Raw genomic sequence first — 72,089 nt, forward strand, 5'->3', positions numbered from 1 at the left:
CATAGGGTGCTGGCAGATTACGGGCCTCCTATAGCTGCTGCCAGGCCCCTAATCTGCCATAGGCCCCTATATACCGCCTCCTCATGCTGCTGCCAAGTCCAGAGTCTCTCATGCGTCCCTGTACGGCCTCCCATTGCTGCTGTCTCCATCGCCACACTCTGCCATGTGCCACTTTCAGGTTTCCTCACACTGCTGGTGTGTTGAATTTTTTGACATAGGGTGCTGGCAGATTCTGGGCCTCCTATAGCTGCTGCCAGGCCCCTAATCTGCCATAGGCCCCTATATACCGCCTCCTCATGCTGCTGCCAAGTCCAGAGTCTCTCATGGGTCCCTGTACGGCCTCCCATTGCTGCTGTCTCCATCGCCACACTCTGCCATGTGCCACTTTCAGGTCTCCTCACACACTGCTGGTGTGTTGAATTTTTTTACATAGGGTGCTGGCAGATTACGGGCCTCCCATTGCTGCTGCCAGGCCCGTAATCTGCCATGGGCCCCCGTACTGACTCCTCATGCTGTGACGTTGCAACAAGGTGGAATTCAACCCTACATATGTTAGACCGCCTTTACGAACAGCAAAAGGCCATCACAGATTTCCTGATGTTAAAAGCGGATAAAGGTACTCCCTGTGTAACTTAGATGTCAACCATTGGCAGCTCATGCGTGACACCTGCGCTTGCTCAGGCCCTTTGAGGAGGCCACGCTATTCGTGAGTCGGCAGGACTATGGGATGAACGACGTCATTCCTCTGTTGCACGTCCTGGAACAAATGCTGTTAATAATGGCTGGTCAGGGTGCGGTTGACGTGGCGCACAGATCTCAACGCCACATGACCCATGTGGGGGCAGGACAGGAAGAAGAGGAGGAGGTAGAGGAGGACATTGGTGCTCAGGAATTATTGAGTGAAATGGGTGGTTTTTCCACTCAGCGGACAGGAGTGGAGGAGCAGGAGCATCTGGTAGAGGAGGAGGAAGAGGAGACAGAGGACCCAGACGCACCGTGGCAGTATGCTGTGGAGATGGAGGCAGGGAGTCCCTCGCATTCCTTGGCACAAATGGCCCATAGCATGCTCGCTTGCTTGCGTAGCGACAGCCGAATAATAACCATCAGACAGAGGGATGACTTTTGGCTGTCCACCTTGTTGGACCCTCGCTACCGTTCCAAAATGGTGGCCTTTTTCACACCTGCTGAGAGGGAGGCCAAAATAACGTACTCTAAAAACCACCTATGTAGTCAGCTGGTCTCTGCCTGTCTGCGCCAACGTCCATCCTCAGACACTGTGGGCCCTGTGCGCTCACGTTACGCTGCCATGGCAGCAGGGGAGGGGTGGGGTGGTAGGAGCAGTGGCAGCTCCACCAGCAGCAGCTGTCTCAGTCTGCAGTCGATGATGAGTAGCTTTCTTCACCAGCGCAGTGAGGAAACTAATAACCAGCCGCAGCAGCAGCAGCAGCAGCAGCAGCATCAGGTGGACCTGGAGCAGGACCTCAAACAACAGGCTTAGGCCTACTTGGACAGCACCCTGCCAACCGAGGTAGACAATCCACTTGACTACTGGGCAACGAAACTTGACCTTTGGCCCCAACTAGCTGAATTTGCCCTTGAAAGGCTGTCATGCCCGGCCAGTAGCGTGGCATCGGAGCGCGTGTTTAGTGCGGCAGGAGGTATTGCAACTCCGCGGAGGACACGACTGTCCACCCAAAGTGTGGAGAGACTCACGTTTGTGAAAATGAATCAGGCGTGGATTAGTCTGGATTTCAAACCACCAGTTCCTGACACAACTGACTAAATCCGCCATGAATCATGCTCCAAACATGTGCCACTTTCAGGTCTCCTCACACTGCTGGTGTGTTCCATTTTTTGTCATAGGGTGCTGGCAGATTACGGGCCTCCCATAGCTGCTGCCAGGCCCCTAATCTGCCATGGGCCCCTATACCGCCTCCTCATGCTGCTGCCAAGTCCAGAGTCTCTCATGGGTCCCTGTATGGCCTCCCATTGCTGCTGTCTCCATCGCCACACTCTGCCATGTGCCACTTTCAGGTCTCCTCACACTGCTGGTGTGTTGAATTTTTTGACATAGGGTGCTGGCAGATTACGGGCCTCCCATAGCTGCTGCCAGGCCTCTAATCTGCCATAGGCCCCTATATACCGCCTCCTCATGCTGCTGCCAGGTCCAGAGTCTCTCATGGGTCCCTGTACGGCCTCCCATTGCTGCTGTCTCCATCGCCACACTCTGCCATGTGCCACTTTCAGGTCTCCTCACACTGCTGGTGTGTTGAATTTTTTGACATAGGGTGCTGGCAGATTACGGGCCTCCCATAGCTGCTGCCAGGCCCCTAATCTGCCATAGGCCCCTATATACCGCCTCCTCATGCTGCTGCCAGGTCTAGAGTCTCTCATGGGTCCCTGTACGGCCTCCCATTGCTGCTGTCTCCATCGCCACACTCTGCCATGTGCCACTTTCAGGTCTCCTCACACACTGCTGGTGTGTTTAATTTTTTGACATAGGGTGCTGGCAGATTACGGGCCTCCCATAGCTGCTGCCAGGCCCCTAATCTGCCATGGGCCCCTATATACCGCCTCCTCATGCTGCTGCCAAGTCCAGAGTCTGTCATGGGTCCCTGTACGGCCTCCCATTGCTGCTGTCTCCATCGCCACACTCTGCCATGTGCCACTTTCAGGTCTCCTCACACTGCTGGTGGGTTCCATTTTGTCATAGGGTGCTGACAGATTACGGGCCTCCCATTGCTGCTGCCAGGCCTGTAATCTGCCATGGGCCTCCGTACCGTCTGGTCACGCTGCTGCTGGGTCCACAGTGTGACATGGGTCCCTGTACCGCCTCCCATTGCTCCCACTCTGCCATGTGCCACTTTGAGGTCTCCTCACACTCCTGCTGGTTTCCATTTTGTCATAGGTTGCTGTATGGCCTCCCATTGCTGCTGCCTCCACCGCCACACTGTGGCTCCAAACACTGGTTTTGGCCCCGTGACTGCCCAAATGTGTGAAGTGTGCGGTGATTCTAAGATCGACGGCACTCATCTGCATGTCATACTGACTGACAGTATTATTTCTCTTCCCCAGCAGACTCCAAGGGCATTTAAATTAAAGGTAGTGTTCTGCACTAATATTAAGTCTCTCTGAAGCCTAGAAACACCCTTTTTTAAGTTAAATTCACAGCGAATATATTCGACTCGAATCGAATATTTTCCACGAATTCGCCGAATCAGTCGAATCGAATTTTTGAATACTTCGCTCATCTCTAAATGCAACTTCTACCATGTAAAGTCGTATTACTTGCACAGAATTTACGGAAAGCTGTAGAAGTTATCTCACCTGCCTCCGAGTTGCTAGTCAAAGTGATGTCCAAAAAATCAATAGTATTTTTATTATGATCATAGGTGAACTGAAGATTTAAAGTATTGTCATTTAAAAAACTAACAAAATGGTTAAGGGATAAGTTATCTCCTTGCCAGATGATCAATAGGTCATCAATATAGTGGCTAAAACAAAATAGCTGTGTTCTATATGGGTTAATCTGGGAGAAGACAAAATGCTCCTCCCACCAGTCTATATAAATGTTTGCCAAAGATGGTGAAATTTTGGCCCCCATTGATGCTCCACAAGATTGTAAATAATAAACACTATCAAACATAAAAAAAAATTATGTCAATAAGTATTCTATGCATTGAAGCAAATACTCTTGGAGTTCTTTTGTATAACATCTGTATTTGACTAAGTGAAATTTGACCGCTTGTAATGCTAGATCATGGGAAATGCTACAATATAATGCCATGACATCTAGGGGTTTATTTACTAAAGCTGGAGAGTCCAAAATCAGACTCCCTTCTGCATAGAAACCAATCAGCTTCCAGGTTTCATTGCCAAAGCTTCATTGAACAAGCTGAGGTTAGAAGCTGATTGGTTTCTATGCAGAAGGGAGTCTGATTTTGGACTCTCCAGCTTTAGTAAATAAACCCCCTAATGTCACCCAAGAGAGATCAGAGGTCCAATAAACCTTCAGAATCTGTGAGAGTACTGTACCTGTATCCTTAATATATCCTGGTAGTCGTAGAACTAATGGTTGAAGATGTTTATCAACCCATTCTCCCATCGGTTCCAAAAGAGATCCAATGCCTGCAACTATGGGATGACCTTGCATCGGTTCATCTTTTTTTATGTATTTTGGCAAAAAATTAAATATAGGCATAACTGAATTTTGCTTTAGGAAATATTCAGCTGTCCTCGCACTTATAAGTCCCATATTCATTAAATCATACAGGATGGACTTAAAGGGTTAAGTTGAATCTGACAAAAGGGGGCGGTAAGTAGATCGATCACCAAGTTGTCTGAGTTCTTCAGTAGAATACTGTTCCCTAGTCAAAATTACAACCACTCCCCCCTTGTCAACTCCATGGATACCTACATTTTTGGACTCCTTCAAATGCTCCAAAGCTAACTTTTCTTATGGTGTAATATTGGGATGACTCAATGACTTATTTTTATTCCACAACTCTGTCAATTCTTTTCCATATCTGATTGGAATGATTGGCCCTTAAGGGAGCGATAGACCACTGTACAATGGAGTGCTGCACTACAAGTAACTAACTATGAGTAAGGTCTTGTTTGACTGAAACGCGTTAGTGTTGCTTGTCTTCTGGAACGTTTTTATACTCTGCATTCAAATAACGTTTCTACAGTTTGTTCCCACCTTATTGCCGTTCCTACATGATTGACTTATTGGTTTAGCAGATGGAGACCGCAGGAGTCGCACGGTGAGATTTATACTCCTCCTGGAATATGTTATGAGGGTTGTAGCACTTGTCCTTTACATGTGTGACTTGGTACTAGTGGTATAAGCATTCTAATCTGCACTCCCATTAATTCATATAGCTTTTGGAGTTAAAGCTTATACATTGAAATCTATAGAAATTAATAAGAATGAAAGGTGCATGTGAAGGCACATTACAGGATCATTTTGTCACCTGACTTTAAAATCTAGTGTAGAATTGGAGCAAATTAGCAAAAGATGAACGTGAGGTCTGGAAGCAATAAGGGAGGGGCTACCACATAACTGTTACTGCACCTAAGGTGCAGTTATTGTTTTGAGTATTTTCTACATATAAAACTTAAAGTGGGCCTTTATTTAAAGTGAAAGTACAGTTCATCTGCCCCTCCTTACATATTTTTTTTTCTGGGAGTAGATACCTTTTTCAAACAGGAACCTGCTTCCACTTCCCCAATTCTTGCATGAGTGAGAATTACATCAGTCCATCTATGGCCAGCTTTAGAGCCTCTTTCAGTTTTTTTTGCCATTTATTCTCACTTTTTTGTCATTTTGTCATTTGTCCTTCCTTCAGGATAGGAAGTGATGGGAAATATGTTTAGCAGGGACACAAACAAAAATAAGGACATGTCTCTAATAAAGTGTGTCACAAGTCAGCTAATCAAAGAATGTCTGTACTGAAAGATTTCTTCTGAAAAGTGAATTTAGTGATATTTGTTTTTGTGGAAGTTGTTCTAACAGAGGCCACCAGACCAAGGCAGAGGATATATAGAGTACATTCTGAGCTACCAATGCAATATACAATAGAGGTACCAGCCTGAGAGGCAAAGCCCCCCCCCCCTTCTCCTGTCCCATATGACCTTGAATGCCACCCCCTTCCTCAGTGCTTCAAAAAGGCATGTCCTCAGACAAGGTTCTCGCTTTGGCACATAGTAGATACAGTATAACTGCCTTGCGACAGTTCAATTAATCTTTCCCTATAGCTAAGGACCCTCATGCCTTTTATTAATTTAGGTGTTCTTCTCTGAACTCTTTGCAGGTCAACAACATCCTATTGTACTGATGCCCAAAACTTAATTCCATATCAAGATAAGGTCTTTCTAATGATTTGTATAGCAACATGATTGTATCTCTTTTTCACTTTCATGCCTATGTCTCTTTTATTTTAAAAAAAGTGTTTTGCTTGGTGTAGAAGCTAAAGATTGGTATTGTATATAGCTATTGAGTACATGAACCTCCAGGATGCCCAAATCCTTCTCCCTCATTGATCTGCTTGGTTTTAGAATATATAGCAGATAGGGACCAGGAAAAGATCCTTCAGGATAAGGACTCTCAGTGCCAGATAAAAGAGCCCAGAGGCCCAAACGCCTTTGAAAATGTGTTATTACACGAAACGCGTTAGATAGATACCCTTTCTCATGGAATGCTAACCATATACTACCTCACATGTAAGTGCTGGCTTTGTTTTTACTTACCTGTACCTTGATGTTACTCCTATTTTACCATTAAACATACTACACTATTGGAGTTCTTTTCTCTCTGGGCTCTTTTATCTGGCACTGAGAGTCCTTATCCTGAAGGATCTTTTCCTGGTCCCTATCTGCTTCATACGATCCCCCTGATGGCTGAAAATTGTACTGCTGGACACAGTTAACCTGAGACGTGGAAACCTGCTTTGGATAGATGACAGCTGGTGAAGCACCTCCACCTGATGATCACATCCGCATGCTGAGTTCCCACCCCCAGAGTACCTAGGAGTAGGTCTTATTTACTCCAACGCACATTTATCTGTGCTATCTGGTTAGTACATAGTACGCTCATTGTTTCCAGCCACAGCAGTCGCGAAAGTTATCCGCTGTTCTTTGTGTCACTACAGTCACATTACTCCGCATGAACTATATCCTACAAGTTTACGTTACTACGAGATACTATCTAATCGGTGCATATTATGCTCATTGCTTCCAGCGTTAACAGTTACGAATATTAACCTTTGCTTACTGTATATCCACAGTCACTTCACTCCGCATGATTTTTACCTAATAAGCTTTGTTGCTGGTAATATCATTTAGTACCACGGTCACGGCAGTCACGAAAGTTTATTATTGCTCACTGTGTCACAACAGTCACATTAATCCGTATATATCATATCAATGAAGTTTTAATACTGTGAGATACCATCTACATACTGTAACTATCATTGAGCGCCGAATTTGTATTTTTATTTCTGGTGCTTCTACAAACATTTGTGAAAGAATGGGCCGCTCTCGTGAGCTCAGTGAATTCAAGCGTGGTACCATGATAGGTTGCCACCTGTGCAATAAGTCCATCTGTGAAATTTCCTAACTACTAAATATTCCATGGTCAACTGTTAGTGGTTTTAGAACAAATGGAAGCAACTGGGAAAAACAGCAACTCAGCCACGAAGTGGTAGGCCACGTAAATAGACAAAGCAGGGTCAGCGCATGCTGAAGCGCACAGTGTGCAGAAGTCACCAACTATCTGCAGAGTCAATAGCTAAAGACCTGCAAATTTCATGTGGCCTTCAGATTAGCACAACAACAGTGCACAGAGAGCTTCATGGAATGGGTTTCCATGGCTGAGCAGCTGCATCCAAGCCTTACATCACCAAGTGCAATGCAAAGCGTTGAATGCCGTGGAGTAAAGCACGGCACCACTGGACTCTAGAGCAGTGGAGACCTGTTCTCTGTAGTGACGAATCCCGCTTCTCTGTCTGGCAATCCAATGGGTGTATCTGGGTTTTGGCGGTTGCCAGGAGAATGGTACTTGCCTGACTGCATTGTGCCAAGTGTTAAGTTTGGTGGAGGGGGGATTATGGTGTGGGGTTGTCTTTCAGGGGTTGGGCTTGGCCCCTTAGTTCCAGTGAAGGGAACTCTTAAAGTGTCAGCATACCAAGACATTTTGGGCAATTTCATGCTCCAAACTTTGTTGGAACAGTTTGGGAACGGACCCCGTCCTGTTCCAACATGACTGCGCACCAGTGCAAAAAGCAAGGTCCATAAAGACATGGATGAGTGAGTTTGGGGTGGAGGAACTTGACTAGCCTGCACAGAGTCCTGACCTCAACCCAATAGAACACCTTTGGGATGAATTAGAGTGGAGACTGTGAGCCAGGCCTTCTCATCTGACATCAGTGCCTGACCTCACAAATGGTCAAATATTCCCATAGACCCACTCCTAAACCATGTGGACAGTCTTCCCAAAAGAGTTGAAGCTGTTATAGCTGCAAAGGGTGGGCCAACTCAATATGTTAAAAATTGAATGTGAATGTGAATGTGATGAATTCAAAAGAATCAAAAAGCTTGTCATCGTCATTGAACCTAGTAGGTTAAATGATGACCACAAGCTTTTTGATTCTTTTGAATGCATCACATTCCACTGTTTATTCCTAGGAACCTCTCCATATATGCTTTGAAGCTTATTTTTAGAGGAAAAACGAATTGATTAGGTTAAGAAGTATGGAAATCTCATCTGATGAACACAGAAGAATCTTTACAGCCTCATATTGATCATTTATTGCCCGCACAGCTAAATGGAAGACGCCAAACGGTTTTCTAATTTTAATTCTTTGTATAACATGATTGTATTATGTTCACCAAGTCCATGTCTACCTTTTCTACGATCTATGAGATCTAATAAATATAATATTGCATTCACTTACGTAGTGACAAATTACTCCGCATGGGATTTATTACAAACCATCTTTAGGCAGTTTTTGCACTAGTCTACTGCCATTTTGTTTTTCTGAAGTATTGTTGGGTTTATAATCCACACTTAATTAGAAGTGATACAGAGATATTATAGGGATATAATTATATTCGATCAGGATGACAACTTTTTCTATTTTATATATACATAAAAATTTACCCTACGCACCTAAATAGGTAGACACAGATAATTAGGGTTGCTTAGTTACAGTTAATTTAAATGATGCTTCCTGTGACATTGAAATTACAAATGTCTACCTAAGTCCCAGATTCACCAAATAAGCAATTCTTCAGTTCTGTAGCCAATTGGCTGATGTGTTCTCCCTCTAGTTGAGGGTGACTTTAACATGGCTATGCAAAATGATGAAGATATGTCCACTCACAATAGGAGGCATCATGCCATCTCTCAAGAAATCTCAATGTTGCTTTCCCAAACGGTTGCTCTCAACCTGGTCAATATATTGCAGCTATTACACCACACTGATAAGGAATTTACCTACTATTCCCCTCCTAATAACTCCTTTGCAAGGCTAGACTGTTTTTTCTGCAACACCTTACTAACTTAACAAATACAGCACACAATCATGACCTGTTCATTTCCGACAACAGCCTGATAGCTGTGACTTTGGACAACTTTATCCCCCAGGGCACTGCACGTATGTGGAATTCCCTTCTCATCTAGCTAATAAGGAGGACTTTAGATTCACTGTGAGTCTTGCTTGGTCTGAATAAAAATTGTTCAAAACACCCCATAAAAATTATGCCCATCTCTTCTTGTGAACTGGTACAGCCTTTCTCTGGGGAGAAATTATATTTTATACTGCCTCTCATAGACGTATTATAATGGTTCAGTATGAGGAGGGTAACTGTCCTGCACCGCCTAGCAGGATCTCTAGTGACCCATAGAACGAGATTCCCCAGGACGCGGAGTCTAAGTCCCAGTCTACCTTTTCACCAGAGACCCTGATGGTGGGGATGGACTTGGTGCCAGACTGAAACCAGGTCGCAGTCCCCGAGTGCACCTAACTGTGGTAGAGGGGTCCCGCTGAGGGTATGTGCCAGGGGTGAGCCTGATGTGAAGAGGCTGACAGGTCCAGGACCCGTGCGGCATGGATGGATGACAGTCAGGAGTAAGCATGGTCAGACTAGACGGGTCGGTAACGGTGGAGGCAGATCAGTACAGAGCAGTAGGCGAAGAGTAACCGGGTCACGAGCCAAGGTTCAGCAACAGGAGGTCCCATAACAAAGGGGCAGGCAGAGGAATAGTCAGGGATGAGCCAGTGATCAGAGCAGGAGAAGGTCAACAGGAATCAGGACAGGCAGGGTCGGCAACTAGGAATGCACTTCAGAAAACAGGTAACAGGAACTAGACCTTGCGGCAATCTGATCACCGCCTGGCTAGTTTAAATAGTGCGCCCTGCACCGTCATTGGTGCCAGGCGTGCGCCTACATGTGCGAGTGTGCATGTGCGGCCGCAATTGCCTCCGCAGGTGCCCAGGTCCTAATGCCCGCACCTTGGTGCGCCTGGGCAATCTGCGCACATGCAGACCCGTGCGCCGCGGCGAGACCCAAGGTCCCTGACAGTAACACGTCTTAGGAATGCTCAGAGGTCCCTTATGGTAAATAATACTACAGAGCATTGAAAATTGTGGCATGCAGCCAAAGGGCAATGCGACCTATGGGCAGCAAAATGCGAACTTGCTAGACATTCATACGCTGACCTGATGTTCCACAAACATGGCAACACAATGGGAAAATGAATAGCTAGATTAAGTAAAGGCCCTTATACTCCAACTCACAATATGACATTACAAAAACAATATGGGAACCCTTAGGCCCTCTCCCACCAACATCAATAAAATTATGGAGACCTTTTTCTATGTTTTATATGCCCACGCCCTCATAGACCAGACATTAACTTCAGCCTTTTTGGATGACTTGACTCTCCCCAAAGTTAACCCCTTCACAGCTCACGACTCTAAACATGCCTATAACACCGGATGAAATCTCACATGTGATGAAGAGATTAGCTAAAAATAAATCTCCAGGCCCAGACAGCTATTCATCTGAATTCTTTAAAGTGTTCTGACACCCACACTGTCGGAGGTACACAATGGGATATGGTCAGCGCAATCCATCCAGCGCAATTTGGTTTTGTTAAATGAAGGACTCCCTCTGCCAACATACGCAAGATCATCATAATGGTATTGGAACATGCCAAATGAAATACATCGGGGGGATTTTGCTTTCATTAGCTGGATGCCAAGAAAACTTTTGATAACGTCAGCTTTCAATGGCTTTCCTTGGTCTTATGCTACTTAAGCTTTTCAGGTTTCTCTTTTTATTAGCAGCATGTATTCTTCCTCATTAGTGACAGCAGGTTTCCTGTCAGATATCAAGCTCCTGGCAGGGTTGCTGTCAGGGATCGCCGCGACGCTTGTCCCGGCGCAGGCGCAGTGCGGCGTCTCATGCAGGGATGCGGGCACTAGGTCCCGGCCAGCCGCGGCGACGGAGTCCGCACATGGGATTTTCCAGTGCAGAAGAATTAGGTGCAAGATGTACCGATTTGTCCAGCACCAACTAAAGAGATTTAGGGGCCATCAAAGTTTTTTTTTCACTTATGCTATGGACTATGTGGTTTACTGCCTTTCGTGCCCCTGTGGTCCCCTATATGTGGGCTGCATGGTTTGCACTGTTAAAGTCCACTTTGGAGAGCAAAGGAGGTTCATTGGGGATGGTAGGGAAGACCACAGTGCCCCTAGATACTTTGTGACACACCATGAGGGTTCTTAGAGTGTGGGTTGTGGAGTCCATCCTCCCATGTGATTACTTACATAATTGTTAATACATAATAGTTAGTCTGGCTGAAAAAAAGATAAAAGTCCATCCAGTTCCACCATTAAAAAACAAAAGTTATAATCCTATACCCACAGTTGATCCAGAGGAAGGCAAAAATACCCAGCAAAGCATGATCCAATTTGCTCCTACAGGGAAAAAAATCCTTCCTGATCCCCCAAGAGGCAATCGGATATTCCCTGGATCAACTTTACCTATAAAAATTAGTATCCAGTTATATTCTGTGTATCGAAGAAAGAATCCAACCTTTTTTAAAGCAATCCACTGAGCTGGCCAGAACCAACTCTTAAGGGAGTCTATTCCACATTTTCACAGCTCTCACTGTGAAGAAACCTTTCCATGTTTGGAGATTACATTTCTTTTCCTCCAGACGTAAAGCGTGCCCCCTTGTCCTCTGTGATTACCTCAGGGTGAATAGCTCTACACCGAGTTCACTATTTGAGCCACTTATATATTTATACATGTTGATCATATTCCCCCTTAGTCTCCTCTTCTCAAGAGAGAATAAATTCAGTTCCTCTAATCTTTCCTCATAGCTGAGCTCCTCCATGCCTCTTATCAGTTTAATTGCCCTTCTCTGTACTTTCTCCAGTTCCCCAATGTTCTTTTTGTGAATTCTTGCCCAAAACTGAACTGCATATTCCAGATGAGGTGTTACTAATGATTTGTACAGGGGTAAAATGACATCTCTCTCTCTCTGGAGTCTATACCTCTTTTAATACAAGAAAGGATTTTGCTTGCTTTAGAAATCGCAGCTTGGCATTGCATGCCATTATTAAGCTTGTGATCTACCAGAACTCCCAGATCCTTCTCCACCATTGATTCCCCCAGTTGTACCCCCCTAGTATGTATGTTGCATGCATATTCTTAGCCCCCAAGTGCATAACCTTACATTTATCAACATTAAATCTCATTTGCCACATAGTTGCCCAATTAAACAGTGCATTGAGGTCGGCTTGTAAATTGAAGACATCCTGTAAGGACGTTATTCCACTGCAAAGCTTGGTGTCATCTGCAAAGACTGAAATGGGATTTTTAATCCCGGACCCTATATAATTTATAAATATATTAAAAAGTAAGGCTCCCAACACTGAACCTTGGGGTACATCATTGACAACCCTAGACCATTCAGAGTATGAATCATTAATCACTACTCCTTGAATACGATCTTTTAGCCAGTTTTCTATCCAGGAGATAACGTTATCTATGTTTTTTATTGAATCAATTTATCTATTATAATTGCACACACAAGCACACACACGTGCATGCTCCCTGTAGGTATTCTGTTTTTTTACATTTATGTATTTATAATTTTTTTAATTTATTCATTTCATTTATTTTATTTTCTTCCCTTCTATGAATCAGTATGTGTGTATGTGCGTGTGTTCATGTTTAATTCATTCAATTTCTAAGCGTGATCCAGTGCAGGACTATATTAGACAAAATTAATATCCATTGTTTTTTATTTACGAGTAGCAGCTCACCATCCTGTGTGACATCCTTTCGTTCTATCAACAGTGCAAGCCTTTGGCCATAGATGCCGCCAACCCTCCATCTTGTCCTGTGTTCAACAGCTGCTGATCAATGTACATACTCACCAGCACAACGAGGATCTCCAAATGTGGTCAAAAAAGGCTTTTACTGCAGATTGATCACATCACAAAGGAACAAGTGCAACGTTTCAGATCCATGCAGGACCCTTTTGTCAGCCATGTGATGATTAAGTGAATGAAATAAGAGAGTTGCGCTGCTACAATTATACAACAAATAAATACATTATTATTTTGTGGATTCTCTCTGTTCTGTTGGGTCTATGACACTCCTCACTACTTTGTCAATGTAGCACCCTTCTAGTCAGGTGCTAGGATGTGTATAGTTAGGTTAAGCATAGCTGTGGTTCTCTATTTACCAGAGAGGCTGTCAGGTAAATTCAGTGTGGTATTCAGCTTAACAGAGAACTGTGATTGATTAGTTAGGTCTGCTCAGGTGCTGTTGGACTTGGTGTGAGTTCTGCCCGCCTTCATGATGCTATGAGAGCCTTCCAGAACATGGGTAGGGACTAGGCAAAGGAACAGCATGAATATGGATGCAGCCCTGGCCAATTGCAGGAGAAGGGACTCCCATTGCATGCTGGTAGTGCTATTTATATTTGGAGAGCACATGGGTTCAGTGTCTTTCCTAGGAGTGGATTTCACCAGCTAGGCTGGAGGCAGGCTGCCTTGCCTGGCAACTGCTGCCATGTGGCCCCAGGTGGGTCGACCTGAGGGCCTGAAGCTAGAGAGAGAGACCCTGATCTTGCAAGAAGCTGACTGAGGGGAGTTGTCTGTCGAGGCATCCACTCTATCCTTGGGCCTTGTGAGTACTGACTTTGAGGAACTTGAGGACGCAGTGTTCTTGCTACCTCCCCTGGTGTTTGATAGTCAGTGTGGGTCTGTAAAAAAGGAAACACTGGCTAGTCGTAACTAGCTTGTGCCTAAGGAGCTCAGCCCTGTAACTACTACTACTGCTAAAGAGACTTTGCTCACTCCTAAAACTACTTGCTGATATATGTTACAGGGAAGTCTGCTATCTACTGTCAGCCAAGACTTCTACAGTATTCTACTAAGGGATCAGCGAGATGTCCTCAGTGTGAATAATTCTGATTTGGAGTATTCAACTACAATCCCCATCCCTGTCCCCTGTTCTACAATAAACTTCAAAAACAAAGCATCCCCTAGACCAGTGGTGGGCAACCTTTTTTTTCAACTGAGCCAAATCTCGCCAAAACCACGATTGAAATTTATTTTGAGAGCCACATTTTTAAAACTGAAAATACATCCCCCATATAGTAATTCATCCTCCATAGTAATTCATCCCCCATAGTAATTCATCCCCCATATAGTAATTCATCCCCCATATAGTAATTCATCCCCCATAGTAATTCATCCCCCATATAGTAATTCATCCCCCATAGTAATTCATCCCCCATATAGTAATTCATCCCCCATAGTAATTCATCCCCCATATAGTAATTAATTCCCCATAGTAATTCATCCCCCATATAGTAATTCATCCCCCATAGTAATTCATCCCCCATATAGTAATTCATCCCCCATAGTAATTAATCCCCCATATAGTAATTCATCCCCCATATAGTAATTAATCCCCCATAGTAATTAATCCCCCATATAGTAATTCATCCCCCATAGTAATTCATCCCCCATATAGTAATTCATCCCCCCTATAGTAATTCATCCCCCATAGTAATTCATCCCCCATATAGTAATTCATCCCCCATATAGTAATTCATCCCCTATAGTAATTCATCCCCCATATAGTAATTCCTCCCCCATAGTAATTCATCCCCCATATAGTAATTCATCCCCCATATAGTAATTCATCCCCCATAGTAATTCATCCCCCATAGTAATTCATCCCCCATATAGTAATTCATCCCCCCTATAGTAATTAATCCCCCATATAGTAATTCATCCCCCATAGTAATTCATCCCCCATAGTAATTCATCCCCCATATAGTAATTCATCCCCCATAGTAATTAATCCCCCATATAGTAATTCATCCCCCATAGTAATTCATCCCCCATATAGTAATTCATCCCCCATAGTAATTCATCCCCCATATAGTAATTCATCCCCCCTATAGTAATTCATCCCCCATATAGTAATTCATCCCCCCTATAGTAATTCATCCCCCCTATAGTAATTCATTCCCCATATTGTGTCAATTCACTTACCTTTGCTCCGCGCGGTCCTCTCGCCGTGTTTCCGTGCCGTTCCGGTCTTCAGGGCGGACTGTGAGAGGAGTTCGTCACGCTGCCCCGCCTACATCCTGACAGCCAATGTTTGCCACGCTCCGCGGGCCGGATTAAAAGGTCCGCCGGGCCGTAGTTTGCCCATTGCTGGGCAAATGGGCAATTGCTGGGCAAAGAGCCGCATTAAAGTGTGTAAAGAGCCGCATGTGGCTCGCGAGCCGCGGCTTGCCGACCACTGCCCTAGACTGATCATTGAAGACAACGAGAAGAAGTGTGTGTGTGTATTTGTCTGAAGACATACACTGTGCCTGGCTGAGAGGCGAGTAAAGGGAAAACTGGGACATCAGGCAAGTGGCTCCTGTGGGGGGTAGCACTACATCTCTAATGGTCAGTGCTTTTATATACAGAAATTGAGGCTTATGTGGTAGCACTTCTTTAAGATGTTTGTCCGACCAGTGTCTTTTAAATATACTTTCTACTTGTAGTCAAGTATAATGTGTGCCTTCATGTCTCTTTTATCTTGCTTCATTTTGTCTTCAATTAACAATTCTCTCTTGACCTGGCACACTTCCTTCATTTTATATTCAATAAAGGAAGTGGGCCTTCCTTTATTAATAAATCTCTCCTATTTGTTTGCTTGTTCTTCATAGCATTTTAATGTTGTGCAATTTCTTCTACGTTCAACAAACTGACTCCCACACATAGCTGCCCTTTTGACGCCTGGTTGATTAATATACCCAAGGATCAGTTTGTTACACTTAGACTATTATAATTTTTAGGTCAAGGAAATGAGGCGAGAGTCCACCAATTCAACACATGTGGTGGTTCACATTGAATTGGTAACAGCATCTCAAAGTGAAGGTGATTCATATTTGCACAAGAATATTAATTAATTAATTTGTTGTATAATTATAGCAGCATAACACTCTTATTTTGTTCAATTTTTTTGGTTGATGTGAGGAACACACATTTGGTGTTTGCAGCAGGGTGATACACATTTGGCACTTTTATTTTTGGCAGCACAGAATTATTTATATATATTTTTCTTATATCATGATTAAGGACTGTCCTTCAGCTGGTGGTTAAATCATCTGGACTTCTGCTTCTATGACCATCTTACTCATTGCCTCTGGAGTAAAGCCTTTGCAAGATGTAAGCGTGCTTTTATTATAAAGTGTTGCTTTTATTATAAACTCTCATACACTTATCCTGTCAACCTGTTTCTGTTACTTTATGCTGTATATAGGAGTATGACCCATATAAGAATAAATATTGGAGCAAGCAAATAGTGTAAATGCACAGTGGATGCACAAACCAGCTGTGACTATTTGAGAGCCAAGGTTTTGCAGTGCTGAGAAAGAATGCAAAGCAAATATTGTGGGGCTGATGGATATACTAGGGATGATGGGGATGAAGGGGTAATCTATTAGGTGAAGCTTTCCTTTAACTATGCATGCCCAACACTTTTTTTTGTAAGTATATCTGGTGAAAACAAAAACAAAAAAACGCATACTCAAGCAGCAATCTTGTTTAACCCCTTCCTACCCACCCTGGCACCCCCTTTAAAAGTTCTTAACACCCAGGGGGGCAGGAAGGATCGACGAACATGTGACCACTGTGATTGGCTGTCACAGTGGTCACATGATCAGAAGCCAGTCCTGCTGGCTACCAATATTTTCTCAGGAACGAGAGACGTTTTTGGGCAGCTTGGTCTTTGTGCTAGAAGCGTGCAGGGAGTTTACTCCTAGCACATAAATACTGCCCACCCAGTGACACATATACCAGGTGTGTAGGTGTTAAAGCCCAGCTTTTTGCCTCTGCATATGCGGGTTACTGGGGTGTAAAGGGGTTAATGTTCTCATTCTTCTCTCTAGTCCTAACACTGACACCTACTCACTGCTGGTGTACCCCAATACCAATGTTATCTATTTTGTGACAGATAGGAGTAAGCATCAGCACAGTCAGTCTAAGAATGCGATGGCCAAAGAGGTTTTTTTTTAATTAAAGGGGTAGTGAACGCTATGAGTGCACTTGTACCTACAGGTAAGCTTATAATCAAGATTTCCTGTAAGTACAATGAATAGCTCCAAAATGTATACTCTGCATTCATGGCCATACAGTATGCATGGAATGCAGAATGCTGTGCCGGAACTATGGCCTGGCCATTCAAATGGCCATTCAAATGCCCAGAGACTGTAAATCGGAAGGAAGACTGGGTGAAGATGGTAACCTCTACAACAGTGACAGTGTGCTGCTGGAGGACTTCGTTTCTAAGGTAAGTTTTTCATAATGTGCTACTATGCTTTAATGCTATCAGTAACAGCACTTTGAATGTAATACTAATAATAGCACAGTGTGACGGTGAAAGAAAGTGAAAAGCACTGATGCAAACAGAAAATGGTGGAATACTTTAACATGCTTTTTATCTGATAGAGCACTACCAAAATTACATGCCAAAAGAAAAAAAAATCTGCGCTACTAAGAATAAATCTAAATACTGCATCAGGGAAATAGTCAAATCTGGTTAACTTTATTGAAAAAAATGACAACATTTGTCTCAAAGAGCACATACAGTCATGGCCGAAATTGTTGGCACCCTTGATATTTTTCCTGAAAATCAAGTATTTCACACAAAAAAGGTATTGCATTAACACATGTTTTGCTATACACATGTTTATTCCCTTTGTATGTATTGGAACAAATATAAAACAGAGGCAGAAAAGCAAATATGACATAATGTCACACAAAACCCCAAAAATGGGCTGGACAAAAGTATTGGCACCCTTAACTTAATATTTGGTTGCACACCCTTTGGAAAACATAACTGAAATCAGTCGCTTCCTATAACCATCAATAAGCTTCTGACACCTCTCACCCGGAATTTTGGACCACTCTTCCTTTGCAAACAGCTCCAGGTCTCTCTTATTGGAAGGACACCTTTTCCCAACAGCAATTTTAAGATCTCTCCACAGGTGTTCAATGGGATTTAGATCTGGGCTCATTGCTGGCCACTTCAGAACTCTCCAGCGCTTCTTTGCCATCCATTTCTGAGTGCTTTTTGACGTATGTTTGGGGTCATTGTCCTGCTGGAAGACCCAGGATCTTGGACGCAAACCCAGCTTTCTGACACTGGGCCCTACAGTGCGACCCAAAATCCTTTGGTAATCCTCAGATTTCATGATGCCTTGCACACAGTCAAGGCACCCAGTGCCAGAGGCAGCAAAACAACCCCAAAACATCATTGAACCTCCACCATATTTTACCGTAGGTACTGTGTTTTGTTCTTTGTAGGCCTCATTCCGTTTTCGGTAAACAGTAGAATGATGTGCTTTACCGAAAAGCTCTATCTTGGTCTCATCTGTCCACAAGACGTTTTCCCAGAAGGCTTTTGGCTTACTCAAGTACATTTTGGCAAACTGTAGTCTTGCTTTTTTATGTCTCTGTGTCAGCAGTGGGGTCCTCCTGGGTCTCCTGCCATAGCGTTTCATTTCATTTAAATGTCGACGGATAGTTCGCGCTGACACTGATGCTCCCTGAGCCTGCAGGACAGCTTGAATGTCTTTGGAACATGTTTGGGGCTGCTTATCCACCATCCGGACTATTCTGCGTTGCAATCTTTCATCAATTTTCCTCATCCGTCCACGACCAGGGAGATTAGCTACAGTGCCATGGGTTGCAAACTTCTTGATAATGTTGCGCACTGTGGACAAAGGCAAATCTAGTTCTCTGGAGATGGACTTGTAACCTTGAGATTGTTGATATTTTGCCACAATTTTGGTTCTCAGGTCCTCAGACAGTTCTCGTCTCCTCTTTCTGTTGTCCATGCTTAGTGTGGCACAGACAGACACACAATGCAAAGGTTAAGTGAACGTCTCTCCTTTTTATCTGCTTTCAGGTGTGATTTCTATATTGCCCACACCTGTTACTTGCCCCAGGTGAGTTTACAGGAGCATCACATGCTTGTAACATTCTTATTTATCCGCAGTTGTGAAAGGGTGCCAATACTTTTGTCCAGCCCATTTTTGGAGGTTTGTGTGACATTATGTCGAATTTGCTTTCTTTCCTCCCTTTTTTTGTTTTGTCCCAATACACACAAAGGGAATAAACATGTGTATAGCAAAACATGTGTTAATGCAATACGTTTCGTGAGAAATACATGATTTCCTGGAGAAATATCAAGGGTGCCAACAATTTCGGCCATGACTGTATATACAATGAACTCATTAACATGATCAAAAACTACAACTATGTCCATTGGTGCCAATATAATCTGAAAGACCCAGCTAAAAAGTAACTCAAACTGAGTCCTGCACTGGAGTGACCCAAGTCATAGTTGCATACAATAAATAGAGATCACAAAAGTGCACATATTGCAAAGGTGTACTCTATAACAATAGCATGCAATAAACATACTGAAGGTCACCACATGTATGGCACTAAAGTGTTAACATATATTGCAAAAAATTGCTTGAAGTATGTATTAAAGGATATGTTCACCTTTGGAAGCATGCTACATATTACACTCATATTTAGGGTGTAACATGCTCTAGAATGTTTTTCACAGTCCATCCCTTTCCTAACGCCCTACAGTCATAGCAGGCTGCATGTGTTTTTTCACAGGGCATATTTCCTAATTTATGCTGGCTGCAATTCATTTTGTCACAGTCCATGCTTTTGCTAATGCACTACAGTCACAGCAGGGTGCATGTGTTTTTTCACAGAACATATTTTCTAATTTATGCTGGCTGCAATTAATTTTTTCACAGTCCATCCCTTCCCTAATACACTACAGTCACAGCAGGCTGCATGTGTTTTTTCACAGAACATATTTTCTAATTTATGCCGGCTGCAATTAATTTTTTCACAGTCCATCCCTTTCCTAATGCACTACAGTCTTAGCAGGCTGCATGTGTTTTTTCACAGGTGATATTTTCTGATTGTTGCTGGCTGCAATTGATTTTTTCAGTCTGTCCCTGCCCACATACACTACACCAAAAACTGTCTGTATGTGTTTTTAAAGAGCATATTTCTATTGTTGCTGGCCACATGTTTTGGGAAATGAAATTCTAGCTAAAGCAAGTTGAAAGCACTTTGGCTTTAATGAGAAAACTGCTTTCTAATTTGTCCATAGCATTAGCGGTAATATGGCTAGGTGGTAGTGTCGATATTACCGGTGTCAGTATGCACACCTCACTTTCTGTTACAGGGTAATGACACTGTAACTCTTTCAATCACCCACTGTGTTATCAGTATTTTTCCAGAACTGCTGCCATTGAGCTACAATGCTGTGTCAATTGTGATATGAAGTCTCTTCCTCCAGCATCATAGCTTTATCACCTTGAAGGAATAAGCTGGTCCCTCCCTCATGTACCATCATGTACCCTCTGCCCTGGTAATTGCCATAATTGTACTCCCAGCACCAGTGCTTGATGATCAGTGGAAAGGAAGAAGCTCCCCTTCTACACCCAGGGCCTGTGGACATATAAAAACATAACTGTATACACAATCAATGCAGAACGTTTTTATTTTAAAATACTAACAAATTATTTATGTATTATTGGCCTTGAGTTTACATGTGCTTTAAAAAAGGGTAAACATACATTTCTCTTCAATCTTAGTAGAAATTAGGCCCAAATAAACTCCTGAAACCAAGGTTTACCTGTTTTCTATGGAGTGAGCTTGTTTTAAAATGCTCCACCAAACTATAAAACTTGCTCAGGTTTTGTGTTTAGCTGATCATGTTGAAATGTCTAATGTACTGTTCTTTATGGTTCCTTTATGCTAGCATACATCCCATTTATATTCTAAAAGAATAGGTTTATTCAGAATTGAAACAATTGTGCTGTAACTGTATTCTGTAGCTAAGGCTTTGGTATGAACGTGTGTAAGCATAGACTGACAATTGTAACATTCAAATAATCACACAGTCAAACAAAACAGATAAACAGATCTATACATTCTCCTTACTGGACAAAAAAAAGTCCTACTCCTAAATTATGCAGCACTATATATATATATATGTTGATGCTGTTCTCACAGCAGTAATCAATTACATCTCCACCTTTAAACTTTATCAATTACATCTTCACTTTTACACTTGACAATGGGAAAGGTAAGGATGCTTTTACATTAATTTCTGTAGGACAATATTATACATTCTTTAAAAAGTCACAAAAGGAAATCACTATAATATCTACCAAACCAACAGGTGACAGATTTGTATTGTAAGGTATATTTATTTATTAAATGAGTTAGGGCTCATGACCTGTTGTGTTGTTTACCTGCATTATATGTGAGTATGAAATACACATCAAATGCAAGTCAGTAAAATGCCATTGACTTTAATAGAACACTACACAACAGTTCAGATGCTGTGTTTGACCTACTATGAATTGTGCTGTGTTTCTTGTTTCCTGTTATACAGCTTGTTTGACTGGAAGTGGCTGTGTTTGACAAGAAGGCATATCAACAGTCCTTACTGAGTTTTACCTAAAAGACCACAATGACTATTATTTATATTAACATTTAACATGTTATCAATAACTTATCCATTTGATCACCATCAAAAGCAAAGCTTTAAAAATTGGCAAAACATAATGCTGTATTATATCTTTGCAGATCTTTTTCTATGAGGACAGAAATTTTCAGGGACGCTGCTATGAATGCAGCACAGACTGTTCCGATATGACCACATATTTTAACCGCTGCAACTCCATCCGTGTAGACAGTGGAAACTGGATCCTCTATGAACACCCCAATTATAGAGGTTACCAATACTACCTTTGGAAGGGAGAATACCCTGATTTCCAGAAATGGCTTGGATTCAATGATTCCATTAAATCTTGCCGGTTGGCTCCCCTTGTAAGTATGAGTAGATAAATAGATAGATAGATAGATAGATAGATAGATAGATAGATAGATAGGCAGATATTGTTACTAATAAAAAGTGAAGATGCTGCATGTTTAATATGTAATAGTTTATATTTGAAACTTCCATAGTTTAGAATATGCTGGTTTTGGGTCCATAATTGTTTGCACTATCTATCTTTGAAGGTTCATTAGTATCCATATAAAACTAAAAGATAAGTAACAAACAAAAGGTTAATTACTAAACAACTATTTCTTTACTATAAGTCCTTGTTTCAGTCCTCAGTGGTGACTGGTACTCATACTAATACATTTTTATGTCTTTTTGTAGCATCGTGGTCCATTTAAAGTGAAAATCTATGAAAGAGGAGACTTCCAAGGTCATATGATGGAATTCAGTGAAGATTGTCCTCATGTCTATGAGAGATTCCGTTATCATGATATCAACTCATGCCAAGTCCTTGATGGTCATTGGATGTTCTATGAGGAGCCCAACTATAGGGGACGTCAATACTACTTGAGACCTGGAGAATACAGGAGATACTCTGACTGGGGAGCTGCCAACTCCAGAATTGGTTCCTTCAGACGAGTTCATTATCTGATGTGAAATAAAATTGGAAAAATTGGATTATACTAACTGGCATATTTTATTTAGCTTTTTTTGATGGATACTATTATGCTTTTTAAAGCAAATGTAAATTTAGTGGAATAAAATTATTAGTGTTAAACAATGAGGCAGTGAGTAAATGTGACATATGTGCCTTACTTAACCTAGGCATGTCTTCTCTATAATAGTCATATTAAACACCATACAGAGCATGGACTTTATATTCAAATAACTTTATATTCAAATACTTGAGGATTAATACAAACTTGACAGAGATTATAACTATTCATCAGTCTAGTCTTTATATTGCTGTATGCAGGGGCGGACTGACCATTCGAGCACTCGGGCACTGCCCGAGGGCCCGGGGTCATTAGGGGGCCCCATGAAATGCCCCTGGTACCTTTTATAGGCATTTTTGGGTGTGCTTTGAGTGTGGGCAAGGACACAGGGGCCCCATGATCCCCTATTCACGGGGCCCCCATGAGTTGTGAGTCCGCTCCTGGCTGTATGTGGACACTTTGCACAAATCTTCCCTCAATTCCTGTCCTAGTTAATACCCATTGTGGGAATTAATTCAAATGTAGTGTTTTTAATCAAGTCTAGTCCAGTCAGGAAAGTAAATTTTCAGGATCTTTGGCACACTTTTTTTTTTAAAGTTCAAAACAACTCACAAGGTTACCCACACAGGGGGTTTCAGCACCACCACAACAGAACATAAATTTTCCACCCTCTTGGCAATCTGAACTTTCTAATGACACACAGTCTACTTAATACCTCTCAGACAAGAGGCCTGTTCACACCCATTCGGTGGCAGCTGCACAGTAGCTGTGGTATCTACTCTAATAGCAATAATATGATCAAATGGAAGCCTAAGGGGGCTATCATCAAATGCCTCCCTAGGGAAATAATAGCAGATAAGACTTAACCAAATTAAAAACACCAAATAAAACTCTATCAATAACACAGAATATTGTCTTAAAAGTGGATAAATAATAATAATAATAATAGATGATCATGTGAACCCATAATATGCATTACCACATAATTTATAAAGAAAAAAGTGTGATATACATATCATGTTTAGTGGGTGGATATGTATGAAACACTGTATATAACAGCTCATGAAAACATCAACAAAATGGTGGGCATCTGCACACAGGCACTGACTCCCTGTTGCATAAATATGAATGAGATGGATAAAAGATGGCTTCAGCTCCTGTTCTCCACCTGTAGAGAACTCCTCAGACATGTTTTGCCCTTTTTGGGGCTTAATAGTAGAGATCTTCTTGCACCAGTCTACTCACATGCTGATCTGACTGACATAGGTTTGGGAGGCATTTGAGCGTTACCATTTTGAGACTATGAAAACAATCACGATAATACCAGACAGTTATATGAGGTACACCCAATTTTTTTTTCATTCAATCCAGCAGGTCAAACAAAAAAAAAATGAATAGGTTAACATACAAACTAAGCGATTTTAGTGCTGCAATCTCCCCACTGAGCTGTTGTATTCTGACAGGGGGATTGCCCTTCCCAGAACACACTGATCAGCGCTTACAGCCAATGGTTGCAAGCAGTGATCGGATGCTGGTTTTCCAGCATGCCTATTTGACAAATGCCGGTCTTTAAACCGGCTTCTATTGGACAAGCTGCTGTACCGAATATCAGTTGGTTTCTGTTGAACCAGCCAATACCAGACGATACTTGACCCGTGTGCACCAGCCTTTAGGAAAGTAATGCATAAAAGGTAAGTAGATAAACAAATTATATAACTATATGTAACAAAGACCCCAGACATACATGTGATGACTAATCACAAAAATGAACATGATTGTATGAATAAAACATTAATCAATGGTGGAATTAACTCATACACAATATATCATATGTAGAAATAAACAACTGAATAAGTAAAAATATGGAGACAAATATATATATATATATATATATATATGTGTAAAATTATATTATTCTGAATGAAATGTCTTCAAGCAGGAGCTTCTTGATCTGATATCAAATCTGTGGGAGCCATTGGGAGACATGCTGGCACTTGTAAACACAGAAGCCAAACTTCTGTCTTTACAAGTTATAGTAATGAGTAATGGTGGGCTGCATGTTTGAGTCGAACGTGAACACGTGAACACACAAACAGTACGGGTGTTTGGTGGGCTATTCGACCAATGCGCCCCACAATGCACTGCGTCCTGACAGTGCATTGTGATTGGCCAAAGCATTGCACCTGACCACAATGTTCCTTAACTCCTGTATACCAGTACTCTGCTTTCATTAATGGCATCTCCTCTGCTTTTAACCCATTGAAGGCTTCCCCTACAGTTCCATTACCCATGACAATCTCTCAGACCCCTTCCTCTTCTACCTTTTCCTCTATGCTCCATAGTACTGTTACTTTTCAACCAGCAGTACAATCTGGTCAGCACCCTGCAACCACTTGCAAGTACTCCAGCTTTTAAGCCAAAAAAGAAACAAGACTCTTTTCCTATTACAATCTTGCCACTATCCACTGCTGCCTTAACCTTAATGGTGAGTTTTTGTAATAAAAAAGTAGTAATTTTTTTTTCATAATTTTCTTTTACATGCTGTCATCAGTGCAGTACCGTGTCATCATATACAATAATTGGTGTGGCAGTGATCAGGGATACTGTCTGATGACAGTCTGTTTTTTTTCTTTTTTATTACATACTATGATTGCTTATAACAATGATAATCACTGTTCACTGTTCATTTTTTCTGAATGAATTGTTGCACACAGCTAATCACATGGTACAGATGGGTTGTGATTGGCCCCCTCTGTACCATGTAATCACTGTGACCAATCACAGATATCAACAGAGTAGTACACAATGAATGGCATGAATAGAAGCCATCCATTGTGTACAATTGTCACGTGATCTGATGTGATTGGTCACAACAATCACATGGTACCAGCAGTAGGCCAGTACACTGATTTGTCATCCACTGACAGATTGTGCTGCAGCATGGCCCATGGGGCACACACAAGGCGTGTTCTGGGGAAGATGTATATTATGTCCATCGAGAACCGTAAAGCTCCCATGCAGCTGTCATTAATAATATTGTGATGTCACAGACTGGTGTGGATAAAGGTGAAATATGCAATGTGCTTGTAGCTCTACCCTCATGAGGGCCGATGGGTTGTGGTTACACCTAAGCTCTCTCTGCACAGCCAGGCACAAAGTATTTCTCACACAGACTTGCAACCAAGAGACAGTAACCAGTCTGTGGGCTTGTTTTTGTTATTCTAATAGGGGAAATAACTTGAACAGAGCAATAGGGATTATGGGATGCCCAGTTGGCTTGAATCAGTGAAAGGGAGACAACTTCCTTCCTATGTACAAAGGCAGATCCTGGACTGTTCTTTTCTTGAAAGTCATCAGTTGTTACGGATCAGTAGTAACAGCCCTTTATATGGATGATGAACTAATAGCCCCTCAAAAGTCAGCTTAGCTTCTCGTAACTGCAGAGATATTTTCAATCCCCCTGTAGAGCTGCTCCCAGCTCCACAGCCTGCAAACACCATCAGCCCTCCTGGCTGCTTGGAAGATCTCCTGGGACAAGGAGGAAGGATTGAGCCCAGTGCTGTCCTTAGAAAGCTTGCCACGTGTGGCAGCCTTTCCCCCTTGTAGAACCCAGAGAGTGCTGCTGTACTCACTCTATCCTCTTTGCTCCCTGCTGCTCCAGGTTTCAATCGCATTCATGCCTCACTGCTGAATGTATCCTCCTGAGCCAGCTCAAGTTCAGCCTGGAGGCTGCCCCCCCAAACCTAGGGGACCCTTCCCAGGCACAGACAGTCTCCTCAGCACTCTATCTTCCACCCAACTCCAGACTCCTCTGTCAGCCTGACTCTCCCATATTTATCGACCAGTCCACCACTCTACCAGGGCCTCCAAATCTTGGCTGGACACCTATAAACACGCAGATTAGGTCTCCACCCCTAAGTGCTTACCGACTTCTGGATGGTTCGATGGTCCTCCAGAGTCAGTAAGAGGCGAAAGAGCCACAACCTGTTAAGTCATCCAGCTGGCCTGCAATAACCCAACCTCAATCACAGACTCACATAGTTACCATGAGTTATACACAATGATTTTACCTGCAATACACTATACTATTCTAGTAGCACACTAGAGGATGCTACATGTTTGCTGCTTGTGCCATTCTGTCCTTCTGTAACTCCTTGGGCAGATGGAGCACTACTGCATAGTACCTCTGATTGGAGCAAAGTTATAAATAGATAGTTGGGCAAAAAGCTTGTCATCTTGAACAGAAAAGACATCTGTGTGTACAGTAGAGATGGGCGCTAGTTCTATTGTGCCAGAAGGAGGACCTGCAAAGTAGCCTGTAGTCAAGGGTGTACTTGCTGCTGTGGAAGATTTATTTTGCAAGACAGAAGGACCAAGTTAAGGTTAGCCTCTAGTAGACAGTTTGTCCATGATCCAACAAATAGTTATTAATGTGGAGTATCAAACTGACAGTATCCCTGATAAAGATCTGGAGCAGCTCATTGACAGTGTTGGTAGTGAGTCACACACCTGTCTGTGCTTTGGGAGAGCACTAAGCTGCCTTCAGTTGGGAGGAAGCCCTTTGAGAAACACAGTCTCTAGGACTTCAGTAAATGAGTCTGTCTATATCTCCAGTAACATGAAGGTCCCTAGGAAGGTCTTAGGTAGGGAGTCAGGGAGCCTTTTATATACGGGAAATGGTTAAACTCTTACATTAAACTCTGTATGCCTTGAAAAAAATTAGATTTTTGGTTTTCTGTGGGTTTTGTAACTCCCAGATTAGGTTCTGAAGTTCAGAGGCTTCAAAGAGTCATGGGAGGGACAAATCCTCTAACTCTATGTCCAGATCATACCAGAGTCCAGGTTGCATATGCAGGGATGAACAGCTCTTAGAATCAAGGGTCTGACAGTAATTCAGGTCTCCACCCTTGTCACGTACCTGTATGCGGAGACTTAAATGACTATGGTGGCCTCTTGCACAGTTCCCGTCTGAGCAGCCCTGGATAGTGATGCAGAGATTGCAAGGGCGAAAGAAAGGCACAAGTGCCAGGGTTTGGCTGCTGTAAACAGGAACTTGAGAGCATTGGTGCCAGAAGGGCAAAGATACAGCTGGAGGTACACTGTGATAGTACAACGTTCAGCAAATGGCATACAACAGGATGTACACAGAATCAGCGTCAGGAACAGGCAGAGGTCAGCAACAATCAGGCAGCGTGGTACAGAATCATCAGGCAGAAATGTGCTCAGTAGTTCGGGTCGGTAACAGAGGCAGAAAACAAACATGAGCAGGTAGGGATAATCCAAGAGCAAGGTCAGAGCAAAAGCCAGCTCAGTAACAGGATCATGGATGCACATCAGAAATGGATCATGAGTATACTGTAAGGCTTAAAAACATACAGCACAGGACTAATGCAGGGCTCAAGTTTAGATAGGCCGCTTGTCAGCAGTGCGTGCATGTTGTGCATACACGAGTGTTTATATATGTGGGCAAATGAGCAATCTCTCTTCTATTCTTGTGCCTATGCACATATTTATTAGCCAAACAAGTCTTAGTTTGACAGCTAGTAACATGTTAGTGACAACCCAGGAGACTAAAGGTTCCTGCCCCCAGAGGCCAGAGCATAGGCTAGAGCAGCAGGGAGCTGCAAGAGAGAGAGAGAGAGAGCCTACAGCCTGAGAAGTGGCCTACAGCCTGAGCAGTGGCACTATGAAAGGAAACCAGGAAGCTCAACGTAATTTAAGTGATGGTGGAAATCCCTGTGAGAACAACTGTTTTGGACTTATATGTTCTCCTTTAAATAAACATTGACCAATAAGCCCTCAAACAGTATTTTCTGGCTGGAGTGAACTCAATGGAAAAGCACTGCACTTGAGCAAAGCCCCATGAAGATCATAACATCTTTTGTTTTAGAACAGTTTTTCCCTCCTTCAAAATTAGCTTGACGCAGGCTGAGTCTAAGCTTAGATGGACACAACTGATTCATCTGTGAAAGAGTTGATATCAGAGGCGGACTGACCATTTGGAAACTCAGGCACTGCCCGAGGGCCCGGGGTCAGTAGAGGGCCCCATGAGATGTCCCTGGTACCTTTTTCATAGGCTTTTTTGAGTTTGGGCAAGGACACAGGGGCCCCATGATCCTCTATTGCCTGGGGGCCCCATGAGTTGTCAGTCCGCCCCTGGTTGATATAGATCCAAACCAGTGTACAAAACTACAGATGTTGGAATTTATAAAAGAAAACACTTCTATCCCTTAGAAAGCAGCTATAACTTAGCACATTTGATCATAGAGATGTCAGATTGCCACTTAGATTTGGGAGGAAGTCATATGTCCATGCTTCAAATCATGGAATGATTTTTGACACACTGACCCAATGTATTAGGTTGTAGCTGCTTCCTATGACTGTAACATATATTGACTTTTTCCAGTCCTCTATTTGACTCGTTGCTGCAAGATCTGTCTTAGAGTTCCATCCCCTGTACTTTTTCCACGCAGGGATTATCCTGAAGTGCAAGGGTTTTTTTTTAATTGCTTAATTTAAATTTCAGCTTCCAGTCATATTTTTATAGGGCTGTCCAGGATCAAAGAAGTGAGAGAGAGGAAACCAGCCATCATACTCTCAGCACATGTTGTGGACAAAACTTACACCCCCCCTACAGGCAGCATTGCTGGTGAGCATGGACCTATTGACTTCTGCAGCCTAGTTATTTCATTGTGTTTTTTATACATTCCATACATTGATTGTATGTATTTCTTATTTGCTTTTCCATAGTTTCACTCTACCCTCTTTTGTTAATAATAATTCATTTTATATTAAACCTTTCAGTAGAGAAACACTGTTGAAGTCTTTCTGAAAATTTGAATTGTTTTTCTTCATTATTTGAGTAAATTACCAGAAATAAGTAGGCAAATCTGAAAAGTCAGGAATATTTACCAGCATACTTGTTCTGAGTCAACAAAAGAGCCGTGAACTGTGAGCAATGCATATTTATTCTTACAATGCTGTCTTTGCCATGCTGGTTGGACATCCAAAAAATGCTGCTTTTATGCCTTCTGTTCCTATAAGGTGCACTGCAGAATGTGTTTGCCACGTTTTATTTAAAAACAAATTACAAAAAAAATAGTAATTTGACCAGCTTGCTAAGCAATGAAATACACATTTGCCAAGCTAAGTGGTAAGGGAACTACCTCAGTACCGCAGTACATATATATACAGCCTTGTATTGAGGTGGTTATACCAGGATCATGGTTGAGACCACAACCACGATCCTGGTACTGTTTATTTCTGCCAGAGATTCTCTGTCATGTAAAACTGATTCAGGCAGATATACAGCTGCTGGATCACTTTTACAGGTGGTGAGAAGGGGTCCCCCTCTCCCACCGCCTTTTTTAGAGGGCTCCCCTGTTACATCAGGAAGCTTGGTAATGATGAAACTGGTTCAGTCGCATTCACTGAGAAATGTGACAAGAATGGAAGTTCCCACTCCTCCTCTGTGATGTCAGAAACCAGAAGCAACAAGGATTTTGTCACATCTGGTTTTGGTTTGTATGTTGACAAGCCGTTACGGGCTTGTATAGCATCTGCTCAAACCATTCTCATTTGGAGGCCAGAGCAGAGAACTTGGGTCTAATAGACCCCAGATCCCTCCGTAAACAGGACTTTATGATAGCAATAAACCTGTTATAGCAATAAACTTGATTTAAAAAAAAAAGTTACAGTGTAAAAAAATAATTTTTTTAAAGCACCCCCCATCCACACATGCTCACCCACAAGTGTGAACATGCACACATGTGCGGTATTGTTGGGAATGTTATAGTAAGAGCAATAATTCTAGCACCAGACCCTCTGTGTAACTCTAAACTAGTAACCTGTAAAGGCTTTTAAAGTATCACGTGGATAATTTAAGGTACCATAGTTTGTTGCCATTCACAGATGTGTGCAATTTTAAAGTGTGAAATGTTTGGTATATATTTACTTAACATCATCTTTTATATTTTACCAATCAATTGCGTATCATATTGTGTTTTGTGCATTAGCATTCATTAAAGTGTATTTTGTTTAAAATGTGAAAGATCACTGCAAATACCATGTGACATTAAAAAAAATTGCAACATCCACCATTTTATTCTCTAGGGCCTCTGCCTTTTCTAGCAAAAAATGCAGATTATAACATGTGTGAGAAAAATGTCAGAATTGGCCTGGGGATCAAGTGCTTAAAAAAGTCCATACTGTATGCGTTGCTGCCATGGGAACAAGTCAACATCTTTACTGGTACTTATCCTTGGAATTTCTGTTCTAAGCAACAGCATAAGGAATTTTGCTCATTAGCTAGTGGTTAAAAAAACCCAAAAACTGAAATCTGGAGAATAAAAAAGATTACCCTTCTATTGGGCCCTTCTTTACTTTTGCAAGGGTTCATGGCTTGTTTTGCCCAGGGAAAGGTGAATGATGTAATATACTAACATTATTCCTCACTCCTCTGCCAATCAGGGCTCTACTCCACTGTCCAAAGCATTGGGTTGTGGATGAACCGTCAGTGACATCGGGTACAATGCAAGACTGCAGGATGGTGTCAGATAGCTGCGGCTGGTGGGGCATTGAAGAGAAGCTGGACCCACTACAAGAAAAGTGTTCTTTTCCCTGGAGTCCAGCCTTAAGCTGACAAAGCTCTACAGCTTAAACTTAAATCTACTTATTTTATTGAATGTGTACATTTGGCCATACACTATACAACCTGATTGTACAGTATCCTTTAGATCTCCTTTAGATGTGACTGCATACAAATTAAATTGTTTAGTTTTAACTTTGGATAATACAGTTTTGATTAATCCAAAGGTGATGTACAGAGATTGTACAGTTCATGGACAACTTCACAAAGCAAAACACAATTAAATAAGCATGCAACCACATAAGGCTCCAAAATTATTACTGTTAAAATCACATGCTATCTGGATACAAACTTCCAGAAATCTGTAATAGCACTATTATTAGAGATGAGCGAACTATTCAAAAATTCGGTTCGGCTGATTCGCCGAATTCGCAGAATAAATTCGCTTCGAGCCGAATATATTCGCTGCGAATTTAACTTATAAAAAGGGTGTTTCTAGGCTTCAGAGAGCCTTTATATTAGTGCAGAACACTGTACCTTTAATTTAAATGCCCTTGGAGTCTGCTGGGGAAGAGAAATAATACTGTCAGTCAGTATGACATGCAGATGAGTGCCGTCGATCTTAGAATCACCGCACACTTCACTCATTTGGGCAGTCACGGGGCCAAAACCAGAGTGTGGAGCCACAGTGTGGCGGTGGAGGCAGCAGCAATGGGAGGCCATACAGCACCCTATGACAAAATGGAACCCACCAGCAGTGTGAGGAGACATTGTGGGCCATTTGTGCCAAGGAATGCGAGGGACTCCCTGCCTCCATCTCCACAGCATACTGCCACGGTGCGTCTGGGTCCTCTGTCTCCTCCTCCTCCTCTACCAGATGCTCCTGCTCCTCCACTCCTGTCCGCTGAGTGGAAAAACCACCCATTTCACTCAATAATTCCTGAGCACCAATGTCCTCCTCTACCTCCTCCTCTTCTTCCTGTCCTGCCCCCACAGGGGTCATGTGGCGTTGAGATCTGTGCGCAACGTCTACCGCACCCTGACCAGCCATTGTTAACAGCATTTGTTCCAGGACGTGCAACAGAGGAATGACGTCGTTCATCCCATAGTCCTGCCGACTCACGAATAGCGTGGCCTCCTCAAAGGGCCTGAGCAAGCGGCAGGTGTCACGCATGAGCTGCCAATGGCTGACATCTAAGTTACACAGGGGAGTACCTTTATCCGCTTGTAACATCAGGAAATCGGTGATGGCCTTTCGCTGTTCGTCAAGGCGGTCTAACATATGTAGGGTTGAATTCCACCTTGTTGCAACGTCGCAGATCAGGCGATGCTGTGGAATTCCGTTCTGCCACTGCAGCTCAAGGAGGGTGTGCTTTGCGGTGTAGGAATGGCTGAAATGCATGCAAAGTTTACGTGACATTTTAAGGATGTCTTGCAGTGGGATGGTGGATTTTAGGAACCGCTTGACAACCAGATTGAACACGTGAGCCGTTGTCGGTCAACATGGTTCTGATTTTCAGTTTGCGCGGAGACAGCCATCTGTCGATTTCTCTGTTCATTACACAGAGAAGTTCCTCCCCTGTGTGACTACGTTCGCCAAGGCATACCAGGTGCAGCACAGCGTGACACCGTTGCGCCCTGCACATGTGATATGCCGGTCGGGTAATGGGACTTGGCACGGGGGTGGCGGCTGAGGACACGGCGGAAGAAGAGGTGGTAGAGGCGGACATCTTTGCTGGACCAAGGACGTGCAAACGTGGAGGCAAAAGCGGCGTGACCTGTCCAAGTTGCTGGTGCGGCTGTGCCGGCACCACGTTCACCCAGTGGGCCGTAAATGACATGTACTGTCCCTGACCGTAGTTACAGCTCCACACGTCGGCGCTGCCATGCACTTTGGCAGAGACCGACATGCTCAAAGACTGGCCCACCATCTCTTCTACATGTGAATGCAGGGCTGGCACTGCCTTTTTGGCGAAGAAATGCCGGCTTGGCACTCTCTACCGCGGCTCGGCACAAGCCATCATTTCTCGGAAAGGTGCTGAGTCCACCACTTGGAAAGGGAGGGACTGCAGCACCAGCAACTTGGACAGGAGGACGTTCAGCTTCTGCACCGTCGGGTGCGTGCTCGCAAACTGTTGTCTCTTGGAAACGGATTCCAAGAAAGACTGCTGACGGAATCCGTGAAGAGGAGTAGCAGGAGAAGGAGCATCTGAACGAGCGGAAGATGCCAATGAGCGACAACTCCCCTCAGCAGAGGTGTTGGAGCCTTGACTGGCTGATAGAGGGCGATTGACGTCGGGTGACGGAGCAAGTAACGGAGCGGGTGATGGAGCGGGGCTGGGGCAGGCAGAACCGCCGTATCTTTATCACGGTTTTCCCAGGCCACCGAATGGCGACGCTGCATATGCTGACGCAACGCTGTAGTCCCAACATTGGCCCCCTGGCCACGCTTGACTTTCTGGCCACATAGTCGACATACGGCTACGTTTACTTCCTCGGGCGGCTTGACGAAAAATTTCCACACCGCCGAGTAGGAAACTTTGCCCCCGCTACTCCTCACTGGCTGACTGCTACTTCCTCCGTGCACACCGGCACCACTACTGGCCGTGGTGGTAGGCTGCAGTGGAGCTGGTGCTCTACTCCGTGGCTGTTTGGCTCCACTGACACTGCTGCGACCCTGCTGCCTCCTGGGCAACCCACCGACTGTTTTGCTCGCTGGCAAGCTGGCACCCTCTTCTCCTGATGATGCGGAAGCAATAGCCTGATGACGACGAGGCTGCCAAGTGCGATCAGCCTCATCATCATCAATTAGGGTCTCCGCCTCACTACTAGACCCCTCGGCTGCGTGTGGGTCAGGAGACAGACCTGTCTCTAGACCGGCTACCGATCCACTCTCCTCGCCACTACTTCTTCGCCTGGCTGCTGAAGAGGCGGATGTCTGCCCCCGTTCCTGACCGCCCTCTGTTAGCTCTTCCTCACTGTACAGTGGGGCTGAGCCCACAGCATGCGATACTTCGCTTGGTGAGGGAACACCAAAGGACAGGGGCAGGTCGAGGACACGTGATTTCAGTGGGCTTGCTCCCGGGCCATGCCAACTAACGGTTGTGTCTGACGTACCCACCGACCGTTGGCTGTAGGTGTCAGAGGTGACCTGGGAAGAGGAAGACGACCAAGTCAACCAATCGATGACGGCAGGGTTGTCGGTGGAGACACGACCGCTGGATGACACCGGGAGCACTGGCCTCTGGCTGCGACTAGTGCTGCCTCGACCCCTTCCTCTGCTGCCACGTCTGCTCGCTCCTGAAACATTGCCTCCTCTGCCACTCCTCTGCGTGTTGTCTGACATACTCTTTAATTCAATAAGCACCCCAAAAATAAAACCGGATTTAACTCTTTGAACGTACAATAGTGGTTGTGAAGCAGAAAGTCAGTTTATTGTACACAATCGGTCAATTGCAGCTTGCCGTTGGCTGTAAACTGTACGTTTATGTCACTGGAATGCACTAATCACCCAAAAAATATTACCGCCACCCGGCGTGTATATGGATTTAACTCTTTGAACGTACAATAGTGGTTGTGAAGCAGAAAGTCAGTTTATTGTACACAATCGGTCAATTGCAGCTTGCCGTTGGCTGGAAACTGTACGTTTAGGTCACTGGAATGCACTAATCACCCAAAAAATATTACCGCCAGCCGGCGTGTAAATGGATTTAACTCTTTGAACGTACAATAGTAATTGTGAAGCAGAAAGTCAGTTTATTGTACACAATCGGTCAATTGCAGCTTGCCGTTGGCTGGAAACTGTACGTTTGTGTCACTGGAATGCACTAATCACCCAAAAAATATTATCGCCAGCCGGCGTGTAAATGGATTTAACTCTTTGAATGTACAATAGTGGTTGTGAAGCAGAAAGTCAGTTTATTTAGCACAATCGGTCAATTGCAGCTTGCCGTTGGCTGGAAACTGTACGTTTATGTCACTGGAATGCACTAATCACCCAAAAAATATTACCGCCAGCCGGCGTGTAAATGGATCTAACTCTTTGAACGTACAATAGTGGTTGTGAAGCAGAAAGTCAGTTTATTTAGCACAATCGGTCAATTGCAGCTTGCCGTTGGCTGGAAACTGTACGTTTATGTCACTGGAATGCACTAATCACCCATAAAATATTACCGCCACCCGGCGTGTATATGGATTTAACTCTTTGAACGTACAATAGTGGTTGTGAAGCAGAAAGTCAGTTTATTTAGCACAATCGGTCAATTGCAGCTTGCCGTTGGCTGGAAACTGTACGTTTATGTCACTGGAATGCACTAATCACCCAAAAAATATTACCGCCACCCGGCGTGTAAATGGATCTAACTCTTTGAACGTACAATAGTGGTTGTGAAGCAGAAAGTCAGTTTATTGTACACAATCGGTCAATTGCAGCTTGCCGTTGGCTGGAAACTGCACGTTTATGTCACTGGAATGCACTAATCACCCAAAAAATATTACCGCCACCCGGCGTGTAAATGGATCTAACTCTTTGAACGTACAATAGTGGTTGTGAAGCAGAAAGTCAGTTTATTTAGCACAATCGGTCAATTGCAGCTTGCCGTTGGCTGGAAACTGTACGTTTGTGTCACTGGAATGCACTAATCACCCAAAAAATATTACCGCAGGCCGGCGTGTAAATGGATTTAACTCTTTGAACGTACAATAGTGGTTGTGAAGCAGAAAGTCAGTTTATTTTGCACAATCGGCAAACTGCAGCACCAACTGTGCACGACAGCCTCCAAAAAAAAAAGGGTGTATGTCACTTTAAATTTTCGATTCTTTGATAGCTGTGGCCCTAAGTAACGATTCTGTGTCCCTGAGTAACGATTCTGTGTCCCTGAGTAACGATTCTGTGGCCCTAAAGTCTCTGTGGCCCTTACTCTGTCCCTTAATACACACAGGTCTGTCTCTCTTGAATGACCGGAGGCTAATGGAGAATTCTAAGATGGCCGCGATTTATAGCTCCACCATTACACAGTGCTGGCTGGCTGCTGATTGGCTAATGCGATCACATGTCATGAATGCATTATGGGTCAGCGCGCCTTGTCTGCGCGCCTTCCCAGAGATCCCCGCCCCATCTTCTCTGTCCATTTTCTCCGTCGCCACACATGTCGCCGCCATTTTTGGGAAAATTCGATTCGTGCATCCGAAGTTTGCTAATCTTCGGATTCGTCGCGAATAGAATTTTTCCAAATCTTCGGAACGAATTCCACTTCGTCATGTTCGATTCGCTCATCTCTAACTATTATATAAAAATGTTAATCTTGTTAACAGTTAATCTTTTTTTAACTAAAAGAATATGAGATTATGCAGCACTTCACTTCTAATCATGTCAAAATATAATTCTGAAATTTGTCAGATATTTAAACAGTTCCTATGTACTGTAGCTCCCAAGTAGTTTGATATGGAATAAGAGAGGTTTATGCACCAAGGTAATGGGATCATTCTTAGAGATACAATTGGATTCATTGTGGAGGTAATGCTTGAATCGATGCTTGTATATAGTGATGTATTTTGCTTTTGTGCTGCCCTAGGCAACAGAAAAATCAGGAGCCCCTCGGGCGCCCCCCCCCCCCCAATGTGAGAGAGAAAAAGAGAGAGGGGGGAGAGGACAAGAAAGAAAGAAAGAGAGACAGAAAGATAGGAAGAGAGAAAGAAAGACAGGGAAAGAGAGAACGAGAGAGAGAAAAATAAAGAGAGAGAGAAAGAAAGAGCAGACGGGAGAAAGAAAGAGAGGGACGGAGGGAGAAAGAATAGGAGAGAGAGAGAAATAAAGAGAGGAAGGGAGAGAACGAGAGAGAAAGAGAGAGAAAGAAATAGAGGGTGAGAGAAAGAAAGAGCGGGAGGGAGAAAGAAAGAGAGGGAAAGAGAGAAAGAGGGGGGGGGAGAACGAGAGAGAAAGAGAGAGAGTAAGAAAGAGAGGGAGAGAGAACGAGAGAGAAAGAGAGAGAGAGAAAGAAAGAGAGAGAGAGTGAGAAAGAGAGGGAAAGAAAAAGCGGCAGGGAGAAAGAAAGAGAGGGAAGGAGAAAGAAAGAGAGGGAGAAAGAAAGAAAGAGAGGGAGAAAGAAAGAAAGAGAGGGAGAAAGAAAGAAAGAAAGAAAGAAAGAAAGAAAGAAAGAGAGGGATGGAGAGAACGAAAGAGAGGGAGGAAGTAAGAATGACAGAGAGAGAGGAAAAGAAAGAAAGGAAAGAAAGAAAGAAAGAAAAGAAAGAAAGAAAGAAAGAAAAAGAAAGAAAGAAAGAAAGAAAGAAAGAAAGAAAGAACGAAAGAGATGTACGATTGTTACCCTCACCTGGCAGTCATAAAGAAGGATGAGCTGCCAGGATCCACTCCTCCAGCCACAGCCCTCTTCTAAACTCCTGTCATAAGAGCTGTGCTGTGCCTGGATGTCTACTCTCCGATTCCTTGGTGATCTCGCTGCAGGCAGACCCAGAGGGAAGTGGGGTGGGGCTGGAGCATGGGGGGAAAAAAACACCGATCACCCAGAGGGAGAGGAGTGGAGAACAAGTGACAGCTGGACGGTTGTCAGTGGTAGGGGGCACTGCCGCCCCCCTTAAAGAACCATCCTAGGCAAACGCCTTGTTTGACTTGCTGTAAATACACCCCTGTGTATATACCTCCAGGTATATATGCTCCAGGTAAGTTATTATTATTGGTACATAGGTTTCCTTAAACACTCTTACATTTTGCTCCTGATTTGTGATCCTTTACCACAATATAATAACATTCACTCAAATACTAGCTTGTACAATAAGACAAATAAATTGTGGTACTAATATCAAGGAATGCTGACTCTTTTAGACTGCTATGATACACTGTATTTTCCACTTTGCCCTTTGGCCTATTAGGAAAGAATTATTAGATAACAATGTATGGATTCTGGATGTAAATGCAATTGCAAGCTAGTACACATAGCATTACACGTTAACTAACCACAACAAATGCAAAACAAAAGCTATATGTTTTTGTCTCTGTATAGAAAAAATGGTGTCAGCAGTGCTTTTCATTAAATTGTCAGCAGTTGTGACTGTATTTAAAGGTTACCTCTCCCTGTTTAACAGCACAGAACTTCATTCACAATGGGAAAGGTAAAATCAATTGACTGAAATGTTTTACAGAACTAGAATGTATAAAATCTTTGTGTAAATTATTTAAGGCATTCAGAGAAATAACATCAATTAATTGAATTAGAATAACTGTATTACAATAATTGAATAATAATAATTTTACTGCTTTCACAGATTATCTTCTACGAAGACAGGAACTTCCAGGGGCGCTCATATGAGTGCAACCTGGAATGCTCAGACTTGTCCCCATATTTTGGCCGCTGCAATTCCATCCGCGTGGAAAGTGGAAACTGGATCCTGTATGAGCACCCTCATTTTAGGGGACATCAATATTATCTTAGGAGGGGAGAATATCCTGATTTCCAGCAATGGATGGGATTCAATGATTCTATTAGATCTTGCCGACTGAGCCCCCAAGTAAGTTGAAAAAATACTGCACATTTTTATTAAACTTCAAAATTATGTTACTGATGGTTTATCCCTATGTACAGTGATTAAGAAAACAACACATATAAATACAGATGTAGGTAAAAACTAAAAAATACTCTCAGATAGTTGCCAAGGGACTGTGTCTACAGGCTTTGGGCTTGTGTTCATGGCATTCATTTGACATTAGATACCTCATTTCATTCATCACTTCATTCATCATCCACTTCATTCATAAGACAGTTAATTCAAAATTCGTTGACAGGTGCATTTGACCTGCACTTTAGCTTATTCTGGTCTGTCTTTGCCCATGCTTTAAGAGGGATTTGCATTCGCAAATTAGAATGGAAAACCACATCTATGGAACAAAAGCCATATGACACAGTCTTTATTGGTTGATATGAAAGTAAGAAATTGTTTAGGTGCACTTTTTAATTACATAAGTGGCTCCTCAAAACTTCACTAAACCTGTTTTACTTTTTACTATTTGTGTCACCATCAATAAAACATGGTACTGGGATCTCCTGGCTTATAGCTGTCTAGATTCAGGGTGCTGTACAAAATGCGTATACAGAACAAGATGGTTATATAGGGGTGTTAGGGTTTATTTTAGAACTTACATTAGGACATAGGTGTCCGTTTATGAACCAGCGGTAATAGATCGCTGCTCAGTTCTCCGGCATTCTCGGAGAACACAGTTCTCCTGTGAATGCAGTTTATGAAGCAGTTCTCCGAACGAAGGGAGAACGGTCTCCAAACGCTGGAGAACGGTCTACAAACTCTGGAAAACGGCTCATTTTACTATAATCTCGCGAGATTACAGTAAAAGATCAGTTTAATAAGCAGAGGTAAATTATCTCTGCTTAGTTTTCGGTCCCTCTGATTCTCCAGCTCTGGGCTGGAGAATCTGGAGGGAAAACACAGACCTCCAGAGAAGGGCTGACATGATCTCCTGAGTGTCATAAACTGTGAATGACCAGAGAATAGCTGAGATCTGTTGAATCGCAGTTATTCTCTGTGTCATAAATGGACACCTATATTAGGATCAGGTATTAGGAGGTTTAGGTGTCCGTTTATGACACAGAGAATAGCTGCGAGAATGCCGGAGAACTGAGCAGCGATCATTTACCGCTGGTTCATAAATGGACACCTTAGCTTGTAGAGTTAGGTTTGAGTGAGATAAAAGTTACAAGCTGGGGGAAGGTTGAGTATTAGGAATTTGCTTAAAAATCTGATTGAATTTTAAGAAAACTATGTAGAGTGAGTCATTATTCCAAACATGCTGAAAAAAAAGAGTTTGGGTAAACATACACTTAAAGGTTAGCTTTTAGGTTAAAGAAGAAATGAAGGCATTTTTTCAAAATTTGGAATATAGTAAGGGAGGGTTATAATACCCTGTCAGATTTTTTTTTTTTCTGTCCCATCAAGATTTCCTTTAATTTCCTGACCCATAGCCGCAACAGGAAGTAAAAGATAATTCCTCCAGCGAGGGAAATCCCAGTTAGTCACCAGGGTCACCAGATACAGTGTCCCAACTGCAGGATTCCCCCTCTATTCCTGTTCTGGTGACCATTCAAAATGTGAGACTTTTTTCATTTTTAGTTTCGGTGATAGTGGTCACCAGGACAAATAGAGAGGGTGAAACTCTCTAATGAGTACAATATTTTTAATAAATACAATGTAATGCTACTAAAAATGGCTGGCACCTTTACAGTTCCAACACACTTCTTTGGTTCTGCTCATTTAATGTTTTAGGTTAACAGTTAAGGAGGGTTCAGTGTAAAAGAGTGATTTAGAGTGTACCTAACCCAAAAACAAAAAAGTAATATATAGCAGCCAACAAGACTTTAGCTATGGTAGCTGCACTAGTTTTCCTTTTTCAGGTTAAGAACATTTTTCTTAATGATACAAAATGCCTATTGATTTTACTAGAAATACAATATCCTTGTCACTTCCTATGACCTGAAAAGACATCAAAAACAAAAAAAAGCTTATTTTTTTAAGCTACTAATCCCATTATCTACCATATAATGGAGATGAACAAAGGTAGACATGTTTGAAATCCAGCCTGTTCAACAAATATGGCTGCACCTAGACAGGATTACTGGGTGAAAATAAAAGGAAAACCACTACATCTAAGAACTGGTAAGCTTTAATATGTTACATTTTTGTTTTTGGGTTTAGATGTGCTTTAATGATAGGGACATCTTGCAAAATACAGACATTTATGTGAGCAATAGCAAATTTGCATTTGATGTGTCAAAAGGTCCGCACTAACAACTGACAATGCTGAACTGCCAATGTAAAGAGGTCCAATAGGAAGCTAAAAAAAGACTTGTATAGCAGAAAATATTTTTTTATAGCAAATAATGAATGTTATAGCTGATTAAGGGAGCCAACATTAGATAAAAGCTCTAGATAAAATAGTAGAGTTGATTTACAAAACTGGAGAGTGCAAAATCTGGTGCAACTCTGCATAGAAACCAATCAGCTTCCAGTTTTTTTTTTTTTGTCACAGCCTAATTGAACAAGCTGAAGTTAGAAGCTGATTGGCTACCATTTGCAGCTGTACCGGACTTTGCACTCTCCAGTTTTAGTAAATCAACTCCAGTGTATTCAGTCACAAGCTGCGCGATTTCAAATGATATAGTTTATTTCTATCTCAACTTAAAATGAACATACCGTATTTGCCGGCGTATAAGACGACTGGGCGTATAAGACGACCCCCTACTTTTCCTGTTAAAATATAGGGTTTGAGCTATACTCGCCGTATAAGACTACCCCTCTTCCAACGCACACCAAATAAAAATGAAAAAACATCAGATTTGATTTCAATATGGTATGGTATTTCAGTATGGTATTCCAATGATGGGGCACTATTCCTCCCACTGACACCAATGATGGGGCACTACTCCTCCCACTGACACCAATAATGGTGCCCCATCATTAGTGTCAGTGTGTGAGGAATAGTGTCCCATCATTAGTGTCAGTGGGAGGAATAGTGCCCCATCATTGGTGTCAGTGGGAAGAATCGTGCCCCATCATTGGTGTCAGTGGAAGGAATAGTGCCCCATCATTGGTATCAGTGGGAGGAATAGTGCCCCATCATTGGTGTCAGTGGGAGGAATAGTGCCCCATCATTGGTGTCAGTGGGAGGAATAGTGCCCCATCATTGGTGTCAGTGGGAGGAATAGTGCCCCATCATTGGTATCAGTGGGAGGAATAGTGTCCCATCATTAGTGTCAGTGGGAGGAATAGTGCTCCATCATTAGTGTCAGTGGGAGGAATAGCGCCCCATCATTGGTGTCAGTGGGAGGAATAGCGCCCCATCATTGGTATCAGTGGCAGGAATTGCGCCCCATCATTGGTGTCAGTGGGAGGAATAGCGCCCCATCATTGGTATCAGTGGAAGGAATAGCGCCCCATCATTGGTGTCAGTGGGGAGAATAGTGCCCCATCATTGGTATCAGTGGGGAGAAAAGTGCCCCATCGTTGGTGTCAGTGGGGGAGGAATAGTGCCCCATCGTTGGTGTCAGTGGGGAGGAGGAATAATGCCCCATGGTTGGTGTCAGTGGGGAGGAGGAATAGTGCCCCATGGTTGGTGTCAGTGGGGGAGGAATAGTGCCCATCGTTGGTGTCAGTGGGGAGAATAGTGCCCCATCATTGGTATCAGTGGGGAGAAAAGTGCCCCATCGTTGGTGTCAGTGGGGGAGGAATAGTGCCCCATGGTTGGTGTCAGTGGGGGAGGAATAGTGCCCCATTGTTGGTGTCAGTGGGGAGGAGGAATAGTGCCCCATCGTTGGTGTCAGTGGGGGAGGAACAGTGCCCCATCGTTGGTGTCAGTGGGGGAGGAACAGTGCCCCATCATTGGTGTCAGTGTGGAGGAGGAATAGTGCCCCATCGTTAGTGTCAGTGGGGGAGAGGAGCGGCTGCTCCTTCTTCCAGTTCGGCCGCTCGATTTTCGCGGGGCCGTTCAGCTCCGCCTCCGTGCCGGTGATTGGTCGCCTGTGTGCCTTTCCAGTGCTGGTGCCCAATCACCGGTGAGGAGGCGGAGCCGAGCAGGCGGTGGGACCATCGAGTGGCCGAACTGAAAGAAGGAGCAGCCGCGCTTCCTGGACCGGATCGTCGTTGGACCGGGACCGGAGCCAGGTAAGGTACAGCAGCCCCTCTGCCCACCCCTGTACTTGGTGTCCGTTGGAGGAGGAGGGGGGGTGGCGACGCCCCTCAAAAAAGTGCCGCCCTGACACCGGCTCGCCGTATACCGGCGTATAAGACGACCCCCGACTTTTCAAAAGATTTTCACAGGTTGAAAAGTCGTCTTATACGCCGGCAAATACGGTAGTTACATAGTTAATCAGGTTGAAAAAAGACACAAGTCCAGGGAAACCAACAGAAAAAAAACAAAACTGAAAAAAAAACACAGCACACACAAACAGAAAACCTCCATATACACTATCCAATACCCACAATATTTTGTAAATAGCAATAAACCATAAAAACAAACTGATAATAACAACAAAATGAATCTGCTCTATAAAACTTTATTTCCCCTTTAAAGCACGAAGGATCATTTAGAATCAGGATCTATGAAAGAGAAGATTTCAGAGGTCAGATGATGGAATTCACTGAAGATTGTCCTCATGTATTGGAGAGATTCCGCTTCAACGAAATCTGCTCTGCCAATGTGCATGATGGATATTGGATGTTCTATGAGGAGACCAACTACAGAGGACGTCAGTATTACCTGAGACCTGGAGAATACAGGAGACACACTGACTGGGGTGCTACTAACCCAAGAGTTGGTTCCTTCAGACATATTTATCAGTTGTATTAATGTAATGTTGATCTTCAGATTCTATTTACATCCAAATAAAAAACATGTTCAAGCACATAGTTGATGTAATTGCTAATGTTTGGAACAATAGGAATTAAATAAAAACATCATATACAAGTAACAAGTAAGATATAACCCACAGCAGTCAATTACATTTTTTTTAATTTCATTAATAAATTATTGTCATTTTTTAATATAAAAGCTAACAACCAATTAGCAAACCTTTGCTTAGTGGTCCTCCAGTTCTTAGAGTCTGTGTGTTTTGAGGAGATATGGACTTGAATCCCAAGTAAACTATTAGCTATAAAATTTGAATAACTTAAGACCTATCGCCCTGCTCCCGTTTGCCTCCAAGCTTCTCGAGTGCCTTGTTCACAACCGTATGAACTGCTACCTCACCGACAACAACCTTCTTGATCCCCGACAGTCTGGCTTCTGCCCACAACATTCCACAGAAACTGCGCTACTAAAACTCACTAATGACCTACTAACTGCTAAAACCAATGGTCATTACTCCATACTCATACTCCTTGACCTTTCCGCTGCCTTTGACACAGTTGACCACCCGCTCCTCCTCAGTAAACTCCATCGGCCATCGGCCTCCGTGACTCTGCTCTCTCCTGGTTCTCCTCTTACCTTTCTCAGCTCACTTTCAGTGTCACATACATCTCCTCCTCCGCTCCGCTTCCTCTTTCTGTTGGGGTACCCCAAGGTTCTGTCCTTGGGCCCCTCCTTTTCTCTCTCTATACCTCCTCCCCGGGCCAACTGATAACCTCTCATGGCTTCCAATAGCACCTCTATGCTGATGACACCCAGATCTATCTCTCCACTCCCCAGCTCACCCCCTCAATCTCCTCACGTATCACAAATCTACTAAGCGACATATCAGCATGGATGTCACATCACTACCTTAAACTCAATCTTTCAAAAACTGAGCTTGTAATATTTCCTCCTCCCCGATCCCCCACTCATGACTTTACAGTTAAGATCAACAGCACAACCATCGGTCCTTCCCCTCATGCCAGGGTGCTAGGCATAATCCTAGACTCTGACATCTCCTTTGGGCCCCACATCCATTCACTGGCTAAATCCTGCTGCCTCAACCTCCGGAACATTTCCAAAATCCGCCCCTTCCTGACCAATGACACCACAAAACAACTTATCCACGCCTTGGTTATATCGATTACTGCAACTCCCTCCTCACTGGTCTACCGTTACACAGGCTATCCCCCCTTCAGTCTATTATGAATGCTGCTGCTAGACTCATACACCTTACCAACCGATCAGCGACTGCTGCCCCTCTCTGCCAATCCCTCCACTGGCTTTCACTAACCCAACGTATAAAATTCAAAATACTAACCACAGCTTACAAAGCCATCCACAACACTGCCCCTAGACTGCTGCCCCTCTCTGCCAATCCCTCCACTGGCTTTCACTAACCCAACGTATAAAATTCAAAATACTAACCACAGCTTACAAAGCCATCCACAACACTGCCCCTAGCTACATCACCAACCTCATCCACAGATATCGGCCAAATCGCCCACTCCGCTCCTCTCATGATATCCTCCTCTCTAGCTCCCTCATCTCCTCCTCCCACGCTCACCTCCAGGACTTGTCCAGAGCCTCTCCCATCTTCTGGAACTCCCTACCACAGCTGGTCCGGTCAGCCCCCACCCTGTCTGCCTTTAGGCGATCTTTGAAAACTCACTTCTTCAGGGAAGCCTACCCCACCTCCACCTAAGAACTGTACTTGAATAACCTCCGCCAGATCATCCCCCGCAGTTATCACCTTTTGTATCACCTCCCCCTTCCTTTAGATTGTAAGCTCCACGAGCAGGGCCCTCCTATTCCTTCTGTACTGAAATGTATTGTAATTGTACTGTTTCCCTTATATTGTAAAGTGCTGCGCAAACTGTTGGCGCTTTATAAATCCTGTATAATAATAATAATAATAAACTACTTCAAAGGTCCCCCCCCAGGAAAACATTAAAGAATAGAGCACCCTAAAATGCCAGAGCCATGGTCAGTAGGCAAGAGGTTAGCCCTCCAAAAGCCCCTGTCCTAGTTGGGTCTGTCACAGTCCCAGAGACCAATTCCCAGATGAACAATAAGGTGGGCTACCACCATATCACTTCAGATTATTCTATAAGATATGGACAGTTGAACTCACCCAAAAGTTATATTGTTGCACAAAATCCTCACCGACTCATAATAATGTAGTTGAGGCATGAGAGTATTTTAATGGTATCCCAAATCGAACTTCCATCCACTCAGTATGTATACACTAGTTTCAAACTGATAATTAGCAGGCAACCAGCCTCTGCTTTCACTCATGTAGTCAGTGTATTCAGTCATACCATGGGATACTGTCAGGGAACAATGTCAAACGATTGAAAAAAACGCATTGGTTGGAGTCTAATGTGATGTCACCACACCCAGCGGCCGCTGGCTGGAACGATTGTTACATTGCATCGGGATTGCTGCAGCTCCTGAATTGGTCTATAATGGAATTTGTTCTCTCTGTTTTTAGTAAGTGCAACATATCTTTTTCATAAATGTCTATATAAGAATATCCTGCACTATCAGCATTTACATTTTGCATTCCCTTATTGATGGGAAGTGAAGTTGGAGAAGAACCAGAAGTTGGAGCACTGTCATGTCATCTACCCTGGATATGTTTGGGGTTAACCCTTAAAGTTCTGCTGGATTTAATTAGTTTGAAAGTTAATCAGCTCCGATAACAGCTCCTACATTCCTTTGATATCACCAGGGATTCTGAGGTGTCACTTCTTCCTTTGGTCTCATTGGATGAATGGGTCCTTTCTCTTCCTCCCTTTAATGATTGGAATCATTATATATATATATATATATATATATATACGTATTATACTTTACAGTATATGGCAACACCTACCCAGCCAGTACTGAGGAAGAAAGAAAAGTTCAAGAAACACGTTGACTTTTAAGGATGGAGATACTGTGCTCCTGTAATCTCTGTGATGATCGAGACAACAATTCTCCAAAAGCTGGTAAGGCTTTTACATGTCCAGAAGATGTAAACTAGGTTTTCCATCTGTCCACATCTCCTCCAGGTAGGGTGTTAAGTATCAGTGAGTAAGCAATTTTTGAGATTGTTCTCAATGCGATATACAATGTGACAAGGTATAGGTACAGCTGATTGCTGCAGTCCATTGTGTCCCAGAGAAAGATTTCTGAAGGTAGACTTCCCATTTCTGGAAAGGTGTCTTCAGGAATGTCAGTTTATTTTGTAGGGTTCTATAGAAAAGAGAGACACCTTTGGATGTGGGTAGTGGGGAGGAAAAATAGTGCTAAACTTTCTCACAGACCATTATGCATGGAAGGGGATTTTTATTCAAGAAACTATGTAGTCTCTTATGTATACAGGATGTGGATTTGGGTATGCCATATTCTGTTATTAATGATTCTATGGGTTTTATATGGTTGTTATGGAGAATATTATCAACCCACTGTATGCCCACCTCACTCCATCTTTTGAGGGAAAGGTAGGGTATGAGAATTTCTAAAGTTTCTATTGGATAACAAATGCAGTGTGTACAATTTCCCTGTAAGGATTGGAATAATAATTTTCTCCATGGCAAGATGGAGGTGTGTGCTGAGGGTAAGAAAGCTAATACTCAGGTGTCTCCAGGTGCCTGCTAATAAAAGGAGGTGAAATTATTGGGAGTGTGTGAGTGTAGATTCGATATTTATCCACATTATATCCTGAAGCATTTGAAACCAGTGCCTGAGGGGAATAGTTGTGAGGCATGAAAATAATCTTCAATATCTGGAAGTCCGAATCCACCTGCTCGTCTATGTTTATTAAGGTGGTGGCAGGCACAGCATGCTCTCTTGCCTTTCCAAAGAAAGGTTCCTAGTAAGGATTTCAGTGTAGAAATATATAAAGAGGTTGGTGGAATCGGTAAGGTGCGGAATAAAAATATGATTTTTGGGAGAATTTGCATTTTAAATGTTGCTAGTCACCCGGCCCATGATAATTCAACTTTGGCAAAATGTCTTGCTGTATTGTTGAAATGAGAGGTTTGTGATTGGCTTCTGGCCGGTTAGTAATAGAGGATGTTAAATTGATTCCTAAATAGGGGATGCGATGCTCCGCCCATGTGTAATGCAGGCCATAGATGGGTCGAAAATCGGCCGATTTTTCGGCCGAAAATAAAATCGGCCGATTTTCGGATCGTTAGTGGGCGATTTGGTCGGCCGTTTTTCGGTATTTTGGCCGTTTTTTTTTTTCGGTAAAGTTGGAAAAAAATCGGCCGATTTTGCCGATCGGCCGATTTTCCCGGCAATTAGTGGGCAAATCGGCCGATTTTTTACCGATAAAAAATCTGCGCATGAGCAGTGACCTGCAAGAGGAAGACAAAAAGAAGAAAAAGAAGAAGACGATGAAGAAGAGGATGAAGAAGAAGAAGAGGAAGAAGAGGATGAGGATGAAGAAGAAGAAGAGGATGAGGATGAAGAAGAAGAGGAGGATGAGGATGATGATGAAGAAGAGGATGAGGATGATGAAGAAGAAGAGGATGAGGATGAGGAAGAAGAAGAAGAGGATGAGGAAGAAGAAGAGGATGAGGATGAAGAAGAAGAAGATGAAGAAGAGGATGAGGATGAAGAAGAAGAAGAAGAGGGTGAGGATGATGATGAAGAAGAAGAAGAGGATGAGGATGAAGAAGAAGAAGAAGAGGAAGAAGAAGAAGAAGAAGAAGAAGAGGAGGATGAGGATGAAGAAGAAGAAGAAGAAGAGGATGAGGATGCAGAAGAAGAAGAGGATGAAGATGCAGAAGAAGAAGAGGATGAGGATGATGAAGAAGAAGAGGATGAGGATGATGAAGAAGAAGAAGAGGATGAGGATGATGAAGAAGAGGATGAGGGTGAAGAAGAGGATGAGGATGAAGAAGAAGAAGAAGAAGAGGATGAGGATGAAGAAGAGGATGAGGATGAAGAAGAAGAAGAGGATGAGGATGAAGAAGAAGAAGAAGAAGAAGAAGAAGAGGATGAGGATGAAGAAGAAGAAGAAGAAGAAGAAGTAGGATGAAAATAAGAAGAATTCCAGTCCAGCAAAAAGTGTCTCTGCAGAGAGCTCCGCTATTTCTGACAGTTCTCTGACAGTTCCTTGACATTTACAGCGGTTGAAACATTGTATCTATTTGTTTCCGCATAAAAACATCTGTATCCTAAATGGAAACAAATAGATACATTGTTGCAACTTCTATAAATGTCAAGGAACTGTCAGAGAACTGTCAAAGAAATAGCAGAGCTCTCTGCAGGGACACTTTTTGCCGGCTCTAGACGGGTAGAAAATCGGCCGATTTTTTTTACCATTGATGGTAACGTCGGCCACTTGAACAACCGATTTTTCGTTTTTTAAAAGAAAAATCTGCAGTTTTTCTCCCCATCTATGGCCTGCATAAGGCAATTGCGAGCACAGGTGCTTGCATGTTTAATATTAAGTCTAATATTAAGGACTTTGTAAAAATGTATTTGCAGTAGGATACAGTGCTAAAGTCTTGTAAGTCTTGATGGAAAAAGGGAAGCAATATAAGGGGTGAAGTTAGAATAAGGATTATATCATCTGCAAAGAGATTTATCACATGTGATCTATGGTTAAATTTGAACCCAGAGATATGGGAACGAGATCGAATAGTTTTGGCTGAAGGTTCCATCATTAATTTTAATATTTACGGGGATAGGGGGCATCCTTGATGGGTACTGTTTGAAAGAAGAACAGATGTAAAGACTGGAGCGGAGGAATTAGAATAAATAGCTAAGATTGCTGAAGAAATCAATCCTTCATATCCAAATTTGGACAATACTGCAGACATGTATCCCCAATGTACACGGTAGACCGGTTTCTTTACATCTATGGATAGAAGGGGATAAGGCATTTGGCTTGTTTCTGTATGATAAATTATGTCAATTATTTTTCTAGCAGCATCAGAGGCCTGTCTACCCTTGATGAAGCCCATCTGATCTGATTTGATTGATGTGGGTAATATGTTCATCAGTCTTATAGCCAGGAGTTTTGCATAGATTTTGATATCAGAATTGAGTATCAGGCAAAAGTTTGCTGGGGTATTAGGATTTTTCCCTGGTTTAGGGAGGGTTATGACATGCACTGCTAGCATTTCAGAGGGAAATGAAGCAGTTTCAGTAGCTCTAGTGTATACCATTTGTAAGTAAGGAGTAAGAAAGTCTTTAAATGTTTCGAAGTATTTGTTAGTTCGACTGTCTGGGCCTGGTGACTTTCCCAGAGGTAATGAATAAATAGTCTTGACTATTTCCTCTGAAGTGAATGAGGTGTTAAGAAACTCTAGTTGAGAGGTAGTTAGTGTAGGGAGAGTTAGTTTTCCCAAAAATTGTTGGATATCAGCCTGTGAGGTTTGGGGGGGGGGTGCAAATCAGTTTTTAGATTATATAGTGACTTATAATAATTGGCAAAGGCATCTGCAATTTTCTGGGGATTCATATTTTTTTCTTTTGTGGCAGCAAACATAAAAGGTATTCTTGTCTTTACCATCTGAGCCTGCAATCTGTTTGCCAAGAATTTGCTCACTTTGCTGTTATAGACATAATAGTTCAATGTTAAGTGGAGTAAGTACTTGCCAACCTTCTCAATTTGTCCCGTAACTGCAATAGATCTGTTGCTATATTAGGAGATGGGGAGGTTTTATTTTGAGTGTCTAAGGAGCGTATCTCCGTTATAAGAATGTTGAGTTTAGCAGAGTATTGTTTTTCTGGCTTTAGATCCTAGTTGAATTAGCAAACCTCTCACATATGCCTTTTGAGTATTCCAGAGTATAAATAATGCATTGGTTTCAAGAAGGTTGTTGAGTGAAAAGGAATCTTTTTGACAAGAATTGTTTGAGATTCAGGATTTTGAAGTAAGGAATTATTACAGTGCCATATAAACACAGCTGGGCAAGTGTTCTCTTCCACTATTGTCATAAAAATAGCAGCTGGTCTGACCATGTGATATCAGATGTAGTGGAATAGGACACTTTCTGTAACAGCCATTTGTCGGCCAGAAACATATCTATATGTGCGTATAAATTATGTCTCTGGGAAAAATAGGTGAAATTGCGTTCATTTGCATGATGGCAGCACCACACATTATGGACATTTTCCATGTGCAAAAGTCCCCCTAAAGAAAAAGAGAGTGGCTTCCTACCCACTAGGAGGTGTCCATGAGTGGGTCAGCCACAAGATTAAAGTCTCCACAAATAATTTGTTTTCCCTGTCGCACCATTAAGATTTTAACTAACAGTTTACGCATGTATCTCAATTGATGCGAGTTTGGGACATAAACATTGTCCAAAGTATAAGTACAGTTATTAATAGTACAGATGAGTATAATATACACTATGTTGCTAAAATTACCTGTTTGCAACATTTTATAATAGAAACAAAGAAACACTCTTTTTTTTTAAATTTTTTGCTTTTTATAGCACAAAAAATAAAACACCCAGCAGTGATTAAATACCATCAAAAGAAAGCTCTATGTGTGTGAAAAAAAGATAAAAATTTCATATGGGTACAGTGTTGCAGGTCCGCACAATTGTCATTCAAAGTGTGACAGCGCTGATAGCTTAAAATTGGCCTGGGCAGGAAGGGGGTATAAGTGCCCGATAGGCAAGTGGTTAATCCAGGGTTCCACATACAGTACATGAGTTCCTTTGTTTGTGCTGGAAATGCACTCCATCACATGCTCCTAGCACTGAGATTGGGCTGTGGGTGACAGCCCTGGATCCCTTACTAACGATTGGGATCCAGGGGAACCAGATCCGTGAATCCATTTTGGTGGCCTGCATATCTTCCATTAACATAATACTGTTCAAGATATCCACCCAGAGAGATAAGGGAGGACAGGTGGTAGTCATCCAAAATCTGGAAATAAGTTGGCGTGCTGAGGAGAGGAAAAACTTTAAAAGATTAGATTTCTGCGATTTATTCGAGCCTGGTAATATAGATCAGTGTTTTTCAACCTTTTTTGTGCAAAGGCACACTTTTTTCATGAAAAAAATCACGAGGCACACCACCATTAGAAAATGTTAAAAAAATTTACCTCTGTGCCTATATTGACTATATATAAAGTAATTCTCTTGAATAGGAATCAAACACAAAGAAATTATTTTATAATTACTTTATTATGAAATAATAAAGTATTTTATAATTGGACCCGGGGGCCGGACCAAGAGTAGATGAATGATGTGTATGTGTCATCCATAGTAAGTATAGTAATATTCCCCCATAGTAAGCATAGTAATTAATCCCCCATATAGTAATTCATCCCCCATAGTAATTCATCCCCCATATAGTAATTCATCCCCCATAGTAATTCATCCCCCATAGTAATTAATCCCCCATATAGTAATTCATCCCCCATAGTAATTCATCCCCCATAGTAATTAATCCCCCATATAGTAATTCATCCCCCATAGTAATTCATCCCCCATAGTAATTAATCCCCCATATAGTAATTCATCCCCCCATAGTAATTCATCCCCCATATAGTAATTCATCCCCCATAGTAATTAATCCCCCATATAGTAATTCATCCCCCATAGTAATTCATCCCCCATAGTAATTCATCCCCCATAGTAATTCATCCCTCATATAGTAATTCATCCCCCATAGTAATTCATCCCCCATATAGTAATTCATCCCCCATAGTAATTCATCCCCCATAGTAATTCATCCCCCATATAGTAATTAATCCCCCATAGTAATTCACCCCCCATATAGTAATTCATCCCCCATAGTAATTCATCCCCCATAGTAATTCACCCCCCATATAGTAATTCATCCCCCATAGTAATTCATCCCCCATAGTAATTCATCCCCCATATAGTAATTCATCCCCCATAGTAATTCATCCCCCATATAGTAATTCATCCCCCATAGTAATTCATCCCCCCTATAGTAATTCATCCCCCATAGTAATTCATCCCCCATAGTAATTCATCCCCCATATAGTAATTCATCCCCCATAGTAATTCATCCCCCATAGTAATTCATCCCCCATATTAAGTCCCCAAGCCCCCCCTGTGTCAATTCACTTACCTTTGCTCCGCGCGTTCCTCTCGCCGTTCCGGTGTAGCATGAAAATCTGTCTCCTATGAGGATCTGTCCCCCTCAACGTATCTGCGCATGTGCCAGTTCAGGCATTAGCAGCCGATCGGCGATCTCCGGCACATGCGCAGATACGTCGAGGAGGACAGATCATCCTGACAGTATCACGCTCCGCGGGCCGGATTAAAAGGTCTATGTTACGGATGAAATTGCAATTTTTCTCACGGCACACCAGACAATATCTCACGGCACACTAGTGTGCCGCGGCACAGTGGTTGAAAAACGCTGATATAGATAATAGTGTAATTTTGGGGGACGGAGTGATGGAGTCATTGTAAATGTCAGAATATATTTGAAAAATTTTAGACCAAAGTGGGCTAATGAGATCACAGTCCCACCACACATGCAAATATGTTTCCCTCTCTCTATGACAACACCAGCAGACATCCGGAACAGAAGGGAAAATACGACGTATGGAGACTGGGTCCTTGTACCATCTAGATAGTACTTTATAATTTTTTCTTCTACGTAGTTTGATACAGATGATTTGTGAGTGAAAATAACCGCCTTCTGTCACTCCGCTGGGGACATCTCTATGCCCAACTCCCCTGCCCACACTCTAGAATAAGTGGGCAGAGAGGTGGCAGTTATCAATTTATATACTTTAGAGAGGACATGATCAAGTAATTTGGTAAGAAGGCACATATATTTGAAAGCCAACAGGGGTCTATGTACTTTTCCAAACAAATGAAGGGTTTTACAATATGTGGATAGATGGACCCTTGTCAACCAATTAAAAGAAAATGGTAGATGAGCAGAGGTATGAATAAAAATGCCCGTGGAAGGATTGACAAAAGAGCACGCTGTTGGCCAAGAGGACCTGTTGCAGGAGCCATATATAGAGGTTTGTGTACTATTCGGGAGTTGGGGATTGTCAAACAGAGGAGTAAGAGGACTCGGATCAGAGGACAGTGCGAAACGACCACGACAAAGATACCAAACCCCAATCACGGCTTCTGTCAAGTGGGAGAGCATAGGGAGAGTACGAAAAGAACTGGAGTAACCCCAGGGTACTGCTCTCAAATCCACTGGAGAAAGATCTTGTTCTATAATGACAGAGGCCTTGGTGAACAGCTGGGGAAACCATTCTAATAAACGAGCCAGTAATGCAGAGTCATGATAAAGTTCAAAATCTGAGAGACCCGCACCCCCTCAGACTTTGGGTGGCATAATAGTTTATTTTTCAATCTGAAGCGGTGTCGGTGCTAAATAGATTGAATAGTGAGGGTTCAAAAGGTGTGGAAAAAAGCCAAAGTAATATGATGGGATGGTTTGAAACAGATATAGCAGCTTAGGCAGAATGTCCATCTCCAATATATTTATACGTCTGAACCAAGGCACAGGGAGCTCTCGCCAATTCTCCAACGATCGGCATATTTTAGTAAGGAGTGGACTAAAATTAAGAGTGTAGAGGTTCTGTAGTTGGGCAGGAATCGCCGTACCCAAATATGTGATGGCCTTGGATTGCCATTTAAAATGGTAATTCTGCTTAAGCATGGAGAGCGTATGTGGGGCTATAGAAAGATTGAGGGCCTCTGTAAGATTCAATTTAAAGTTGCTAAAGCCGCCAAACATTTGGATTTCAGTTAATATAGAAGGAATGCTGATATGAGGTTGGGTAACGCATAACAAAAGGTTGTCCACGTATAAGGAGAGCTTACAGTGCATCGAGAGAGTATGGATACCCCAAATAGAGACATTGTTGTGTATGGATTGGGCTAAATGTTCAATAACTATGACAAAAAGGGGAAAGAGGACAGCCCTGTCGTGTACCATTCAAAATGTTAAACCGTTCGGATTGTACGCCGTTAACCCGCACAGAGGCAGTGGAATATAGAGCCATGATGCGACTTAACATTTTGGGACCCATCCCGATTTGTAGCAATGCCTGGTGAAGGAAAGACCAACTGAATCTATCACAGGCCTTCCCTGGGTCACATGAGAGAAGGCATGCCAGGACCTGGGTTTTTTTTTTTCATGCAGGAGGTGCCATGGTTGGGAATTGAACCCATGGTCCATTTACTGCAAGGCAGATGTGTTAACCACCAAGCCACTGTGCTGCCCCTCCGTACATGAACAGGTGAAAAAACGGATGATTTCCCCTTTTTTGTGAGAGACGCCAAGCTGACGACCTTCACTGCAGTTTCTCCTTCCCATATGAGTCGTGTTGCCAGGGAGCCTTACGAACCCCGATACAACAAATCACACACATGTGGTATCAACGTAATTGTTGGGAGTAGACAAATTATTGTGCAGGTTTTATGGTGGTGGGTCATGATAATGGCATAAATACTGTATATGCGGCTAAAGTTTAAAAAAATATTTTCTCACTATTTTGAGCCAGTTTTCTCTGCATAATAATGAGGAGATATCCATTAACGTTACCAACAAATGAAAACCAAATTAGTCCTGAAATAAACAAGTTATTATCCGCATGTACACACTGTCCAGTTGGCAAATTTGTGGTTCAGGGCTTGCTTCACCAAATTTTATCAAATGGTCTTTACATTAGGGTTTCCATGCAGGGGTTTCCAATATCACTTGAAAGCACAAAGCAAACTTGTTTTCAGCATTCTGGCTTCTTCTTGCAGCACCACTGCTCTGTGGCTTAGGCTTTTGTGTCTGTTCCTTCAGACCATCTCATAGCACCACTGTGCTCACATGCATACTCTGAATACCTTGTAGCTCCTGCACTGGCCCACACCCTGACCTCTGGGCAGGGATATCCTCCCAGGTGGAGCCTTAAACTCTTTTCACATTTCATCTGATAAGGCTTTTGCACACCTGCATTAGAAATCAGCAGGTGCTGGCTGCTGGAAAAATATAGATCCAGTGTTGGAAGCTTCATCCCACCCAATATTCTACAAAGCCTCCAGGCTCCAGGACCCATATGAGGAGTTACCAGTTCTGGGGAAAACTGCAAAGTATATACATTAAGTTAGCTTGGTTTCATTGCATATTTTAACAGTATTTAGAGAACGTATTATTGTTGCCTTTTAAACCATTTATTTATTATTTAAAGGATTGATTAGCTTCACACCCCACCACAAATTTGTACATGATGGAGCCTGCTATGATATTGGTAGGTGGTGGACATACATTGGCTGCCTTCCTTTACCACTTGGGCTGCACACACCTGGATTTTGTTCCAACTCTATTTAAACAAAGCTTTGTAAAAAAAAACACACACACACACACACGTAGAGGGCTCAGTTGTATATTTTCTAGATAAGGTTTTGTGTGTAGAATGTTGGAGCCACTTAGAAACTGTAACAATGGGCACATACTTACAGAGCAACATGAATATAAGCAAGAAAAACAAAATATAAATATTTACTTGCACTTCTGCATATCTCTGCATAGTGGAAGAAAGGAACAAGTGAAATTATTACATGCTCTTCTTTTGATTAGGTTTTAAAAGTATATATGGTGTTCATGTAAATAAAATAGACTGTATAAGAATTCTTTAACAACAAAATGACAAAATAAAATTTGAAGATCACAAAAACATTTTAGGGAAATCGTTTAGACCTTAGACACACTCCTAAACCTTGTGAACCTTATTGCTGTACATACATACACACACGCAGCTTTTTGAAATCAGATTGTAGTTTTCAAAAAATGAAGGCAAGAAATCTATAAATTAGTCCAGACTGTGAGGGGGAAAAGTTTCTATCTATAAACATAGAGATATAATCCCCTCCCTCTCCATATCATGACCAACAACAAAAAAAAGAACATGTGAAAATAAAATACTTCCTGTCTGTGAAATACGATATGTTTCCTAAGGAACAAATAGATCTCTAGTTTAAGGAGACATGAAATAGTCAATCAATTATTATACTTGCCAAAATATAATCCATAAGAGCTATTTGTATAAAAAAGTGCATACTCAAAAAAAAAATGTAATGATACAGTTAAGAGTAGAATTTTTCAATTGCTGTGCCATAGCACCATTGGGGTGCTGTAAAGAGTCCTCAGGGGTGCAGGGGGGCAAAAGGACAAAAATCTGCCTGTACAGTCTGATTTGACTGTTCTGTCTTAAAGTGGTTCTAAAGACTGAAGTTTTACCCTCATGTATTCCAAGCATGAAGGTAAAAAAAAACAAAAAGCATGCAGTATGCACCTCCCCTCTCAGCCCCCAATACTTAACTGAGCCTAATCGCAGTCCAGCACTGTGCATGAAAGCAGCATCTCTCCCTCCTAAGGAAAGGATCAGGAGCCACTGGCTCTCTCTGCTGTCAATCACAGCTAGTGAAGAGAGAGCGGGGACATGGCCGATCAGTGTTCTGTGTGTCTCTAAGACACACAGAGGCAGCATGAGAGTATGCACACATGAGTGCCCCCAGGGCAAGCAGCTTGCTCTGGGGGCACTCAGCACGGGAGAGGAGCCAGGTGTCCCAACAAGGGAACCTGAGAAAAGCAGGATCAGGGCTGCACTGTGCAAAACCATTTCACAAAGCAGGTGAGTATAGGATGTTGGTTATTTTAAAATATCACTTTAACTCCTGTATACAGACAGGAGGGAGAGAGCACAACCTCCTCCCGGCTCTCTCTATCTGTACTAAAGCTGGGAACCCAGAAAGCTGTGTGGGCCATCAGTTGCTAAGGAAATGTCAGGTGGCCTGCACAGCTTTCTGGGTTGCTGACTTTAGTACAGATAGGAACAGAGAGGAGAGAGTCGGGAGGAGGTGCAGGCTGTGATCTCTCCTTCCTGTCTGTATACAGGAATTAAAACAGAACACAGTCAGACCTGACTGTACAGAGTTTGATTACCAACCCCATATATCTTCCCCACACTGCTCCTGTCCCAGCAGCAGAAATTGTGGGTAGGGGGCAGAATTAAATTTTTGCACAGTCTTGATTTTAGAGTTATGTGTCTACAGACAGGAGGGAGAGAAGCTGGAGGAGGGGAGCACAGCATATGTTTGTGCTAGAAGGGGGGATTTGGGGGGAGATTTGCGTTAGGAGAGGGAATTTGTGGGGGATTTGTACTAAGAAATTTGGAGAGGGATTTATGCTAGGAGGATGATTTTGGAGCTAGGGATTTGTGTTAAAAAGGGGGATTTTGGCAGAGTTGTGCTAGAAGCAGAGATTTGGGGAGATTTTGTGCTAGGAGGTGGGATTTTGAAGGGGGATTTGTGCTAGGAGGGAATATTTTGGTGGGGGAGATTAGTGCTAGAAGCAGGGATTAAGGGGGGGGGGGGGAATGTGTGCTAGGAGGAGGTAATCTGTGCTATTTTAAAAATCATGTTGGCACCTTTTTTTTCTGTCTCACATGCATAGAGCAGCCCAATACAAAACCATGACATGGAAACATGGTACTGAGAAATGTAAAGGTGTTCACCTGGGTGCCAAAAGTACACAAGCAAATTAGTTTGTGAGGAGCTCCCTGGGAGATTCAGTGATGGATGGTCTTTTGATCATAGACCTAACAATAGCATGCAATGCTAAGTCGCAGCTAATAAAGCTAGTAAAATTTTGCCATGCATGAAAAAGTGCATACTTTCAATGCATAAATTAGTAATTCTACCCCTTTATAAAACACTAATTTGGCCTATTTGGAAATTCAGTTCAGATTTGGTCACCAATCCTCAGGAAAAACATTGCTTAATTAGAAAGATTTCAGCAAAGGGCAACACAATGAATAAAGTGGATGGAGAACCTCAGCTATCAGGAGAAATTACATAGATTATAGTTCTCTCTGGAGAATAGGTGTTTAACCCCCTCACGGAAGTGCCTCCTGGACCTTTAAGGGGTTTCTGATGCCGGGAGGTGGGGCGGGGTTTAGGGTCATATGACCATCTTGATTTGCTGCCATGGCAGTCACATGATCTGAAAGGTCCCGATCGCAAGGAGAGATAGGGACCTTTCAGTGGGACGCTGACACATGTGCTGGGAGTGTGCAGGGTGCATGCTCTCAGCACGTTTGTTTACAAATGGTACACAAATATGTGGCCACTCGGCGTCAAGGCCCAGACGCCGAGAGGCCGCATATTTGTGCACTGTCGTCATGAAGAGGTTAAGATGCAATATGTTTACAATGTACAGATACAGTGTATCAAAGGTGACTTCAGTAACTGTAATACATTGTCTACTTTGATGTTCCTGAAGAGGACATGTGGCCACGACCAGGTTAGAAGAGAGGAGGATCAACCTTAAATTGCAGAAATGATTCTGTTAGAATAGTTAAAATGTGGAGCTCCCTCCCAAAGAGATGGTACTAGCTAAGAGTGTCAACAACTTTTACTGTAGATGTCTTCCTCAAGCAGAATATACAGGACCAAAGAGTTGATGGAGAGTGTGATGATGCTGAAGCATTTTAGGTGGAACTGCACATGGGAGGGCGTACTACAAAGGAAATTGGAGTTTGTTATAGGCCACCCAGTGTTAATGAGCAGGTGGAGACTCAGCTCCTTGCACAGATCAAAAGAGCTGCAAGGGCTGGGACAGTGATAATAATGGGGGATTTTAACTACCCAGAAATTGTCTGGAGTAATGGCACTGCAGGAACAGTTAAACGGCAAACATTTCTAAATCTACTACAGGACAATTTTAAGGTACAGTTCATAGAGGCCTCAACTCGGAATGATTCTCTGCTGGAGCTGATAATCTCAAACCATGCAGAGCTTATTACTAATGTCCATATAAAAGAACATCTGGATAGCAGTGAAAATAACATGATTTCATTTATCGTTAGCTGTAAACAACCAGAACATACAAGGAAAAATAAAAACACTCAACTATAAGAGAGCTAATTTTCCAAGGCTGAGAGCTGCTCTCCAAGACCTAGACTGGGAGGGAATATTGGCATCGATGAACACAACACAGAAATGGGAGTTCTTCAAAAAAACTGTATGTGAACACACTGCAAAATAGATTCCCATGGGCAACAAGTTTAAAAGGCTAAAAATAAAACCTACGTGGCTTACGGCCAAAGTTAAAAAAGCCATAAATAATAAGAAAAGAGCTTAATATAAAAATGAATTAACGCTATCATCGTTTAAACATTACAAAGAATATAACAGAATATGTAATTCTGTATAATAATAATGTAAAAAGGAAATCAAGGCTGAAAAAATTGAAAACGAATGACAGATTGCAAAAGATAGCAGGACAAACCTCCCAAATTTTTTTCAAATATATTAATAGTCAAAAGGTCAAGTCCTTAGGCGCATGCGCGGCCAGGGACGATGGCGGCCGCACTTTAAGTGAGCTCCGCTCATCCCGGCCAGTGAAGACTCACCCGACATTTGCCTCCGCTCCTCTTCCGCTGCGGGTGAGTCACCCGTACTCTGCACCCGGCCCGGCACCTGAGCGAAGGCTTGATGGGGAAGATAGGGCGCTGGAGGCCCCCCTCCCCGCAACCACGTGACCCACGGCCCTCGCCGCTCCGGAGGTTCCTCTCCAGGCCACAATCCCCAGCCTCAGGTATGACTGAGAGCCCAGGGAGAGATCGCGGCCCCCCGGTGGTCGCAGACGGTACTGCACTCACAGACACTCCAGCCTCTGCCCTGACACACTCCCTGCTGGAGGACTATGAGCCCCAGCATGCTACTGCAAGGGCTGCGGAGCACTCTGCCTCAGAGAAGCATCCTCTTTCCACCCTGGCACCTCAACAGGCCACCCAGTCACCTTCCCTCACATTGTCAGCGTTGGATGACAAGCTACAAAATTTTTTGCGCAACATTACCGCGTCCATATCCGCTGAAATTGGAAAGCTGGCCTTGGAGCTTAGAGGGGAAATTGCCCAGATTGGAGACCGCACGGACAGACTGGAAAATGAGTTTGATGATCTGGTTCAATACGTCCACGTGCTGGAAGAGGATAACGCTTATCTGAAGCATTCCATGTCCCAAATGCAGCTCCAGCAAGAGGATCTGGAAAACAGGGAACGGCGCCAAAATATCCATATCCGCGGTATGTCTGAGTCTATTGCAGACGCACAGTTGCACCGTCATCTTCTGTCCTTCTTTACCGCGACTGCACCCTTGGTTCCAGAGGCAGATTGGCGTATGGATAGGGCTCACCGCTCCTTGGGCCCAAAACCTGCTGAAGGCACCAGATCTCGCGACGTTATTGTTCGCTTTTAGAGATGAGCGAATTATTCAAAAATTCGATTCGACTGATTCGGCGAATTCGTGAAAAAATTTCGATTCGAGTCGAATATATTCGCTGCGAATTTAACTTATAAAAGGGTGTTTCTAGGCTTCAGAGAGCCTTTATATTAGTGCAGAACACTGTACCTTTAATTTAAATGCCCTTGGAGTCTGCTGGGGAAGAGAAATAATACTGACAGTCAGTATGACATGCAGATGAGTGCCGTCGATCTTAGAATAACCGCACACTTCACTCATTTGGGCAGTCACGGGGCCAAAACCAGAGTATGGAGCCACAGTGTGGCGGTGGAGGCAGCAGCAATGGGAGGCCATACAGCACCCTATGACAAAAATGGAAATCACCAGCAGTGTGAGGAGACCTGAAAGTGGCACATGGCAGAGTGTGGCGATGGAGACAGCAGCAATGGGAGGCCGTACAGGGACCCATGACACACTCTGGACCTGGCAACAGCATGAGGAGGCGGTACAGGGGCCCATGACAGATTACGGGCCTGGCAGCAGCATGAGGAGTCGGTACGGGGGCCCATGACACACTCTGGACCTGGCAGCAGCATGAGGAGGCGGTACAGGGGCGCATGACAGATTACGAGCCTGGCAGCAGCAACTTGGACAGGAGGACGTTCAGCTTCTGCACCGTCGGGTGCGTGCTCGCAAACTGTTGTCTCTTGGAAACGGATTCCAAGAAAGACTGCTGACGGAATCCGTGAAGAGGAGTAGAAGGAGAATGAGCATCTGAACGAGCGGAATATGCCAACAAGCGACAACAGGGGCCCATGACAGATTACGGGCCTGGCAGCAGCATGAGGAGTCGGTATGGGGGCCCATGGCAGATTACGGGCCTGGCAGCAGCAATGGGAGGCCCGTAATCTGCCAGCACCCTATGACAAAAAATGGAACACACCAGCAGTGTGTGAGGAGACCTGAAAGTGGCACATGGCAGAGTGTGGCGATGGAGACAGCAGCAATGGGAGGCCGTACAGGGACCCATGAGAGACTCTGGACCTGGCAGCAGCATGAGGAGGTGGTACAGGGGCCCATGGCAGATTAGGGGCCTGGCAGCAGCTATGGGAGGCCCGTAATCTGCCAGCACCCTATGACAAAAAATGGAACACACCAGCAGTGTGAGGAGACCTGAAAGTGGCACATGGCATGAGACACTGTGGACCTGGCAGCAGCATGAGGAGGCGGTACAGGGGCCCATGGCAGATTAGGGGCCTGGCAGCAGCTATGGGAGGCCCGTAATCTGCCAGCACCCTATGACAAAAAATGGAACTCACCAGCAGTGTGAGGAGACCTGAAAGTGGCACATGGCAGAGTGTGGCGATGGAGACAGCAGCAATGGGAGGCCGTACAGGGACCCATGAGAGACTCTGGACTTGGAAGCAGCATGAGGAGGCGGTATAGGGGCCCATGGCAGATTAGGGGCCTGGCAGCAGCTATAGGAGGCCCGTAATCTGCCAGCACCCTATGACAAAAAATGGAACACACCAGCAGTGTGAGGAGACCTGAAAGTGGCACATGGCATGAGACACTGTGGACCTGGCAGCAGCATGAGGAGGCGGTACAGGGGCCCATGGCAGATTAGGGGCCTGGCAGCAGCTATGGGAGGCCCGTAATCTGCCAGCACCCTATGACAAAAAATGGAACAAACCAGCAGTGTGTGGAGACCTGAAAGTGGCACATGGCAGAGTATGGCGATGGAGACAGCAGCAATGGGAGGACGTACAGGGACCCATGAGAGACTCTGGACTTGGCAGCAGCATGAGGAGGCGGTATAGGGGCCCATGGCAGATTAGGGGCCTGGCAGCAGCTATAGGAGACCCGTAATCTGCCAGCACCCTATGACAAAAAATGTAACACACCAGCAGTGTGAGGAGACCTGAAAGTGGCATATGGCAGAGTGTGGCGATGGAGACAGCAGCAATGGGAGGCCGTACAGGGACCCATGAGAGACTCTGGACCTGGCAGCAGCATGAGGAGGCGGTATAGGGGCCCATGGCAGATTAGGGGCCTGGCAGCAGCTATAGGAGGCCCGTAATCTGCAAGCACCCTATGACAAAAAATGGAACACACCAGCAGTGTGAGGAGACCTGAAAGTGGCACATGGCATAAGACACTGTGGACCTGGCAGCAGCATGAGGAGGCGGTACAGGGGCCCATGGCAGATTAGGGGCCTGGCAGCAGCTATGGGAGGCCCGTAATCTGCCAGCACCCTATGACAAAAAATGGAACACACCAGCAGTGTGAGGAGACCTGAAAGTGGCACATGGCATGAGACACTGTGGACCTGGCAGCAGCATGAGGAGGCGGTACAGGGGCCCATGGCAGATTAGGGGCCTGGCAGCAGCTATGGGAGGCCCGTAATCTGCCAGCACCCTATGACAAAAAATGGAACACACCAGCAGTGTGAGGAGACCTGAAAGTGGCACATGGCATGAGACACTGTAGACCTGGCAGCAGCATGAGGAGGCGGTACAGGGGCCCATGGCAGATTAGGGGCCTGGAAGCAGCTATGGGAGGCCCGTAATCTGCCAGCACCCTATGACAAAAAATGGAACACACCAGCAGTGTGAGGAGACCTGAAAGTGGCACATGGCAGAGTGTGGCGATGGAGACAGCAGCAATGGGAGGCCGTACAGGGACCCATGAGAGACTCTGGACCTGGCAGCAGCATGAGGAGGCGGTATAGGGGCCCATGGCAGATTAGGGGCCTGGCAGCAGCTATAGGAGGCCCGTAATCTGCCAGCACCCTATGACAAAAAATGGAACACACCAGCAGTGTGAGGAGACCTGAAAGTGGCACATGGCATGAGACACTGCGGACCTGGCAGCAGCATGAGGAGGCGGTACAGGGGCCCATGGCAGATTAGGGGCCTGGCAGCAGCTATGGGAGGCCCGTAATCTGCCAGCACCCTATGACAAAAAATGGAACACACCAGCAGTGTGAGGAGACCTGAAAGTGGCACATGGCATGAGACACTGTGGACCTGGCAGCAGCATGAGGAGGCGGTACAGGGGCCCATGGCAGATTAGGGGCCTGTCAGCAGCTATGGGAGGCCCGTAATCTGCCAGCACCCTATGACAAAAAATGGAACACACCAGCAGTGTGAGGAGACCTGAAAGTGGCACATGGCATGAGACACTGTGGACCTGGCAGCAGCATGAGGAGGCGGTACAGGGGCCCATGGCAGATTAGGGGCCTGGCAGCAGCTATGGGAGGCCCGTAATCTGCCAGCACCCTATGACAAAAAATGGAACTCACCAGCAGTGTGAGGAGACCTGAAAGTGGCACATGGCAGAGTGTGGCGATGGAGACAGCAGCAATGGGAGGCCGTACAGGGACCCATGAGAGACTCTGGACTTGGCAGCAGCATGAGGAGGCGGTATAGGGGCCCATGGCAGATTAGGGGCCTGGCAGCAGCTATAGGAGGCCCGTAATCTGCCAGCACCCTATGACAAAAAATGGAACACACCAGCAGTGTGAGGAGACCTGAAAGTGGCACATGGCATGAGACACTGTGGACCTGGCAGCAGCATGAGGAGGCGGTACAGGGGCCCATGGCAGATTAGGGGCCTGGCAGCAGCTATGGGAGGCCCGTAATCTGCCAGCACCCTATGACAAAAAATGGAACAAACCAGCAGTGTGTGGAGACCTGAAAGTGGCACATGGCAGAGTATGGCGATGGAGACAGCAGCAATGGGAGGACGTACAGGGACCCATGAGAGACTCTGGACTTGGCAGCAGCATGAGGAGGCGGTATAGGGGCCCATGGCAGATTAGGGGCCTGGCAGCAGCTATAGGAGACCCGTAATCTGCCAGCACCCTATGACAAAAAATGTAACACACCAGCAGTGTGAGGAGACCTGAAAGTGGCATATGGCAGAGTGTGGCGATGGAGACAGCAGCAATGGGAGGCCGTACAGGGACCCATGAGAGACTCTGGACCTGGCAGCAGCATGAGGAGGCGGTATAGGGGCCCATGGCAGATTAGGGGCCTGGCAGCAGCTATAGGAGGCCCGTAATCTGCAAGCACCCTATGACAAAAAATGGAACACACCAGCAGTGTGAGGAGACCTGAAAGTGGCACATGGCATAAGACACTGTGGACCTGGCAGCAGCATGAGGAGGCGGTACAGGGGCCCATGGCAGATTAGGGGCCTGGCAGCAGCTATGGGAGGCCCGTAATCTGCCAGCACCCTATGACAAAAAATGGAACACACCAGCAGTGTGAGGAGACCTGAAAGTGGCACATGGCATGAGACACTGTGGACCTGGCAGCAGCATGAGGAGGCGGTACAGGGGCCCATGGCAGATTAGGGGCCTGGCAGCAGCTATGGGAGGCCCGTAATCTGCCAGCACCCTATGACAAAAAATGGAACACACCAGCAGTGTGAGGAGACCTGAAAGTGGCACATGGCATGAGACACTGTAGACCTGGCAGCAGCATGAGGAGGCGGTACAGGGGCCCATGGCAGATTAGGGGCCTGGAAGCAGCTATGGGAGGCCCGTAATCTGCCAGCACCCTATGACAAAAAATGGAACACACCAGCAGTGTGAGGAGACCTGAAAGTGGCACATGGCAGAGTGTGGCGATGGAGACAGCAGCAATGGGAGGCCGTACAGGGACCCATGAGAGACTCTGGACCTGGCAGCAGCATGAGGAGGCGGTATAGGGGCCCATGGCAGATTAGGGGCCTGGCAGCAGCTATAGGAGGCCCGTAATCTGCCAGCACCCTATGACAAAAAATGGAACACACCAGCAGTGTGAGGAGACCTGAAAGTGGCACATGGCATGAGACACTGCGGACCTGGCAGCAGCATGAGGAGGCGGTACAGGGGCCCATGGCAGATTAGGGGCCTGGCAGCAGCTATGGGAGGCCCGTAATCTGCCAGCACCCTATGACAAAAAATGGAACACACCAGCAGTGTGAGGAGACCTGAAAGTGGCACATGGCATGAGACACTGTGGACCTGGCAGCAGCATGAGGAGGCGGTACAGGGGCCCATGGCAGATTAGGGGCCTGTCAGCAGCTATGTGAGGCCCGTAATCTGCAAGCACCCTATGACAAAAAATGGAACACACCAGCAGTGTGAGGAGACCTGAAAGTGGCACATGGCATGAGACACTGCGGACCTGGCAGCAGCATGAGGAGGCGGTACAGGGGCCCATGGCAGATTAGGGGCCTGGCAGCAGCTATGGGAGGCCCGTAATCTGCCAGCACCCTATGACAAAAAATGGAACACACCAGCAGTGTGAGGAGACCTGAAAGTGGCACATGGCATGAGACACTGTGGACCTGGCAGCAGCATGAGGAGGCGGTACAGGGGCCCATGGCAGATTAGGGGCCTGTCAGCAGCTATGGGAGGCCCGTAATCTGCCAGCACCCTATGACAAAAAATGGAACACACCAGCAGTGTGAGGAGACCTGAAAGTGGCACATGGCATGAGACACTGTGGACCTGGCAGCAGCATGAGGAGGCGGTACAGGAGCCCCTGGCAGATTAGGGGCCTGGCAGCAGCTATGGGAGGCCCGTAATCTGCCAGCACCCTATGACAAAAAATGGAACACACCAGCAGTGTGAGGAGACCTGAAAGTGGCACATGGCAGAGTGTGGCGATGGAGACAGCAGCAATGGGAGGCCGTACAGGGACCCATGAGAGACTCTGGACCTGGCAGCAGCATGAGGAGGCGGTATAGGGGCCCATGGCAGATTAGGGGCCTGGCAGCAGCTATAGGAGGCCCGTAATCTGCCAGCACCCTATGACAAAAAATGGAACACACCAGCAGTGTGAGGAGACCTGAAAGTGGCACATGGCATGAGACACTGTGGACCTGGCAGCAGCATGAGGAGGCGGTACAGGGGCCCATGGCAGATTAGGGGCCTGGCAGCAGCTATGGGAGGCCCGTAATCTGCCAGCACCCTATGACAAAAAATGGAACACACCAGCAGTGTGAGGAGACCTGAAAGTGGCACATGGCATGAGACACTGTAGACCTGGCAGCAGCATGAGGAGGCGGTACAGGGGCCCATGGCAGATTAGGGGCCTGGCAGCAGCTATGGGAGGCCCGTAATCTGCCAGCACCCTATGACAAAAAATGGAACACACCAGCAGTGTGAGGAGACCTGAAAGTGGCACATGGCATGAGACACTATGGACCTGGCAGCAGCATGAGGAGGCGGTACAGGGGCCCATGGCAGATTAGGGGCCTGGCAGCAGCTATGGGAGGCCCGTAATCTGTCAGCACCCTATGACAAAAAATGGAACACACCAGCAGTGTGAGGAGACCTGAAAGTGGCACATGGCATGAGACACTGTGGACCTGGCAGCAGCATGAGGAGGCGGTACAGGGGCCCATGGCAGATTAGGGGCCTGGCAGCAGCTATGGGAGGCCCGTAATCTGCCAGCACCCTATGACAAAAAATGGAACACACCAGCAGTGTGAGGAGACCTGAAAGTGGCACATGGCAGAGTGTGGCGATGGAGACAGCAGCAATGGGAGGCCGTACAGGGACCCATGAGAGACTCGGGACTTGGCAGCAGCATGAGGAGGTGGTATAGGGGCCCATGGCAGATTAGGGGCCTGGCAGCAGCTATAGGAGGCCCGTAATCTGCCAGCACCCTATGACAAAAATGGAACACACCAGCAGTGTGAGGAGACCTGAAAGTGGCACATGGCATGAGACACTGTGGACCTGGCAGCAGCATGAGGAGGCGGTACAGGAGCCCCTGGCAGATTAGGGGCCTGGCAGCAGCTATGGGAGGCCCGTAATCTGCCAGCACCCTATGACAAAAAATGGAACACACCAGCAGTGTGAGGAGACCTGAAAGTGGCACATGGCAGAGTATGGCGATGGAGACAGCAGCAATGGGAGGACGTACAGGGACCCATGAGAGACTCTGGACTTGGCAGCAGCATGAGGAGGCGGTATAGGGGCCCATGGCAGATTAGGGGCCTGGCAGCAGCTATAGGAGACCCGTAATCTGCCAGCACCCTATGACAAAAAATGTAACACACCAGCAGTGTGAGGAGACCTGAAAGTGGCATATGGCAGAGTGTGGCGATGGAGACAGCAGCAATGGGAGGCCGTACAGGGACCCATAAGAGACTCTGGACCTGGCAGCAGCATGAGGAGGCGGTATAGGGGCCCATGGCAGATTAGGGGCCTGGCAGCAGCTATAGGAGGCCCGTAATCTGCAAGCACCCTATGACAAAAAATGGAACACACCAGCAGTGTGAGGAGAGCTGAAAGTGGCACATGGCATGAGACACTGTGGACCTGGCAGCAGCATGAGGAGGCGGTACAGGGGCCCATGGCAGATTAGGGGCCTGGCAGCAGCTATGGGAGGCCCGTAATCTGCCAGCACCCTATGACAAAAAATGTAACACACCAGCAGTGTGAGGAGACCTGAAAGTGGCACATGGCATGAGACACTGTGGACCTGGCAGCAGCATGAGGAGGCGGTACAGGGGCCCATGGCAGATTAGGGGCCTGGCAGCAGCTATGGGAGGCTCGTAATCTGCCAGCACCCTATGAAAAAAAATGGAACACACCAGCAGTGTGAGGAGACCTGAAAGTGGCACATGGCATGAGACACTGTGGACCTGGCAGCAGCATGAGGAGGCGGTACAGGGGCCCATGGCAGATTAGGGGCCTGGAAGCAGCTATGGGAGGCCCGTAATCTGCCAGCACCCTATGACAAAAAATGGAACACACCAGCAGTGTGAGGAGACCTGAAAGTGGCACATGGCAGAGTGTGGCGATGGAGACAGCAGCAATGGGAGGCCGTACAGGGACCCATGAGAGACTCTGGACCTGGCAGCAGCATGAGGAGGTGGTATAGGGGCCCATGGCAGATTAGGGGCCTGGCAGCAGCTATAGGAGGCCCGTAATCTGCCAGCACCCTATGACAAAAAATGGAACACACCAGCAGTGTGAGGAGACCTGAAAGTGGCACATGGCATGAGACACTGTGGACCTGGCAGCAGCATGAGGAGGCGGTACAGGGGCCCATGGCAGATTAGGGGCCTGGCAGCAGCTATGGGAGGCCCGTAATCTGCCAGCACCCTATGACAAAAAATGGAACACACCAGCAGTGTGAGGAGACCTGAAAGTGGCACATGGCATGAGACACTGTGGACCTGGCAGCAGCATGAGGAGGCGGTACAGGGGCCCATGGCAGATTAGGGGCCTGGCAGCAGCTATGGGAGGCCCGTAATCTGCCAGCACCCTATGACAAAAAATGGAACACACCAGCAGTGTGAGGAGACCTGAAAGTGGCACATGGCATGAGACACTGTGGACCTGGCAGCAGCATGAGGAGGCGGTACAGGGGCCCATGGCAGATTAGGGGCCTGGCAGCAGCTATGGGAGGCCCGTAATCTGCCAGCACCCTATGACAAAAAATGGAACACACCAGCAGTGTGAGGAGACCTGAAAGTGGCACATGGCATGAGACACTGTGGACCTGGCAGCAGCATGAGGAGGCGGTACAGGGGCCCATGGCAGATTAGGGGCCTGACAGCAGCTATGGGAGGCCCGTAATCTGCCAGCACCCTATGACAAAAAATGGAACACACCAGCAGTGTGAGGAGACCTGAAAGTGGCACATGGCAGAGTGTGGCGATGGAGACAGCAGCAATGGGAGGCCGTACAGGGACCCATGAGAGACTCGGGACTTGGCAGCAGCATGAGGAGGTGGTATAGGGGCCCATGGCAGATTAGGGACCTGGCAGCAGCTATAGGAGGCCCGTAATCTGCCAGCACCCTATGACAAAAATGGAACACACCAGCAGTGTGAGGAGAACTGAAAGTGGCACATGGCATGAGACACTGTGGACCTGGCAGCAGCATGAGGAGGCGGTACAGGAGCCCCTGGCAGATTAGGGGCCTGGCAGCAGCTATGGGAGGCCCGTAATCTGCCAGCACCCTATGACAAAAAATGGAACACACCAGCAGTGTGAGGAGACCTGAAAGTGGCACATGGCAGAGTGTGGCGATGGAGACAGCAGCAATGGGAGGCCGTACAGGGACCCATGAGAGACTCTGGACCTGGCAGCAGCATGAGGAGGCGGTATAGGGGCCCATGGAAGATTAGGGGCCTGGCAGCAGCTATAGGAGGCCCGTAATCTGCCAGCACCCTATGACAAAAAATGGAACACACCAGCAGTGTGAGGAGACCTGAAAGTGGCACATGGCATGAGACACTGTGGACCTGGCAGCAGCATGAGGAGGCGGTACAGGGGCCCATGGCAGATTAGGGGCCTGGCAGCAGCTATGGGAGGCCCGTAATCTGCCAGCACCCTATGACAAAAAATGTAACACACCAGCAGTGTGAGGAGACCTGAAAGTGGCACATGGCATGAGACACTGTGGACCTGGCAGCAGCATGAGGAGGCAGTACAGGGGCCCATGGCAGATTAGGGGCCTGGCAGCAGCTATGGGAGGCCCGTAATCTGCCAGCACCCTATGACAAAAAATGGAACACACCAGCAGTGTGAGGAGACCTGAAAGTGGCACATGGCATGAGACACTGTGGACCTGGCAGCAGCATGAGGAGGCGGTACAGGGGCCCATGGCAGATTAGGGGCCTGGCAGCAGCTATGGGAGGCCCGTAATCTGCCAGCACCCTATGACAAAAAATGGAACACACCAGCAGTGTGAGGAGACCTGAAAGTGGCACATGGCAGAGTGTGGCGATGGAGACAGCAGTAATGGGAGGCCGTACAGGGACCCATGAGAGACTCTGGACTTGGCAGCAGCATGAGGAGGCGGTACAGGGGCCCATGGCAGATTAGGGGCCTGGCAGCAGCTATAGGAGGCCCGTAATCTGCCAGTACCCTATGACAAAAATGGAACACACCAGCAGTGTGAGGAGACCTGAAAGTGGCACATGGCATGAGACACTGTGGACCTGGCAGCAGCATGAGGAGGCAGTACAGGGGCCCATGGTAGATTAGGGGCCTGGCAGCAGCTATGGGAGGCCCGTAATCTGCCAGCACCCTATGACAAAAAATGGAACACACCAGCAGTGTGAGGAGACCTGAAAGTGGCACATGGCAGAGTGTGGCGATGGAGACAGCAGCAATGGGAGGCCGTACAGGGACCCATGAGAGACTCTGGACCTGGCAGCAGCATGAGGAGGCGGTATAGGGGCCCATGGCAGATTAGGGGCCAGGCAGCAGCTATAGGAGGCCCGTAATCTGCCAGCACCCTATGACAAAAAATGAAACACACCAGCAGTGTGAGGAGACCTGAAAGTGGCACATGGCATGAGACACTGTGGACCTGGCAGCAGCATGAGGAGGCGGTACAGGGCCCATGGCAGATTAGGGGCCTGGCAGCAGCTATGGGAGGCCCGTAATCTGCCAGCACCCTATGACAAAAAATGGAACACACCAGCAGTGTGAGGAGACCTGAAAGTGGCACATGGCAGAGTGTGGCGATGGAGACAGCAGCAATGGGAGGCCGTACAGGGACCCATGAGAGACTCTGGACTTGGCAGCAGCATGAGGAGGCGGTATAGGGGCCCATGGCAGATTAGGGGCCTGGCAGCAGCTATAGGAGGCCCGTAATCTGCCAGCACCCTATGACAAAAAATGTAACACACCAGCAGTGTGAGGAGACCTGAAAGTGGCACATGGCAGAGTGTGGCGATGGAGACAGCAGCAATGGGAGACCGTACAGGGACCCATGAGAGACTCTGGACCTGGCAGCAGCATGAGGAGGCGGTATAGGGGCCCATGGCAGATTAGGGGCCTGGCAGCAGCTATAGGAGGCCCGTAATCTGCCAGCACCCTATGAAAAAATGGAACACACCAGCAGTGTGAGGAAACCTGAAAGTGGCACATGGCATGAGACACTGTGGGCCTGGCAGCAGCATGAGGAGGCGGTACAGGGGCCCATGGCAGATTAGGGGCCTGGCAGCAGCTATGGGAGGCCCGTAATCTGCCAGCACCCTATGACAAAAAATGGAACACACCAGCAGTGTGAGGAGACCTGAAAGTGGCACATGGCATGAGACACTGTGGACCTGGCAGCAGCATGAGGAGGCGGTACAGGGGCCCATGGCAGATTAGGGGCCTGGCAGCAGCTATGGGAGGCCCATAATCTGCCAGCACCCTATGACAAAAAATGGAACACACCAGCAGTGTGAGGAGACCTGAAAGTGGCACATGGCAGAGTGTGGCGATGGAGACAG

General features: G+C 45.1%; 2 protein-coding genes across 3 annotated transcripts; both read left to right on the forward strand.

The window, feature by feature from the left end:
- Nucleotides 1-21,145: 21,145 nt before the first annotated feature.
- Nucleotides 21,146-22,610, forward strand: LOC149473808 (gamma-crystallin-3-like). The gene is made up of 3 exons (XM_089671375.1): nt 21,146-21,222; nt 21,729-21,971; nt 22,309-22,610. Exons 1-3 carry the CDS (start codon nt 21,214-21,216, stop codon nt 22,582-22,584), a joined length of 528 nt encoding a protein of 175 aa, XP_089527501.1. The 5' UTR covers nt 21,146-21,213; the 3' UTR covers nt 22,585-22,610.
- A 15,274-nt stretch (nt 22,611-37,884) lies between these two features.
- LOC149473809 (gamma-crystallin-3-like) lies at nt 37,885-43,654 on the forward strand. Of its 2 annotated transcripts, none has more exons than XM_089671397.1 (3): nt 37,885-37,908; nt 38,512-38,754; nt 43,322-43,654. In XM_089671397.1, exons 1-3 carry the CDS (start codon nt 37,900-37,902, stop codon nt 43,595-43,597), a joined length of 528 nt encoding a protein of 175 aa, XP_089527523.1. In that variant the 5' UTR covers nt 37,885-37,899; the 3' UTR covers nt 43,598-43,654. The 2 variants fall into 2 exon arrangements, with proteins under 2 accessions (XP_089527523.1, XP_089527513.1); XM_089671387.1 differs by lacking the exon at nt 37,885-37,908 and adding an exon at nt 38,310-38,358.
- Nucleotides 43,655-72,089: the final 28,435 nt, after the last annotated feature.

Source organism: Staurois parvus, unplaced genomic scaffold (assembly GCF_062004578.1).
Source record: "Staurois parvus isolate SC_StPar_1 unplaced genomic scaffold, SC_StPar_1.0 ptg000011l, whole genome shotgun sequence".
Lineage (NCBI taxonomy): Eukaryota > Metazoa > Chordata > Amphibia > Anura > Ranidae > Staurois > Staurois parvus.

What these genes read in the sequence shown, in the direction of transcription:
- LOC149473808 (XM_089671375.1), top strand. An exon ending in CTTGCCGGTTGGCTCCCCTT is followed by an intron (nt 21,972 to 22,308) that starts GTAAGTATGAGT and finishes GTCTTTTTGTAG; the next exon opens with CATCGTGGTCCATTTAAAGT.
- LOC149473809 (XM_089671397.1), top strand. An exon ending in CTTGCCGACTGAGCCCCCAA is followed by an intron (nt 38,755 to 43,321) that starts GTAAGTTGAAAA and finishes TCCCCTTTAAAG; the next exon opens with CACGAAGGATCATTTAGAAT.